The sequence below is a fragment of the Hippocampus zosterae genome, chromosome 6 (assembly GCF_025434085.1).
Source record: "Hippocampus zosterae strain Florida chromosome 6, ASM2543408v3, whole genome shotgun sequence".
NCBI classification, from domain to species: Eukaryota; Metazoa; Chordata; class Actinopteri; order Syngnathiformes; family Syngnathidae; genus Hippocampus; species Hippocampus zosterae.
The window spans coordinates 27,628,653-27,700,741 of record NC_067456.1 but is presented as its reverse complement, the minus strand read 5'-3'; the positions used below and the strand labels follow the sequence as shown (position 1 = coordinate 27,700,741).

General features: G+C 40.9%; 1 protein-coding gene across 1 annotated transcript; it reads left to right on the top strand.

Moving 5' to 3' along the window:
• The first annotated feature begins 52,208 nt into the window (after positions 1-52,208).
• Positions 52,209-57,253, top strand: LOC127601871 (mucolipin-3-like). The gene is made up of 4 exons (XM_052067528.1): positions 52,209-52,354; positions 53,188-53,394; positions 54,604-54,734; positions 56,654-57,253. The coding sequence occupies exons 2-4, from the start codon at positions 53,203-53,205 to the stop codon at positions 56,688-56,690; spliced, it is 360 nt and encodes a 119-aa protein (XP_051923488.1). The 5' UTR covers positions 52,209-52,354; positions 53,188-53,202; the 3' UTR covers positions 56,691-57,253.
• The last annotated feature ends 14,836 nt before the right edge of the window (positions 57,254-72,089 follow it).

Below are 72,089 nucleotides of genomic sequence, written 5' to 3'. Positions count from 1 at the left end.
TTTTGAGGCTTACTAGTTGACATGTAAGCCGCAAAACGCCCACTAGTTCACTAGTAAGATCATTTTGACGCTTACTAGTGAACATGTAAGGCCATAAATGTGCCCATTAGTTCACTAGTAAGATCATTTTGAGGCTTACTAGTTGACATGTAAGCCACAAAATTCCCACTAGTTCTCTAGTAAGATCATTTTGAGGCTTACTAGTGAAGATGTAAGCCACAAAACGCCCACTTGTTCACTAGTAAGATCATTTTGACGCTTACTAGTGAACATGTAAGGCCATAAATGTGCCCACTAGTACACTAGTAAGATCATTTTGACTCTTAATAGTGAACATGTAAGGCCATAAATGTGCCCACTAGTTCACTAGTAAGATAATTTTGAGGCTTACTAGGTGACATATAAGCCGCAATACGCCCCTTAGCTCACTCGTAAGATCATTTTGAGGCTTGCTAGTTGACATGTAAGCCGCTAAACGCTCACTAGTTCACTAGTAAGGTCATTTTGACGCTTACTCGTGAACTTTTAAGCCACAAATTGTCACTAGTTCACTAGTAAGGTCATTTTGACGCTTACTAGTTAACATGTAAGCCGCAAAACGCCCACTAGTTCACTAGTAAGATCATTTTGAGGCTTACTTGTTGACATGTAAGCCGCAAAACACCCACTAGTTCACTCGTAAGATCATTTTGAGGCTTACTAGTGAACATGTAAGGCCATAAATGTGCCCATTAGTTCACTAGTAAGATCATTTTGACGCCTACTAGTGAACATGTAAGCCACAAAACACTCACTAGTTCACGAGTAAGGTCATTTTGACACTTACTAGTGAACATGTAAGCCACAAAACGCTCACTAGTTCACTAGTAAGATCATTTTGAGGCTTACTAGTGAACATGTAAGGCCATAAATGTGCCCACCAGTTCACTAGTAAGGTCATTTTGATGCTTAGTAGTTGACATGTAAGCCACAAAATGCCCACTAGTTCACTAGTAAGATCATTGTGAGGCTTACTAGTTGACATGTAAACCGCAAAACGCCCACTAGTTCATTAGTAAGATCATTTTGAGGCTTACTTGTTGACATGTAAGCCGCAAAACGCCCACTAGTTCACTCGTAAGATCATTTTGAGGCTTACTAGTTGACATGCAAGCCGCAAAACGCCCACTAGTTCACTAATAAGATCATTTTGACCCTTACTCGTGAACATGTAAGCCACAAAACGCCCACTAGTTCACTAGTAAGATCATTTTGAGGCTTACTAGTGAACATTTAAGGCCATAAATGTGCCCACTAGTTCACTAGTAAGATCATTTTTAGGCTTACTAGTTGACATGTAAGCCACAAAATGCCCACTAGTTCACTAGTAAGATCATTTTGAGGCTTACTAGTTTACATGTAAGCCGCAAAACGCCCACTAGTTCACTGGTAAGATCATTTTGAGGCTTACTAGTGAACATGTAAGGCCATAAATGTGCCCACTAGTTCACTAGTAAGATCATTTTGAGGCTTGCTATTTGACATGTAAGCCACAAAACGCCCACTAGTTCACTAGTAAGATCATTGTGAGGCTTAATAGTGAACATGTAAGCCACAAAACGCTCACTAGTTCACAAGTAAGGTCATTGTGACGCTTACTAGTGAACATGTAAGCCACAAAAGAACCCACTAGTTCACTATTAAGATCATTTTGAGGCTTACTAGTTCATATGTAAGCCGCAAAATGCCCACTAGCTCACTCGTAACATCATTTTGAGGCTTACTAGTTGACATGAAAGCCGCAAAACGCCCACTAGATCACGATGAAGATCATTTTCACGCTTCCTAGTGAACATGTAAGGCCATAAACGTGCCCACTAGTTCACTGGTAAGATCATTTTGACGCTTACTAGTGAACATGTAAGGCCATAAATGTGCCCATTAGTTCACTAGTAAGATGATTTTGAGGCTTACTAGTTGACATGTAAGCCACAAAATGCCCACTAGTTCTCTAGTAAGATCATTTTGAGGCTTACTAGTGAAGATGTAAGCCACAAAACGCCCACTTGTTCACTAGTAAGATCATTTTGACGCTTACTAGTGAACATGTAAGGCCATAAATGTGCCCACTAGTTCACTAGTAAGATAATTTTGAGGCTTGCTAGTTGACATATAAGCCGCAAAACGCCCCTTATCTCACTCGTAAGATCATTTTGACGCTTACTAGTGAACATGTAAGGCCATAAATGTGCCCACTAGTTCACTAGTAAGATCATTTTGACTCTTAATAGTGAACATGTAAGGCCATAAATGTGCCCACTAGTTCACTAGTAAGATAATTTTGAGGCTTGCTAGTTGACATGTAAGCCGCAAAGCGCTCACTAGTTCACTAGTAAGGTCATTTTGACACTTACCCGTGAACATGTAAGCCACAAATTGTCACTAGTTCACTAGTAAGGTCATTTTGACGCTTACTAGTTAACATGTAAGCCACAAAACGCCCACTAGTTCACTAGTACGATCATTTTGAGGCTTACTTGTTGACATGTAAGCCGCAAAAAAACCCACTAGTTCACTCGTAAGATCATTTTGAGGCTTACTAGTTGACATGCAAGCCGCAAAACGCCCACTAGTTCACTAGTAAGATCATTTTGACGCTTACTAGTGAACATGTAAGGCCATAAATGTGCCCACTAGTTCACTAGTAAGATCATTTTGAGGCTTACTCGTTGACATGTAAGCCACAAAACGCTCACTAATTCACTAGTAAGGTCATTTTGACGGTTACTACTGAACATGTAAGCCACAAATTGTCACTAGTTCACTAGTAAGGTCATTTTGACGCTTACTAGTTAACATGTAAGCCACAAAACGCCCACTAGTTCACTAGTAAGATCATTTTGAGGCTTACTTGTTGACATGTAAGCCGCAAAACACCCACTAGTTCACTCGTAAGATCATTTTGAGGCTTACTAGTTGACATGCAAGCCGCAAAACGCCCACTAGTTCACTAGTAAGATCATTTTGACGCTTACTAGTGAACATGTAAGGCCATAAATGTGCCCACTAGTTCACTAGTAAGATCATTTTGAGGCTTACTCGTTGACATGTAAGCCACAAAACGCTCACTAATTCACTAGTAAGGTCATTTTGACGCTTACTAGTGAACATGTAAGCCACAAAACGCCCACTAGTTTATTAGTAAGATCATTTTGAGGCTTACTTGGTGACATGTAAGCCGCAAAACGGCCACCAGTTCACTAGTAAGATCATTTTGACGCTTACACGTCAACATGTAAGCCACAAAACGCCCACTAGTTCACTGGTAAGATCATTTTGAGGCTTACTGGTGAACATGTAAGGCCATAAATGTGCCCACTAGTTCACTGGTAAGATCATTTTGAGGCTTACTAGTGAACATGTAAGGCCATAAATGTGCCCACTAGTTCACTAGTAAGATCATTTTGACTCTTAGTAGTGAACATGTAAGGCCATAAATGTGCCCACTAGTTCACTAGTAAGATCATTTTGAGGCTTACTAGTTGACATATAAGCCACAAAACGCCCCTTAGCTCACTCGTAAGATCATTTTTACGCTTACTAGTGAACATGTAAGGCCATAAATGTGCCCACTAGTTCACTAGTAAGATCATTTTGACTCTTAATAGTGAACATGTAAGGCCATAAATGTGCCCACTAGTTCACTAGTAAGATCATTTTGAGGCTTACTTGTTGACATGTAAGCCGCAAAACTCCCACTAGTTCACTCGTAAGATCATTTTGAGGCTTACTAGTTGACATGCAAGCCGCAAAACGCCCACTAGTTCACTAGTAAGATCATTTTGACGCTTACTAGTGAACATGTAAGGCCATAAGTGTGCCCACTAGTTCACTAGTAAGATCATTTTGAGGCTTACTCGTTGACATGTAAGCCACAAGACGCTCACTAATTCACTAGTAAGGTCATTTTGACGCTTACTAGTGAACATGTAAGCCACAAATTGTCACTAGTTCACTAGTAAGGTCATTTTGACGCTTACTAGTTAACATGTAAGCCACAAAACGCCCACTAGTTCACTAGTAAGATCATTTTGAGGGTTACTTGTTGACATGTAAGCCGCAAAACACCCACTAGTTCACTCGTAAGATCATTTTGAGGCTTACTAGTTGACATGCAAGCCGCAAAACGCCCACTAGTTCACTAGTAAGATCATTTTGACGCTTACTAGTGAACATGTAAGGCCATAAATGTGCCCACTAGTTCACTAGTAAGATCATTTTGAGGCTTACTCGTTGACATGTAAGCCACAAAACGCTCACTAATTCACTAGTAAGGTCATTTTGACGCTTACTAGTGAACATGTAAGCCACAAAACGCCCACTAGTTTATTAGTAAGATCATTTTGAGGCTTACTTGGTGACATGTAAGCCGCAAAACGGCCACCAGTTCACTAGTAAGATCATTTTGACGCTTACTCGTCAACATGTAAGCCACAAAACGCCCACTAGTTCACTGGTAAGATCATTTTGAGGCTTACTGGTGAACATGTAAGGCCATAAATGTGCCCACTAGTTCACTGGTAAGATCATTTTGAGGCTTACTAGTTTACATGTAAGCCGCAAAACACCCACTAGTTCACTGGTAAGATCATTTTGAGGCTTACTAGTTTACATGTAAGCCGCAAAAAGCCCACTAGTTCACTGGTAAGATCATTTTGAGGCTTACTAGTGAACATGTAAGGCCATAAATGTGCCCACTAGTTCACTAGTAAGATCATTTTGAGGCTTGCTATTTGACATGTAAGCCACAAAACGCCCACTAGTTCACTAGTAAGATCATTGTGAGGCTTAATAGTGAACATGTAAGCCACAAAACGCTCACTAGTTCACAAGTAAGGTCATTGTGACGCTTACTAGTGAACATGTAAGCCACAAAAGAACCCACTAGTTCACTATTAAGATCATTTTGAGGCTTACTAGTTGACATGTAAGCCGCAAAATGCCCACTAGCTCACTCGTAACATCATTTTGAGGCTTACTAGTTGACATGAAAGCCGCAAAACGCCCACTAGTTCACGATGAAGATCATTTTCACGCTTCCTAGTGAACATGTAAGGCCATAAACGTGCCCACTAGTTCACTGGTAAGATCATTTTGACGCTTACTAGTGAACATGTAAGGCCATAAATGTGCCCACTAGTTCACTAGTAAGATCATTTTGACTCTTAATAGTGAACATGTAAGGCCATAAATGTGCCCACTAGTTCACTAGTAAGATCATTTTGAGGCTTACTAGTTGACATATAAGCCGCAAAACGCCCCTTAGCTCACTCGTAAGATCATTTTGACGCTTACTAGTGAACATGTAAGGCCATAAATGTGCCCACTAGTTCACTAGTAAGATCATTTTGACTCTTAATAGTGAACATGTAAGGCCATAAATGTGCCCACTAGTTCACTAGTAAGATCATTTTGAGGCTTGCTAGTTGACATGTAAGCCGCAAAGCGCTCACTAGTTCACTAGAAAGGTCATTTTGACGCTTACCCGTGAACATGTAAGCCACAAATTGTCACTAGTTCACTAGTAAGGTCATTTTGACGCTTACTAGTTAACATGTAAGCCACAAAACGCCCACTAGTTCACTAGTAAGATCATTTTGAGGCTTACTTGTTGACATGTAAGCCGCAAAAAAACCCACTAGTTCACTCGTAAGATCATTTTGAGGCTTACTAGTTGACATGCAAGCCGCAAAACGCCCACTAGTTCACTAGTAAGATCATTTTGACGCTTACTAGTGAACATGTAAGGCCATAAATGTGCCAACTAGTTCACTAGTAAGATCATTTTGAGGCTTACTCGTTGACATGTAAGCCACAAAACGCTCACTAATTCACTAGTAAGGTCATTTTGACGCTTACTACTGAACATGTAAGCCACAAATTGTCACTAGTTCACTAGTAAGGTCATTTTGACGCTTACTAGTTAACATGTAAGCCACAAAACGCCCACTAGTTCACTAGTAAGATCATTTTGAGGCTTACTTGTTGACATGTAAGCCGCAAAACACCCACTAGTTCACTCGTAAGATCATTTTGAGGCTTACTAGTTGACATGCAAGCCGCAAAACGCCCACGAGTTCACTAGTAAGATCATTTTGACGCTTACTAGTGAACATGTAAGGCCATAAATGTGCCCACTAGTTCACTAGTAAGATCATTTTGAGGCTTACTCGTTGACATGTAAGCCACAAAACGCTCACTAATTCACTAGTAAGGTCATTTTGACGCTTACTAGTGAACATGTAAGCCACAAAACGCCCACTAGTTTATTAGTAAGATCATTTTGAGGCTTACTTGGTGACATGTAAGCCGCAAAACGGCCACCAGTTCACTAGTAAGATCATTTTGACGCTTACACGTCAACATGTAAGCCACAAAACGCCCACTAGTTCACTGGTAAGATCATTTTGAGGCTTACTGGTGAACATGTAAGGCCATAAATGTGCCCACTAGTTCACTGGTAAGATCATTTTGAGGCTTACTAGTTGACATGTAAGCCACAAAATGCCCACTAGTTCACTAGTAAGATCATTTTGAGGCTTACTAGTTGACATGTAAGCCGCAAAACGCCCACTAGTTCACTAGTAAGATCATTTTGACGCTTACTAGTGAACATGTAAGGCCATAAATGTGCCCATTAGTTCACTAGTAAGATCATTTTGAGGCTTACTAGTTGACATGTAAGCCACAAAATTCCCACTAGTTCTCTAGTAAGATCATTTTGAGGCTTACTAGTGAAGATGTAAGCCGCAAAACGCCCACTAGTTCACTAGTAAGATCATTTTGACGCTTACTAGTGAACATGTAAGGCCATAAATGTGCCCATTAGTTCACTAGTAAGATCATTTTGAGGCTTACTAGTTGACATGTAAGCCACAAAATTCCCACTAGTTCTCTAGTAAGATCATTTTGACGCTTACTAGTGAACATGTAAGGCCATAAATGTGCCCATTAGTTCACTAGTAAGATCATTTTGAGGCTTACTAGTTGACATGTAAGCCACAAAATTCCCACTAGTTCTCTAGTAAGATCATTTTGACGCTTACTAGTGAACATGTAAGGCCATAAATGTGCCCACTAGTACACTAGTAAGATCATTTTGACTCTTAATAGTGAACATGTAAGGCCATAAATGTGCCCACTAGTTCACTAGTAAGATCATTTTGAGGCTTACTAGGTGACATATAAGCCGCAATACGCCCCTTAGCTCACTCGTAAGATCATTTTGAGGCTTGCTAGTTGACATGTAAGCCGCAAAACGCTCACTAGTTCACTAGTAAGGTCATTTTGACGCTTACTCGTGAACTTTTAAGCCACAAATTGTCACTAGTTCACTAGTAAGGTAATTTTGACGCTTACTAGTTAACATGTAAGCCGCAAAACGCCCACTAGTTCACTAGTAAGATCATTTTGAGGCTTACTTGTTGACATGTAAGCCGCAAAACACCCACTAGTTCACTCGTAAGATCATTTTGAGGCTTACTAGTTGACATGCAAGCCGCAAAACGCCCACTAGTTCACTAGTAAGATCATTTTGAGGCTTACTCGTTGACATGTAAGCCACAAAACACTCACTAATTCACTAGTAAGGTCATTTTGACCCTTACTAGTGAACATGTAAGCCACAAAACGCCCACTAGTTCATTAGTAAGATCATTTTGAGGCTTACTTGTTGACATGTAAGCCGCAAAACGGCCACTAGTTCACTAGTAAGATCATTTTGACGCTTACTCGTGAACATGTAAGCCACAAAACGCCCACTAGTACACTGGTAAGATCATTTTGAGGCTTACTAGTGAACATGTAAGGCCATAAATGTGCCCACTAGTTCACTAGTAAGATCATTTTGACGCTTACTAGTTGACATGTAAGCCACAAAATCCCCACTAGTTCACTAGTAAGATCATTTTGAGGCTTACTAGTTGAAATATAAGCCGCAAAACCCCCACTAGTTCACTGGTAAGATCATTTTGAGGCTTACTAGTGAACATGTAAGCCACAAAACGCCCACTAGTTCACTGGTAAGATCATTTTGAGGCTTACTAGTGAACATGTAAGGCCATAAATGTGCCCACTAGTTCACTAGTAAGATCATTTTGACGCTTACTAGTTGACATGTAAGCCACAAAATCCCCACTAGTTCACTAGTAAGATCATTTTGAGGCTTACTAGTTGACATATAAGCCGCAAAACCCCCACTAGTTCACTGGTAAGATCATTTTGAGGCTTACTAGTGAACATGTAAGCCACAAAACGCCCACTAGTTCACTAGTAAGATCATTTTGAGGCTAACGAGTGAAGATGTAAGCCACAAAACGCCCACTAGTTCACTAGTAAGATCATTTTGAGGCTTACTAGTGAACATGTAAGCCACAAAACGCCCACGAGTTCACTAGTAAGATCATTTTGAGGCTTACTAGTTGACATGTAAGCCACAAAACGCTCACTAATTCACTAGTAAGGTCATTTTGACGCTTACTAGTGAACATGTAAGCCACAAAACGCCCACTAGTTCACTAGTAAGATCATTTTGAGGCTTACTAGTGAACATGTAAGGCCATAAATGTGCCCACTAGTTCACTAGTAAGATCATTTTGACTCTTAATAGTGAACATGTAAGGCCATAAATGTGCCCACTAGTTCACTAGTAAGATCATTTTGAGGCTTACTAGTGAACATGTAAGCCACAAAACACCCACGAGTTCACTAGTAAGATTATTTTGAGGCTTACTAGTGAACATGTAAGCCACAAAACGCCCACTAGTTCACTGGTAAGATCATTTTGAGGCTTACTAGTGAACATGTAAGCCACAAAGCACTCACTAGTTCACCAGTAAGGTCATTTTGACGCTTACTAGTGAACATGTAAGGCCATAAATGTGCCCACTAGTTTACTAGTAAGATCATTTTGACGCTTACTAGTGAACATGTAAGGCCATAAATGTGCCCACTAGTTCACTAGTAAGATCATTTTGAGGCTTACTGGTTGACATGTAAGCCACAAAATGCCCACTAGTTCACTAGTAAGATAATTTTGAGGCTTACTAGTTGACATGTAAGCCGCAAAACGCCCACGAGTTCACTGGTAAGATCATTTTGATGCTTACTAGTGAAGATGTAAGCCACAAAACGCTCACTAGTTCACTAGTAAGGTCATTTTGACGCTTACTAGTGAACATGTAAGCCACAAAACACTCACTAGTTAACTAGTAAGGTCATTTTGAGGCTTACTAGTGAACATGTAAGGCCATAAATGTGCCCACTAGTTCACTAGTAAGATCATTTTGAGGCTTACTAGTTGACATGTAAGCCACAAAATGCCCACTAGTTCACTAGTAAGATCATTTTGACGCTTACTAGTGAACATGTAAGGCCATAAATGTGCCCACTAGTTCACTAGTAAGATCATTTTGAGGCTTACTAGTGAACTTATAAGCCACAAAACAACCACTAGTTCACTAGTAAGATCATTTTGAGGCTTACTAGTTGACATGTAAGCCACAAAACGCTCACTAATTCACTAGTAAGGTCATTTTGACGCTTACTAGTGAACATGTAAGCCACAAAACACCCACTAGTTCATTAGTAAGATCATTTTGAGGCTTACTTGTTGACATGTAAGCCGCAAAACGCCCACTAGTTCACTCGTAAGATCATTTTGAGGCTTACTAGTTGACATGTAAGCCACAAAATGCCCACTAGTTCACTAGTAAGATCATTTTGACGCTTACTAGTGAACATGTAAGGCCATAAATGTGCCCACTAGTTCACTAGTAAGATCATTTTGAGGCTTACTAGTGAACTTATAAGCCACAAAACAACCACTAGTTCACTAGTAAGATCATTTTGAGGCTTACTAGTTGACATGTAAGCCACAAAACGCTCACTAATTCACTAGTAAGGTCATTTTGACGCTTACTAGTGAACATGTAAGCCACAAAACACCCACTAGTTCATTAGTAAGATCATTTTGAGGCTTACTTGTTGACATGTAAGCCGCAAAACGCCCACTAGTTCACTCGTAAGATCATTTTGAGGCTTACTAGTTGACATGCAAGCCGCAAAACGCCCACTAGTTCACTAATAAGATCATTTTGACGCTTACTCGTGAACATGTAAGCCACAAAACGCCCACTAGTTCACTAGTAAGATCATTTTGAGGCTTACAAGTGAACATGTAAGGCCATAAATGTGCCCACTAGTTCACTAGTAAGATCATTTTGAGGCTTACGAGTTGACATGTAAGCCACAAAATGCCCACTAGTTCACTAGTAAGATCATTTTGAGGCTTACTAGTGAACATGTAAGGCCATAAATGTGCACACTAGTTCAGTAGTAAGATCATTTTGAGGCTTACTAGTGAACATGTAAGCCACAAAACGCCCACGAGTTCACTAGTAAGATCATTTTGAGGCTTACTAGTGAACATGTAAGGCCATAAATGTGCCCACTAGTTCACTAGTAAGATCATTTTGAGGCTTACTAGTTGATATGTAAGCCACAAAATGCCCACTAGTTCACTAGTAAGATCATTTTGACGCTTACTAGTGAACATGTAAGGCCATAAATGTGCCCACTAGTTTACTAGTAAGATCATTTTGACGCTTACTAGTGAACATGTAAGGCCATAAATGTGCCCACTAGTTCACTAGTAAGATAATTTTGAGGCTTACTGGTTGACATGTAAGCCACAAAACGCTCACTAATTCACTAGTAAGGTCATTTTGACGCTTACTAGTGAACATGTAAGCCGCAAAACGCCCACTAGTTCACTAGTAAGATCATTTTGACGCTTACTCATGAACATGTAAGCCACAAAACGCCCACTAGTTCACTAGTAAGATCATTTTGAGGCTTACTAGTTGACATGCAAGCCGCAAAACGCCCACTAGTTCACTAGTAAGATCATTTTGACGCTTACTCGTGAACATGTAAGTCACAAAACGCCCACTAGTTCACTAGTAAGATCATTTTGAGGCTTACTAGTGAACATGTAAGGCCATAAATGTGCCCACTAGTTCACTAGTAAGATCATTTTGAGGCTTACTAGTGAACATGTAAGCCACAAAACGCTCACTAGTTCACTAGTAATATCATTTTGACGCCTACTAGTGAACATGTAAGCCACAAAACACTCACTAGTTAACTAGTAAGGTCATTTTGACACTTACTAGTGAACATGTAAGCCACAAGACGCCCACTAGTTCACTAGTAAGATCATTTTGAGGCTTACTAGTTGACATGTAAGCCACAAAACGCCCCTTAGCTCACTCGGAAGATAATTTTGAGGCTTACTAGTGAACATGTAAGCCACAAAACGCTCACTAGTTCACTAGTAAGGTTATTTTGATACTTATTCGTGAACATGTAAGCCACAAATTGTCACTAGTTCACTAGTAAGGTCATTTTCACGCTTACTAGTGAACATGTAAGGCCATAAACTTGCCCACTAGTTTACTAGTAAGATCATTTTGACGCTTACTAGTGAACATGTAAGGCCATAAATGTGCCCACTAGTTCACTAGTAAGATCATTTTGAGGCTTACTCGTTGACATGTAAGCCGCAAAACGCCCCTTAGCTTACTCGTAAGATCATTTTGAGGCTTACAAGTGAACATGTAAGGCCATAAATGTGCCCACTAGTTCACTAGTAAGATAATTTTGAGGCTTAGTAGTTGACATGTAAGCCACAAAATGCCCACTAGTTCACTAGTAAGATCATTGTGAGGCTTAGTAGTTGACATGTAAGCCGCAAAACGCCCACTAGTTCACTAGTAAGGTCATTTTGACGCTTACTAGTGAACATGTAAGGCCATAAATGTGCCCACTAGTTTACTAGTAAGATCATTTTGACGCTTACTAGTGAACATGTAAGGCCATAAATGTGACCACTAGTTCACTAGTAAGATCATTTTGAGGCTTACTGGTTGACATGTAAGCCACAAAATGCCCACTAGTTCACTAGTAAGATCATTTTGAGGCTTACTAGTTGACATGTAAGCCGCAAAACGCCCACGAGTTCACTGGTAAGATCATTTTGATGCTTACTAGTGAACATGTACGCCACAAAACGCTCACTAGTTCACTAGTAAGGTCATTTTGACGCTTACTAGTGAACATGTAAGCCACAAAACACTCACTAGTTAACTAGTAAGGTCATTTTGACACTTACTAGTGAACATGTAAGCCACAAAACGCCCACTAGTTCACTAGTAAGATCATTTTGAGGCTTACTTGTTGACATGCAAGCCGCAAAACGCACACTAGTTCACTAGTAAGATCATTTTGACGCTTACTCGTGAACATGTAAGCCACAAAACGCCCACTAGTTCACTAGTAATCATTTTGAGGCTTACTAGTTGACATGTAAGCCACAAAACGCCCACTAGTTCACTAGTAAGATCATTTTGAGGCTTACTAGTTGACATGCAAGCCGCAAAACGCCCACTAGTTCACTAGTAAGATCATTTTGACGCTTACTCGTGAACATGTAAGTCACAAAACGCCCACTAGTTCACTAGTAAGATCATTTTGAGGCTTACTAGTTAACATATAAGGCCATAAATGTGCCCACTAGTTCACTAGTAAGATCATTTTGAGGCTTACTAGTTGACATGTAAGCCACAAAATACCCACTAGTTCACTAGTAAGATCATTTTGAGGCTTACTAGTTGACATGTAAGACGCAAAACGCCCACTAGTTCACTAGTAAGATCATTTTGAGGCTTACTAGTGAACATGTTAGGCCATAAATGTGCCCACTAGTTCACTAGTAAGATCATTTTGAGGCTTACTAGTGAACATGTAAGCCACAAAACGCCCACTAGTTCACTAGTAAGATCATTTTGAGGATTACTAGTTGACATGTAAGCCACAAAACGCCCCTTAGCTCACTCGGAAGATAATTTTGAGGCTTACTAGTGAACATGTAAGCCACAAAACGCTCACTAGTTCACTAGTAAGGTCATTTTGATACTTACTCGTGAACATGTAAGCCACAAATTGTCACTAGTTCACTAGTAAGGTCATTTTCACGCTTACTAGTGAACATGTAAGGCCATAAACTTGCCCACTAGTTTACTAGTGAGATAATTTTGACGCTTACTAGTGAACAGGTAAGCCACAAAATACCCACTAGTTCACTAGTAAGATCATTTTGAGGCTTACTAGTTGACATGTAAGACGCAAAACGCCCACTAGTTCACTGGTAAGATCATTTTGAGGCTTACTAGTGAACATGTAAGGCCATAAATGTGCCCACTAGTTCACTAGTAAGATCATTTTGAGGCTTACTATTGAACATGTAAGCCACAAAACGCTCACTAGTTCACTAGTAATATCATTTTGACGCCTACTAGTGAACATGTAAGCCACAAAACACTCACTAGTTATCTAGTAAGGTCATTTTGACACTTACTAGTGAACATGTAAGCCACAAAACGCCCACTAGTTCACTAGTAAGATAATTTTGAGGCTTACTAGTTGACATGTAAGCCACAAAACGCCCCTTAGCTCACTCGCAAGATAATTTTGAGGCTTACTAGTGAACATGTAAGCCACAAAACGCTCACTAGTTCACGAGTAAGGTAATTTTGATACTTACTCGTGAACATGTAAGCCACAAATTGTCACTAGTTCACCAGTAAGGTCATTTTCACACTTACTAGTGAACATGTAAGGCCATAAACTTGCCCACTAGTTTACTAGTAAGATCATTTTGACGCTTACTAGTGAACATGTAAGGCCATAAATGTGCCCACTAGTTCACTAGTAAGATCATTTTGAGGCTTACTCGTTGACATGTAAGCCGCAAAACGCCCCTTAGGTTACTCGTAAGATCATTTTGAGGCTTACAAGTGAACATGTAAGGCCATAAATGTGCCCACTAGTTCACTAGTAAGATCATTTTGAGGCTTAGTAGTTGACATGTAAGCCACAAAATGCCCACTAGTTCACTAGTAAGATCATTGTGAGGCTTAGTAGTTGACATGTAAGCCGCAAAACGCCCAATAGCTCACTCGTAAGATCATTTTGAGGCTTACGAGTTGACATGTAAGCCACAAAACGCCCACTAGTTCACTAGTAAGGTCATTTTGACGCTTACTAGTGAACATGTAAGGCCATAAATGTGCCCACTAGTTTACTAGTAAGATCATTTTGACGCTTACTAGTGAACATGTAAGGCCATAAATGTGACCACTAGTTCACTAGTAAGATCATTTTGAGGCTTACTAGTTGACATGTAAGCCGCAAAACGCCCACGAGTTCACTGGTAAGATCATTTTGATGCTTACTAGTGAACATGTAAGCCACAAAACACTCACTAGTTAACTAATAAGGTCATTTTGACACTTACTAGTGAACATGTAAGCCACAAAACGCCCACTAGTTCACTAGTAAGATCATTTTGAGGCTTACTTGTTGACATGCAAGCCGCAAAATGCACAAGAGTTCACTAGTAAGATCATTTTGACGCTTACTAGTGAACATGTAAGGCCATAAATGTGCCCACTAGTTCACTAGTAAGATCATTTTGAGGCTTACTAGTGAACATGTAAGCCACAAAACGCTCACTAGTTCACGAGTAAGGTCATTTTGATACTTACTCGTGAACATGTAAGCCACAAATTGTCACTAGTTCACCAGTAAGGTCATTTTCACACTTACTAGTGAACATGTAAGGCCATAAACTTGCCCACTAGTTTACTAGTAAGATCATTTTGACGCTTACTAGTGAACATGTAAGGCCATAAATGTGCCCACTAGTTCACTAGTAAGATCATTTTGAGGCTTACTCGTTGACATGTAAGCCGCAAAACGCCCCTTAGGTTACTCGTAAGATCATTTTGAGGCTTACAAGTGAACATGTAAGGCCATAAATGTGCCCACTAGTTCACTAGTAAGATCATTTTGAGGCTTAGTAGTTGACATGTAAGCCACAAAATGCCCACTAGTTCACTAGTAAGATCATTGTGAGGCTTAGTAGTTGACATGTAAGCCGCAAAACGCCCAATAGCTCACTCGTAAGATCATTTTGAGGCTTACGAGTTGACATGTAAGCCACAAAACGCCCACTAGTTCACTAGTAAGGTCATTTTGACGCTTACTAGTGAACATGTAAGGCCATAAATGTGCCCACTAGTTTACTAGTAAGATCATTTTGACGCTTACTAGTGAACATGTAAGGCCATAAATGTGACCACTAGTTCACTAGTAAGATCATTTTGAGGCTTACTAGTTGACATGTAAGCCGCAAAACGCCCACGAGTTCACTGGTAAGATCATTTTGATGCTTACTAGTGAACATGTAAGCCACAAAACACTCACTAGTTAACTAATAAGGTCATTTTGACACTTACTAGTGAACATGTAAGCCACAAAACGCCCACTAGTTCACTAGTAAGATCATTTTGAGGCTTACTTGTTGACATACAAGCCGCAAAATGCACAAGAGTTCACTAGTAAGATCATTTTGACGCTTACTAGTGAACATGTAAGGCCATAAATGTGCCCACTAGTTCACTAGTAAGATCATTTTGAGGCTTACTAGTGAACATGTAAGCCACAAAACGCCCACTAGTTCACTAGTAAGATCATTTTGAGGCTTACTAGTTGACATGTAAGCCACAAAACGCCCCTTAGCTCACTTGGAAGATCATTTTGAGGCTTACTAGTGAACATGTAAGCCACAAAACGCTCACTAGTTCACTAGTAAGGTCATTTTGACGCTTACTCGTGACCATGTAAGCCACAAATTGTCACTAGTTCACTAGTAAGGTCATTTTCACGCTTACTAGTGAACATGTAAGGCCATAAACTTGCCCACTAGTTTACTAGTAAGATCATTTTGACGCTTACTAGTGAACATGTAAGGCCATAAATGTGCCCACTAGTTCACTAGTAAGATCATTTTGAGGCTTACTCGTTGACATGTAAGCCGCAAAACGCCCCTTAGCTTACTCGTAAGATCATTTTGAGGCTTACAAGTGAACATGTAAGGCCATAAATGTGCCCACTAGTTCACTAGTAAGATCATTTTGAGGCTTAGTAGTTGACATGTCAGCCACAAAATGCCCACTAGTTCACTAGTAAGATCATTGTGAGGCTTAGTAGTTGACATGTAAGCCGCAAAACGCCCAAAAGCTCACTCGTAAGATCATTTTGAGGCTTACGAGTTGACATGTAAGCCACAAAACGCCCACTAGTTCACTAGTAAGGTCATTTTGACGCTTACTAGTGAACATGTAAGGCCATAAATGTGCCCACTAGTTTACTAGTAAGATCATTTTGACGCTTACTAGTGAACATGTAAGGCCATAAATGTGCCCACTAGTTCACTAGTAAGATCATTTTGAGGCTTACTGGTTGACATGTAAGCCACAAAATGCCCACTAGTTCACTAGTAAGATCATTTTGAGGCTTACTAGTTGACATGTAAGCCGCAAAACGCCCACGAGTTCACTGGTAAGATCATTTTGATGCTTACTAGTGAACATGTAAGCCACAAAACGCTCACTAGTTCACTAGTAAGGTCCTTTTGACGCTTACTAGTGAACATGTAAGCCACAAAACACCCACTGGTTCACTAGTAAGATCATTTTGAGGCTTACTTGTTGACATGCAAGCCGCAAAACGCCCACTAGTTCACTAGTAAGATCATTTTGACACTTACTCGTGAACATGTAAGCCACAAAACGCCCACTAGTTCACTAGTAATCATTTTGAGGCTTACTAGTTGACATGTAAGCCGCAAAACGCCCACGAGTTCACTGGTAAGATCATTTTGATGCTTACTAGTGAACATGTTATCCACAAAACGCTCACTAGTTCACTAGTAAGGTCATTTTGACGCTTACTAGTGAACATGTAAGCCACAAAACACTCACTAGTTAACTAGTAAGGTCATTTTGACACTTACTAGTGAACATGTAAGCCACAAAACGCCCACTAGTTCACTAGTAAGATCATTTTGAGGCTTACTTGTTGACATGCAAGCCGCAAAATGCACAAGAGTTCACTAGTAAGATCATTTTGACGCTTACTAGTGAACATGTAAGCCACAAAACGCTCATTAGTTAACTAGTAAGGTCATTTTGACACTTACTAGTGAACATGTACGCCACAGAACGCCCACTAGTTCACTAGTACGATCATTTTGAGGCTTACTTGTTGACATGCAAGCCGCAAAACGCCCACTAGTTCACTAGTAAGATCATTTTGACGCTTACTCATGAACATGTAAGCCACAAAACGCCCACTAGTTCACTAGTAATCATTTTGAGGCTTACTAGTTGACATGTAAGCCGCAAAACGCCCACGAGTTCACTGGTAAGATCATTTTGATGCTTACTAGTGAACATGTAAGCCACAAAACGCTCCCTAGTTCACTAGTAAGGTCATTTTGACGCTTACTAGTGAACATGTAAGCCACAAAACACTCACTAGTTAACTAATAAGGTCATTTTGACACTTACTAGTGAACATGTAAGCCACAAAACGCCCACTAGTTCACTAGTAAGATCATTTTGAGGCTTACTTGTTGACATGCAAGCCGCAAAATGCACAAGAGTTCACTAGTAAGATCATTTTGACGCTTACTAGTGAACATGTAAGGCCATAAATGTGCCCACTAGTTCACTAGTAAGATCATTTTGAGGCTTACTAGTGAACATGTAAGCCACAAAACGCCCACTAGTTCACTAGTAAGATCATTTTGAGGATTACTAGTTGACATGTAAGCCACAAAACGCCCCTTAGCTCACTCGGAAGATCATTTTGAGGCTTACTAGTGAACATGTAAGCCACAAAACGCTCACTAGTTCACTAGTAAGGTCATTTTGACGCTTACGGGTGAACATGTAAGCCACAAATTGTCACTAGTTCACTAGTAAGGTCATTTTCACGCTTACTAGTGAACATGTAAGGCCATAAACTTGCCCACTAGTTTACTAGTAAGATCATTTTGACGCTTACTAGTGAACATGTAAGGCCATAAATGTGCCCACTAGTTCACTAGTAAGATCATTTTGAGGCTTACTCGTTGACATTTAAGCCGCAAAACGCCCCTTAGCTTACTCGTAAGATCATTTTGAGGCTTACAAGTGAACATGTAAGGCCATAAATGTGCCCACTAGTTCACTAGTAAGATCATTTTGAGGCTTACTAGTTGATATGTAAGCCACAAAATGCCCACTAGTTCACTAGTAAGATCATTTTGACGCTTACTAGTGAACATGTAAGGCCATAAATGTGCCCACTAGTTTACTAGTAAGATCATTTTGACGCTTACTAGTGAACATGTAAGGCCATAAATGTGCCCACTAGTTCACTAGTAAGATCATTTTGAGGCTTACTGGTTGACATGTAAGCCACAAAACGCTCACTAATTCACTAGTAAGGTCATTTTGACGCTTACTAGTGAACATGTAAGCCGCAAAACGCCCACTAGTTCACTCGTAAGATCATTTTGAGGCTTACTAGTTGACATGCAAGCCGCAAAACGCCCACTAGTTCACTAGTAAGATCATTTTTACGCTTACTCATGAACATGTAAGCCACAAAACGCCCACTAGTTCACTAGTAAGATCATTTTGACGCTTACTAGTGAACATGTAAGGCCATAAATGTGCCCACTAGTTCACTAGTAAGATCATTTTGAGGCTTACTCGTTGACATGTAAGCCGCAAAACGCCCCTTAGGTTACTCGTAAGATCATTTTGAGGCTTACAAGTGAACATGTAAGGCCATAAATGTGCCCACTAGTTCACTAGTAAGATCATTTTGAGGCTTAGTAGTTGACATGTAAGCCACAAAATGCCCACTAGTTCACTAGTAAGATCATTGTGAGGCTTAGTAGTTGACATGTAAGCCGCAAAACGCCCAATAGCTCACTCGTAAGATCATTTTGAGGCTTACGAGTTGACATGTAAGCCACAAAACGCCCACTAGTTCACTAGTAAGGTCATTTTGACGCTTACTAGTGAACATGTAAGGCCATAAATGTGCCCACTAGTTTACTAGTAAGATCATTTTGACGCTTACTAGTGAACATGTAAGGCCATAAATGTGACCACTAGTTCACTAGTAAGATCATTTTGAGGCTTACTAGTTGACATGTAAGCCGCAAAACGCCCACGAGTTCACTGGTAAGATCATTTTGATGCTTACTAGTGAACATGTAAGCCACAAAACACTCACTAGTTAACTAATAAGGTCATTTTGACACTTACTAGTGAACATGTAAGCCACAAAACGCCCACTAGTTCACTAGTAAGATCATTTTGAGGCTTACTTGTTGACATACAAGCCGCAAAATGCACAAGAGTTCACTAGTAAGATCATTTTGACGCTTACTAGTGAACATGTAAGGCCATAAATGTGCCCACTAGTTCACTAGTAAGATCATTTTGAGGCTTACTAGTGAACATGTAAGCCACAAAACGCCCACTAGTTCACTAGTAAGATCATTTTGAGGCTTACTAGTTGACATGTAAGCCACAAAACGCCCCTTAGCTCACTTGGAAGATCATTTTGAGGCTTACTAGTGAACATGTAAGCCACAAAACGCTCACTAGTTCACTAGTAAGGTCATTTTGACGCTTACTCGTGACCATGTAAGCCACAAATTGTCACTAGTTCACTAGTAAGGTCATTTTCACGCTTACTAGTGAACATGTAAGGCCATAAACTTGCCCACTAGTTTACTAGTAAGATCATTTTGACGCTTACTAGTGAACATGTAAGGCCATAAATGTGCCCACTAGTTCACTAGTAAGATCATTTTGAGGCTTACTCGTTGACATGTAAGCCGCAAAACGCCCCTTAGCTTACTCGTAAGATCATTTTGAGGCTTACAAGTGAACATGTAAGGCCATAAATGTGCCCACTAGTTCACTAGTAAGATCATTTTGAGGCTTAGTAGTTGACATGTCAGCCACAAAATGCCCACTAGTTCACTAGTAAGATCATTGTGAGGCTTAGTAGTTGACATGTAAGCCGCAAAACGCCCAAAAGCTCACTCGTAAGATCATTTTGAGGCTTACGAGTTGACATGTAAGCCACAAAACGCCCACTAGTTCACTAGTAAGGTCATTTTGACGCTTACTAGTGAACATGTAAGGCCATAAATGTGCCCACTAGTTTACTAGTAAGATCATTTTGACGCTTACTAGTGAACATGTAAGGCCATAAATGTGCCCACTAGTTCACTAGTAAGATCATTTTGAGGCTTACTGGTTGACATGTAAGCCACAAAATGCCCACTAGTTCACTAGTAAGATCATTTTGAGGCTTACTAGTTGACATGTAAGCCGCAAAACGCCCACGAGTTCACTGGTAAGATCATTTTGATGCTTACTAGTGAACATGTAAGCCACAAAACGCTCACTAGTTCACTAGTAAGGTCCTTTTGACGCTTACTAGTGAACATGTAAGCCACAAAACACCCACTAGTTCACTAGTAAGATCATTTTGAGGCTTACTTGTTGACATGCAAGCCGCAAAACGCCCACTAGTTCACTAGTAAGATCATTTTGACACTTACTCGTGAACATGTAAGCCACAAAACGCCCACTAGTTCACTAGTAATCATTTTGAGGCTTACTAGTTGACATGTAAGCCGCAAAACGCCCACGAGTTCACTGGTAAGATCATTTTGATGCTTACTAGTGAACATGTTATCCACAAAACGCTCACTAGTTCACTAGTAAGGTCATTTTGACGCTTACTAGTGAACATGTAAGCCACAAAACACTCACTAGTTAACTAGTAAGGTCATTTTGACACTTACTAGTGAACATGTAAGCCACAAAACGCCCACTAGTTCACTAGTAAGATCATTTTGAGGCTTACTTGTTGACATGCAAGCCGCAAAATGCACAAGAGTTCACTAGTAAGATCATTTTGACGCTTACTAGTGAACATGTAAGCCACAAAACGCTCATTAGTTAACTAGTAAGGTCATTTTGACACTTACTAGTGAACATGTACGCCACAGAACGCCCACTAGTTCACTAGTACGATCATTTTGAGGCTTACTTGTTGACATGCAAGCCGCAAAACGCCCACTAGTTCACTAGTAAGATCATTTTGACGCTTACTCATGAACATGTAAGCCACAAAACGCCCACTAGTTCACTAGTAATCATTTTGAGGCTTACTAGTTGACATGTAAGCCGCAAAACGCCCACGAGTTCACTGGTAAGATCATTTTGATGCTTACTAGTGAACATGTAAGCCACAAAACGCTCCCTAGTTCACTAGTAAGGTCATTTTGACGCTTACTAGTGAACATGTAAGCCACAAAACACTCACTAGTTAACTAATAAGGTCATTTTGACACTTACTAGTGAACATGTAAGCCACAAAACGCCCACTAGTTCACTAGTAAGATCATTTTGAGGCTTACTTGTTGACATGCAAGCCGCAAAATGCACAAGAGTTCACTAGTAAGATCATTTTGACGCTTACTAGTGAACATGTAAGGCCATAAATGTGCCCACTAGTTCACTAGTAAGATCATTTTGAGGCTTACTAGTGAACATGTAAGCCACAAAACGCCCACTAGTTCACTAGTAAGATCATTTTGAGGATTACTAGTTGACATGTAAGCCACAAAACGCCCCTTAGCTCACTCGGAAGATCATTTTGAGGCTTACTAGTGAACATGTAAGCCACAAAACGCTCACTAGTTCACTAGTAAGGTCATTTTGACGCTTACGGGTGAACATGTAAGCCACAAATTGTCACTAGTTCACTAGTAAGGTCATTTTCACGCTTACTAGTGAACATGTAAGGCCATAAACTTGCCCACTAGTTTACTAGTAAGATCATTTTGACGCTTACTAGTGAACATGTAAGGCCATAAATGTGCCCACTAGTTCACTAGTAAGATCATTTTGAGGCTTACTCGTTGACATTTAAGCCGCAAAACGCCCCTTAGCTTACTCGTAAGATCATTTTGAGGCTTACAAGTGAACATGTAAGGCCATAAATGTGCCCACTAGTTCACTAGTAAGATCATTTTGAGGCTTACTAGTTGATATGTAAGCCACAAAATGCCCACTAGTTCACTAGTAAGATCATTTTGACGCTTACTAGTGAACATGTAAGGCCATAAATGTGCCCACTAGTTTACTAGTAAGATCATTTTGACGCTTACTAGTGAACATGTAAGGCCATAAATGTGCCCACTAGTTCACTAGTAAGATCATTTTGAGGCTTACTGGTTGACATGTAAGCCACAAAACGCTCACTAATTCACTAGTAAGGTCATTTTGACGCTTACTAGTGAACATGTAAGCCGCAAAACGCCCACTAGTTCACTCGTAAGATCATTTTGAGGCTTACTAGTTGACATGCAAGCCGCAAAACGCCCACTAGTTCACTAGTAAGATCATTTTTACGCTTACTCATGAACATGTAAGCCACAAAACGCCCACTAGTTCACTAGTAAGATCATTTTGAGGCTTACTAGTTAACATATAAGGCCATAAATGTGCCCACTAGTTCACTAGTAAGATCATTTTGAGGCTTACTAGTTGACATGCAAGCCGCAAAACGCCCACTAGTTCACTAGTAAGATCATTTTGACGCTTACTCGTGAACATGTAAGTCACAAAACGCCCACTAGTTCACTAGTAAGATCATTTTGAGGCTTACTAGTGAACATGTAAGGCCATAAATGTGCCCACTAGTTCACTAGTAAGATCATTTTGAGGCTTACTATTGAACATGTAAGCCACAAAACGCTCACTAGTTCACTAGTAATATCATTTTGACGCCTACTAGTGAACATGTAAGCCACAAAACACTCACTAGTTAACTAGTAAGGTCATTTTGACACTTACTAGTGAACATGTAAGCCACAAAACGCCCACTAGTTCACTAGTAAGATCATTTTGAGGCTTACTAGTTGACATGTAAGCCACAAAACGCCCCTTAGCTCACTCGGAAGATAATTTTGAGGCTTACTAGTGAACATGTAAGCCACAAAACGCTCACTAGTTCACTAGTAAGGTTATTTTGATACTTATTCGTGAACATGTAAGCCACAAATTGTCACTAGTTCACTAGTAAGGTCATTTTCACGCTTACTAGTGAACATGTAAGGCCATAAACTTGCCCACTAGTTTACTAGTAAGATCATTTTGACGCTTACTAGTGAACATGTAAGGCCATAAATGTGCCCACTAGTTCACTAGTAAGATCATTTTGAGGCTTACTCGTTGACATGTAAGCCGCAAAACGCCCCTTAGCTTACTCGTAAGATCATTTTGAGGCTTACAAGTGAACATGTAAGGCCATAAATGTGCCCACTAGTTCACTAGTAAGATCATTTTGAGGCTTAGTAGTTGACATGTAAGCCACAAAATGCCCACTAGTTCACTAGTAAGATCATTGTGAGGCTTAGTAGTTGACATGTAAGCCGCAAAACGCCCACGAGTTCACTGGTAAGATCATTTTGATGCTTACTAGTGAACATGTACGCCACAAAACGCTCACTAGTTCACTAGTAAGGTCATTTTGACGCTTACTAGTGAACATGTAAGCCACAAAACACTCACTAGTTAACTAGTAAGGTCATTTTGACACTTACTAGTGAACATGTAAGCCACAAAACGCCCACTAGTTCACTCGTAAGATCATTTTGAGGCTTACTAGTTGACATGCAAGCCGCAAAACGCCCACTAGTTCACTAGTAAGATCATTTTGAGGCTTACTAGTTGATATGTAAGCCACAAAATGCCCACTAGTTCACTAGTAAGATCATTTTGACGCTTACTAGTGAACATGTAAGGCCATAAATGTGCCCACTAGTTTACTAGTAAGATCATTTTGACGCTTACTAGTGAACATGTAAGGCCATAAATGTGCCCACTAGTTCACTAGTAAGATCATTTTGAGGCTTACTGGTTGACATGTAAGCCACAAAACGCTCACTAATTCACTAGTAAGGTCATTTTGACGCTTACTAGTGAACATGTAAGCCGCAAAACGCCCACTAGTTCACTCGTAAGATCATTTTGAGGCTTACTAGTTGACATGCAAGCCGCAAAACGCCCACTAGTTCACTAGTAAGATCATTTTGACGCTTACTCATGAACATGTAAGCCACAAAACGCCCACTAGTTCACTAGTAAGATCATTTTGAGGCTTACTAGTTAACATATAAGGCCATAAATGTGCCCACTAGTTCACTAGTAAGATCATTTTGAGGCTTACTAGTTGACATGCAAGCCGCAAAACGCCCACTAGTTCACTAGTAAGATCATTTTGACGCTTACTCGTGAACATGTAAGTCACAAAACGCCCACTAGTTCACTAGTAAGATCATTTTGAGGCTTACTAGTGAACATGTAAGGCCATAAATGTGCCCACTAGTTCACTAGTAAGATCATTTTGAGGCTTACTATTGAACATGTAAGCCACAAAACGCTCACTAGTTCACTAGTAATATCATTTTGACGCCTACTAGTGAACATGTAAGCCACAAAACACTCACTAGTTAACTAGTAAGGTCATTTTGACACTTACTAGTGAACATGTAAGCCACAAAACGCCCACTAGTTCACTAGTAAGATCATTTTGAGGCTTACTAGTTGACATGTAAGCCACAAAACGCCCCTTAGCTCACTCGGAAGATAATTTTGAGGCTTACTAGTGAACATGTAAGCCACAAAACGCTCACTAGTTCACTAGTAAGGTTATTTTGATACTTATTCGTGAACATGTAAGCCACAAATTGTCACTAGTTCACTAGTAAGGTCATTTTCACGCTTACTAGTGAACATGTAAGGCCATAAACTTGCCCACTAGTTTACTAGTAAGATCATTTTGACGCTTACTAGTGAACATGTAAGGCCATAAATGTGCCCACTAGTTCACTAGTAAGATCATTTTGAGGCTTACTCGTTGACATGTAAGCCGCAAAACGCCCCTTAGCTTACTCGTAAGATCATTTTGAGGCTTACAAGTGAACATGTAAGGCCATAAATGTGCCCACTAGTTCACTACTAAGATCATTTTGAGGCTTAGTAGTTGACATGTAAGCCACAAAATGCCCACTAGTTCACTAGTAAGATCATTGTGAGGCTTAGTAGTTGACATGTAAGCCGCAAAACGCCCACGAGTTCACTGGTAAGATCATTTTGATGCTTACTAGTGAACATGTACGCCACAAAACGCTCACTAGTTCACTAGTAAGGTCATTTTGACGCTTACTAGTGAACATGTAAGGCCATAAATGTGCCCACTAGTTTACTAGTAAGATCATTTTGACGCTTACTAGTGAACATGTAAGGCCATAAATGTGACCACTAGTTCACTAGTAAGATCATTTTGAGGCTTACTGGTTGACATGTAAGCCACAAAATGCCCACTAGTTCACTAGTAAGATCATTTTGAGGCTTACTAGTTGACATGTAAGCCGCAAAACGCCCACGAGTTCACTGGTAAGATCATTTTGATGCTTACTAGTGAACATGTACGCCACAAAACGCTCACTAGTTCACTAGTAAGGTCATTTTGACGCTTACTAGTGAACATGTAAGCCACAAAACACTCACTAGTTAACTAGTAAGGTCATTTTGACACTTACTAGTGAACATGTAAGCCACAAAACGCCCACTAGTTCACTAGTAAGATCATTTTGAGGCTTACTTGTTGACATGCAAGCCGCAAAACGCACACTAGTTCACTAGTAAGATCATTTTGACGCTTACTCGTGAACATGTAAGCCACAAAACGCCCACTAGTTCACTAGTAATCATTTTGAGGCTTACTAGTTGACATGTAAGCCACAAAACGCCCACTAGTTCACTAGTAAGATCAGTTTGAGGCTTACTAGTTGACATGCAAGCCGCAAAACGCCCACTAGTTCACTAGTAAGATCATTTTGACGCTTACTCGTGAACATGTAAGTCACAAAACGCCCACTAGTTCACTAGTAAGATCATTTTGAGGCTTACTAGTTAACATATAAGGCCATAAATGTGCCCACTAGTTCACTAGTAAGATCATTTTGAGGCTTACTAGTTGACATGTAAGCCACAAAATACCCACTAGTTCACTAGTAAGATCATTTTGAGGCTTACTAGTTGACATGTAAGACGCAAAACGCCCACTAGTTCACTGGTAAGATCATTTTGAGGCTTACTAGTGAACATGTAAGGCCATAAATGTGCCCACTAGTTCACTAGTAAGATCATTTTGAGGCTTACTATTGAACATGTAAGCCACAAAACGCTCACTAGTTCACTAGTAAGATCATTTTGACGCCTACTAGTGAACATGTAAGCCACAAAACACTCACTAGTTAACTAGTAAGGTCATTTTGACACTTACTAGTGAACATGTAAGCCACAAAACGCCCACTAGTTCACTAGTAAGATCATTTTGAGGCTTACTAGTTGACATGTAAGCCACAAAACGCCCCTTAGCTCACTCGGAAGATAATTTTGAGGCTTACTAGTGAACATGTAAGCCACAAAACGCTCACTAGTTCACTAGTAAGGTCATTTTGATACTTACTCGTGAACATGTAAGCCACAAATTGTCACTAGTTCACTAGTAAGGTCATTTTCACGCTTACTAGTGAACATGTAAGAACATAAACTTGCCCACTAGTTTACTAGTAAGATCATTTTGACGCTTACTAGTGAACATGTAAGGCCATAAATGTGCCCACTAGTTCACTAGTAAGATCATTTTGAGGCTTACTCGTTGACATGTAAGCCACAAAATGCCCACTAGTTCACTAGTAAGATCATTTTGAGGCTTACTAGTTGACATGTAAGCCGCAAAACGCCCACGAGTTCACTGGTAAGATCATTTTGATGCTTACTAGTGAACATGTAAGCCACAAAACGCTCACTAGTTCACTAGTAAGGTCCTTTTGACGCTTACTAGTGAACATGTAAGCCACAAAACACCCACTAGTTCACTAGTAAGATCATTTTGAGGCTTACTAGTTGACATGTAAGCCACAAAACGCCCCTTAGCTCACTCGGAAGATAATTTTGAGGCTTACTAGTGAACATGTAAGCCACAAAACGCTCACTAGTTCACTAGTAAGGTTATTTTGATACTTATTCGTGAACATGTAAGCCACAAATTGTCACTAGTTCACTAGTAAGGTCATTTTCACGCTTACTAGTGAACATGTAAGGCCATAAACTTGCCCACTAGTTTACTAGTAAGATCATTTTGACGCTTACTAGTGAACATGTAAGGCCATAAATGTGCCCACTAGTTCACTAGTAAGATCATTTTGAGGCTTACTCGTTGACATGTAAGCCGCAAAACGCCCCTTAGCTTACTCGTAAGATCATTTTGAGGCTTACAAGTGAACATGTAAGGCCATAAATGTGCCCACTAGTTCACTAGTAAGATCATTTTGAGGCTTAGTAGTTGACATGTAAGCCACAAAATGCCCACTAGTTCACTAGTAAGATCATTGTGAGGCTTAGTAGTTGACATGTAAGCCGCAAAACGCCCACGAGTTCACTGGTAAGATCATTTTGATGCTTACTAGTGAACATGTACGCCACAAAACGCTCACTAGTTCACTAGTAAGGTCATTTTGACGCTTACTAGTGAACATGTAAGCCACAAAACACTCACTAGTTAACTAGTAAGGTCATTTTGACACTTACTAGTGAACATGTAAGCCACAAAACGCCCACTAGTTCACTCGTAAGATCATTTTGAGGCTTACTAGTTGACATGCAAGCCGCAAAACGCCCACTAGTTCACTAGTAAGATCATTTTGAGGCTTACTAGTTGATATGTAAGCCACAAAATGCCCACTAGTTCACTAGTAAGATCATTTTGACGCTTACTAGTGAACATGTAAGGCCATAAATGTGCCCACTAGTTTACTAGTAAGATCATTTTGACGCTTACTAGTGAACATGTAAGGCCATAAATGTGCCCACTAGTTCACTAGTAAGATCATTTTGAGGCTTACTGGTTGACATGTAAGCCACAAAACGCTCACTAATTCACTAGTAAGGTCATTTTGACGCTTACTAGTGAACATGTAAGCCGCAAAACGCCCACTAGTTCACTCGTAAGATCATTTTGAGGCTTACTAGTTGACATGCAAGCCGCAAAACGCCCACTAGTTCACTAGTAAGATCATTTTGACGCTTACTCATGAACATGTAAGCCACAAAACGCCCACTAGTTCACTAGTAAGATCATTTTGAGGCTTACTAGTTAACATATAAGGCCATAAATGTGCCCACTAGTTCACTAGTAAGATCATTTTGAGGCTTACTAGTTGACATGCAAGCCGCAAAACGCCCACTAGTTCACTAGTAAGATCATTTTGACGCTTACTCGTGAACATGTAAGTCACAAAACGCCCACTAGTTCACTAGTAAGATCATTTTGAGGCTTACTAGTGAACATGTAAGGCCATAAATGTGCCCACTAGTTCACTAGTAAGATCATTTTGAGGCTTACTATTGAACATGTAAGCCACAAAACGCTCACTAGTTCACTAGTAATATCATTTTGACGCCTACTAGTGAACATGTAAGCCACAAAACACTCACTAGTTAACTAGTAAGGTCATTTTGACACTTACTAGTGAACATGTAAGCCACAAAACGCCCACTAGTTCACTAGTAAGATCATTTTGAGGCTTACTAGTGAACATGTAAGCCACAAAACACTCACTAGTTAACTAGTAAGGTCATTTTGACACTTACTAGTGAACATGTAAGCCACAAAACGCCCACTAGTTCACTAGTAAGATCATTTTGAGGCTTACTTGTTGACATGCAAGCCGCAAAACGCACACTAGTTCACTAGTAAGATCATTTTGACGCTTACTCGTGAACATGTAAGCCACAAAACGCCCACTAGTTCACTAGTAATCATTTTGAGGCTTACTAGTTGACATGTAAGCCACAAAACGCCCACTAGTTCACTAGTAAGATCATTTTGAGGCTTACTAGTTGACATGCAAGCCGCAAAACGCCCACTAGTTCACTAGTAAGATCATTTTGACGCTTACTCGTGAACATGTAAGTCACAAAACGCCCACTAGTTCACTAGTAAGATCATTTTGAGGCTTACTAGTTAACATATAAGGCCATAAATGTGCCCACTAGTTCACTAGTAAGATCATTTTGAGGCTTACTAGTTGACATGTAAGCCACAAAATACCCACTAGTTCACTAGTAAGATCATTTTGAGGCTTACTAGTTGACATGTAAGACGCAAAACGCCCACTAGTTCACTGGTAAGATCATTTTGAGGCTTACTAGTGAACATGTAAGGCCATAAATGTGCCCACTAGTTCACTAGTAAGATCATTTTGAGGCTTACTATTGAACATGTAAGCCACAAAACGCTCACTAGTTCACTAGTACGATCATTTTGAGGCTTACTTGTTGACATGCAAGCCGCAAAACGCCCACTAGTTCACTAGTAAGATCATTTTGACGCTTACTCATGAACATGTAAGCCACAAAACGCCCACTAGTTCACTAGTAATCATTTTGAGGCTTACTAGTTGACATGTAAGCCGCAAAACGCCCACGAGTTCACTGGTAAGATCATTTTGATGCTTACTAGTGAACATGTAAGCCACAAAACGCTCCCTAGTTCACTAGTATGGTCATTTTGACGCTTACTAGTGAACATGTAAGCCACAAAACACTCACTAGTTAACTAATAAGGTCATTTTGACACTTACTAGTGAACATGTAAGCCACAAAACGCCCACTAGTTCACTAGTAAGATCATTTTGAGGCTTACTTGTTGACATGCAAGCCGCAAAATGCACAAGAGTTCACTAGTAAGATCATTTTGACGCTTACTAGTGAACATGTAAGGCCATAAATGTGCCCACTAGTTCACTAGTAAGATCATTTTGAGGCTTACTAGTGAACATGTAAGCCACAAAACGCCCACTAGTTCACTAGTAAGATCATTTTGAGGATTACTAGTTGACATGTAAGCCACAAAACGCCCCTTAGCTCACTCGGAAGATCATTTTGAGGCTTACTAGTGAACATGTAAGCCACAAAACGCTCACTAGTTCACTAGTAAGATCATTTTGACGCTTACGGGTGAACATGTAAGCCACAAATTGTCACTAGTTCACTAGTAAGGTCATTTTCACGCTTACTAGTGAACATGTAAGGCCATAAACTTGCCCACTAGTTTACTAGTAAGATCATTTTGACGCTTACTAGTGAACATGTAAGGCCATAAATGTGCCCACTAGTTCACTAGTAAGATCATTTTGAGGCTTACTCGTTGACATTTAAGCCGCAAAACGCCCCTTAGCTTACTCGTAAGATCATTTTGAGGCTTACAAGTGAACATGTAAGGCCATAAATGTGCCCACTAGTTCACTAGTAAGATCATTTTGAGGCTTACTAGTTGATATGTAAGCCACAAAATGCCCACTAGTTCACTAGTAAGATCATTTTGACGCTTACTAGTGAACATGTAAGGCCATAAATGTGCCCACTAGTTTACTAGTAAGATCATTTTGACGCTTACTAGTGAACATGTAAGGCCATAAATGTGCCCACTAGTTCACTAGTAAGATCATTTTGAGGCTTACTGGTTGACATGTAAGCCACAAAACGCTCACTAATTCACTAGTAAGGTCATTTTGACGCTTACTAGTGAACATGTAAGCCGCAAAACGCCCACTAGTTCACTCGTAAGATCATTTTGAGGCTTACTAGTTGACATGCAAGCCGCAAAACGCCCACTAGTTCACTAGTAAGATCATTTTTACGCTTACTCATGAACATGTAAGCCACAAAACGCCCACTAGTTCACTAGTAAGATCATTTTGAGGCTTACTAGTTAACATATAAGGCCATAAATGTGCCCACTAGTTCACTAGTAAGATCATTTTGAGGCTTACTAGTTGACATGCAAGCCGCAAAACGCCCACTAGTTCACTAGTAAGATCATTTTGACGCTTACTCGTGAACATGTAAGTCACAAAACGCCCACTAGTTCACTAGTAAGATCATTTTGAGGCTTACTAGTGAACATGTAAGGCCATAAATGTGCCCACTAGTTCACTAGTAAGATCATTTTGAGGCTTACTATTGAACATGTAAGCCACAAAACGCTCACTAGTTCACTAGTAATATCATTTTGACGCCTACTAGTGAACATGTAAGCCACAAAACACTCACTAGTTAACTAGTAAGGTCATTTTGACACTTACTAGTGAACATGTAAGCCACAAAACGCCCACTAGTTCACTAGTAAGATCATTTTGAGGCTTACTAGTTGACATGTAAGCCACAAAACGCCCCTTAGCTCACTCGGAAGATAATTTTGAGGCTTACTAGTGAACATGTAAGCCACAAAACGCTCACTAGTTCACTAGTAAGGTTATTTTGATACTTATTCGTGAACATGTAAGCCACAAATTGTCACTAGTTCACTAGTAAGGTCATTTTCACGCTTACTAGTGAACATGTAAGGCCATAAACTTGCCCACTAGTTTACTAGTAAGATCATTTTGACGCTTACTAGTGAACATGTAAGGCCATAAATATGCCCACTAGTTCACTAGTAAGATCATTTTGAGGCTTACTCGTTGACATGTAAGCCGCAAAACGCCCCTTAGCTTACTCGTAAGATCATTTTGAGGCTTACAAGTGAACATGTAAGGCCAAAAATGTGCCCACTAGTTCACTAGTAAGATCATTTTGAGGCTTAGTAGTTGACATGTAAGCCACAAAATGCCCACTAGTTCACTAGTAAGATCATTGTGAGGCTTAGTAGTTGACATGTAAGCCGCAAAACGCCCACGAGTTCACTGGTAAGATCATTTTGATGCTTACTAGTGAACATGTACGCCACAAAACGCTCACTAGTTCACTAGTAAGGTCATTTTGACGCTTACTAGTGAACATGTAAGCCACAAAACACTCACTAGTTAACTAGTAAGGTCATTTTGACACTTACTAGTGAACATGTAAGCCACAAAACGCCCACTAGTTCACTCGTAAGATCATTTTGAGGCTTACTAGTTGACATGCAAGCCGCAAAACGCCCACTAGTTCACTAGTAAGATCATTTTGAGGCTTACTAGTTGATATGTAAGCCACAAAATGCCCACTAGTTCACTAGTAAGATCATTTTGACGCTTACTAGTGAACATGTAAGGCCATAAATGTGCCCACTAGTTTACTAGTAAGATCATTTTGACGCTTACTAGTGAACATGTAAGGCCATAAATGTGCCCACTAGTTCACTAGTAAGATCATTTTGAGGCTTACTGGTTGACATGTAAGCCACAAAACGCTCACTAATTCACTAGTAAGGTCATTTTGACGCTTACTAGTGAACATGTAAGCCGCAAAACGCCCACTAGTTCACTCGTAAGATCATTTTGAGGCTTACTAGTTGACATGCAAGCCGCAAAACGCCCACTAGTTCACTAGTAAGATCATTTTGACGCTTACTCATGAACATGTAAGCCACAAAACGCCCACTAGTTCACTAGTAAGATCATTTTGAGGCTTACTAGTTAACATATAAGGCCATAAATGTGCCCACTAGTTCACTAGTAAGATCATTTTGAGGCTTACTAGTTGACATGCAAGCCGCAAAACGCCCACTAGTTCACTAGTAAGATCATTTTGACGCTTACTCGTGAACATGTAAGTCACAAAACGCCCACTAGTTCACTAGTAAGATCATTTTGAGGCTTACTAGTGAACATGTAAGGCCATAAATGTGCCCACTAGTTCACTAGTAAGATCATTTTGAGGCTTACTATTGAACATGTAAGCCACAAAACGCTCACTAGTTCACTAGTAATATCATTTTGAGGCTTACTATTGAACATGTAAGCCACAAAACGCTCACTAGTTCACTAGTAAGATCATTTTGACGCCTACTAGTGAACATGTAAGCCACAAAACACTCACTAGTTAACTAGTAAGGTCATTTTGACACTTACTAGTGAACATGTAAGCCACAAAACGCCCACTAGTTCACTAGTAAGATCATTTTGATGCTTACTAGTTGACATGTAAGCCACAAAACGCCCCTTAGCTCACTCGGAAGATAATTTTGAGGCTTACTAGTGAACATGTAAGCCACAAAACGCTCACTAGTTCACTAGTAAGGTCATTTTGATACTTACTCGTGAACATGTAAGCCACAAATTGTCACTAGTTCACTAGTAAGGTCATTTTCACGCTTACTAGTGAACATGTAAGGCCATAAACTTGCCCACTAGTTTACTAGTGAGATCATTTTGACGCTTACTAGTGAACAGGTAAGCCACAAAATACCCACTAGTTCACTAGTAAGATCATTTTGAGGCTTACTAGTTGACATGTAAGACGCAAAACGCCCACTAGTTCACTGGTAAGATCATTTTGAGGCTTACTAGTGAACATGTAAGGCCATAAATGTGCCCACTAGTTCACTAGTAAGATCATTTTGAGGCTTACTATTGAACATGTAAGCCACAAAACGCTCACTAGTTCACTAGTAATATCATTTTGACGCCTACTAGTGAACATGTAAGCCACAAAACACTCACTAGTTAACTAGTAAGGTCATTTTGACACTTACTAGTGAACATGTAAGCCACAAAACGCCCACTAGTTCACTAGTAAGATAATTTTGAGGCTTACTAGTTGACATGTAAGCCACAAAACGCCCCTTAGCTCACTCGCAAGATAATTTTGAGGCTTACTAGTGAACATGTAAGCCACAAAACGCTCACTAGTTCACTAGTAAGGTCATTTTGATACTTACTCGTGAACATGTAAGCCACAAATTGTCACTAGTTCACCAGTAAGGTCATTTTCACGCTTACTAGTGAACATGTAAGGCCATAAACTTGCCCACTAGTTTACTAGTAAGATCATTTTGACGCTTACTAGTGAACATGTAAGGCCATAAATGTGCCCACTAGTTCACTAGTAAGATCATTTTGAGGCTTACTCGTTGACATGTAAGCCGCAAAACGCCCCTTAGGTTACTCGTAAGATCATTTTGAGGCTTACAAGTGAACATGTAAGGCCATAAATGTGCCCACTAGTTCACTAGTAAGATCATTTTGAGGCTTAGTAGTTGACATGTAAGCCGCAAAACGCCCCTTAGGTTACTCGTAAGATCATTTTGAGGCTTACAAGTGAACATGTAAGGCCATAAATGTGCCCACTAGTTTACTAGTAAGATCATTTTGACGCTTACTAGTGAACATGTAAGGCCATAAATGTGCCCACTAGTTCACTAGTAAGATCATTTTGAGGCTTACTCGTTGACATGTAAGCCGCAAAACGCCCCTTAGGTTACTCGTAAGATCATTTTGAGGCTTACAAGTGAACATGTAAGGCCATAAATGTGCCCACTAGTTCACTAGTAAGATCATTTTGAGGCTTAGTAGTTGACATGTAAGCCACAAAATGCCCACTAGTTCACTAGTAAGATCATTGTGAGGCTTAGTAGTTGACATGTAAGCCGCAAAACGCCCAATAGCTCACTCGTAAGATCATTTTGAGGCTTACGAGTTGACATGTAAGCCACAAAACGCCCACTAGTTCACTAGTAAGGTCATTTTGACGCTTACTAGTGAACATGTAAGGCCATAAATGTGCCCACTAGTTTACTAGTAAGATCATTTTGACGCTTACTAGTGAACATGTAAGGCCATAAATGTGACCACTAGTTCACTAGTAAGATCATTTTGAGGCTTACTAGTTGACATGTAAGCCGCAAAACGCCCACGAGTTCACTGGTAAGATCATTTTGATGCTTACTAGTGAACATGTAAGCCACAAAACACTCACTAGTTAACTAATAACGTCATTTTGACACTTACTAGTGAACATGTAAGCCACAAAACGCCCACTAGTTCACTAGTAAGATCATTTTGAGGCTTACTTGTTGACATGCAAGCCGCAAAATGCACAAGAGTTCACTAGTAAGATCATTTTGACGCTTACTAGTGAACATGTAAGGCCATAAATGTGCCCACTAGTTCACTAGTAAGATCATTTTGAGGCTTACTAGTGAACATGTAAGCCACAAAACGCCCACTAGTTCACTAGTAAGATCATTTTGAGGCTTACTAGTTGACATGTAAGCCACAAAACGCCCCTTAGCTCACTTGGAAGATCATTTTGAGGCTTACTAGTGAACATGTAAGCCACAAAACGCTCACTAGTTCACTAGTAAGGTCATTTTGACGCTTACTCGTGACCATGTAAGCCACAAATTTTCACTAGTTCACTAGTAAGGTCATTTTCACGCTTACTAGTGAACATGTAAGGCCATAAACTTGCCCACTAGTTTACTAGTAAGATCATTTTGACGCTTACTAGTGAACATGTACGGCCATAAATGTGCCCACTAGTTCACTAGTAAGATCATTTTGAGGCTTACTCGTTGACATGTAAGCCGCAAAACGCCTCTTAGCTTACTCGTAAGATCATTTTGAGGCTTACAAGTGAACATGTAAGGCCATAAATGTGCCCACTAGTTCACTAGTAAGATCATTTTGAGGCTTAGTAGTTGACATGTCAGCCACAAAATGCCCACTAGTTCACTAGTAAGATCATTGTGAGGCTTAGTAGTTGACATGTAAGCCGCAAAACGCCCACTAGCTCACTCGTAAGATCATTTTGAGGCTTACGAGTTGACATGTAAGCCACAAAACGCCCACTAGTTCACTAGTAAGGTCATTTTGACGCTTACTAGTGAACATGTAAGGCCATAAATGTGCCCACTAGTTTACTAGTAAGATCATTTTGACGCTTACTAGTGAACATGTAAGGCCATAAATGTGCCCACTAGTTCACTAGTAAGATCATTTTGAGGCTTACTGGTTGACATGTAAGCCACAAAATGCCCACTAGTTCACTAGTAAGATCATTTTGAGGCTTACTAGTTGACATGTAAGCCGCAAAACGCCCACGAGTTCACTGGTAAGATCATTTTGATGCTTACTAGTGAACATGTAAGCCACAAAACGCTCACTAGTTCACTAGTAAGGTCCTTTTGACGCTTACTAGTGAACATGTAAGCCACAAAACACCCACTAGTTCACTAGTAAGATCATTTTGAGGCTTACTTGTTGACATGCAAGCCGCAAAACGCCCACTAGTTCACTAGTAAGATCATTTTGACACTTACTCGTGAACATGTAAGCCACAAAACGCCCACTAGTTCACTAGTAATCATTTTGAGGCTTACTAGTTGACATGTAAGCCGCAAAACGCCCACGAGTTCACTGGTAAGATCATTTTGATGCTTACTAGTGAACATGTAAGCCACAAAACGCTCACTAGTTCACTAGTAAGGTCATTTTGACGCTTACTAGTGAACATGTAAGCCACAAAACACTCACTAGTTAACTAGTAAGGTCATTTTCACGCTTACTAGTGAACATGTAAGCCACAAAACGCTCACTAGTTCACTAGTAAGGTCATTTTGATACTTACTCGTGAACATGTAAGCCACAAATTGTCACTAGTTCACCAGTAAGGTCATTTTCACGCTTACTAGTGAACATGTAAGGCCATAAACTTGCCCACTAGTTTACTAGTAAGATCATTTTGACGCTTACTAGTGAACATGTAAGGCCATAAATGTGCCCACTAGTTCACTAGTCAGATCATTTTGAGGCTTACTCGTTGACATGTAAGCCGCAAAACGCCCCTTAGGTTACTCGTAAGATCATTTTGAGGCTTACTAGTGAACATGTAAGCCACAAAACGCTCACTAGTTCACTAGTAAGGTCATTTTGATACTTACTCGTGAACATGTAAGCCACAAATTGTCACTAGTTCACCAGTAAGGTCATTTTCACGCTTACTAGTGAACATGTAAGGCCATAAACTTGCCCACTAGTTTACTAGTAAGATCATTTTGACGCTTACTAGTGAACATGTAAGGCCATAAATGTGCCCACTAGTTCACTAGTAAGATCATTTTGAGGCTTACTCGTTGACATGTAAGCCGCAAAACGCCCATTAGGTTACTCGTAAGATCATTTTGAGGCTTACAAGTGAACATGTAAGGCCATAAATGTGCCCACTAGTTCACTAGTAAGATCATTTTGAGGCTTAGTAGTTGACATGTAAGCCACAAAATGCCCACTAGTTCACTAGTAAGATCATTGTGAGGCTTAGTAGTTGACATGTAAGCCGCAAAACGCCCAATAGCTCACTCGTAAGATCATTTTGAGGCTTACGAGTTGACATGTAAGCCACAAAACGCCCACTAGTTCACTAGTAAGGTCATTTTGACGCTTACTAGTGAACATGTAAGGCCATAAATGTGCCCACTAGTTTACTAGTAAGATCATTTTGACGCTTACTAGTGAACATGTAAGGCCATAAATGTGACCACTAGTTGACTAGTAAGATCATTTTGAGGCTTACTAGTTGACATGTAAGCCGCAAAACGCCCACGAGTTCACTGGTAAGATCATTTTGATGCTTACTAGTGAACATGTAAGCCACAAAACACTCACTAGTTAACTAATAAGGTCATTTTGACACTTACTAGTGAACATGTAAGCCACAAAACGCCCACTAGTTCACTAGTAAGATCATTTTGAGGCTTACTTGTTGACATGCAAGCCGCAAAATGCACAAGAGTTCACTAGTAAGATCATTTTGACGCTTACTAGTGAACATGTAAGGCCATAAATGTGCCCACTAGTTCACTAGTAAGATCATTTTGAGGCTTACTAGTGAACATGTAAGCCACAAAACGCCCACTAGTTCACTAGTAAGATCATTTTGAGGCTTACTAGTTGACATGTAAGCCACAAAACGCCCCTTAGCTCACTTGGAAGATCATTTTGAGGCTTACTAGTGAACATGTAAGCCACAAAACGCTCACTAGTTCACTAGTAAGGTCATTTTGACGCTTACTCGTGACCATGTAAGCCACAAATTGTCACTAGTTCACTAGTAAGGTCATTTTCACGCTTACTAGTGAACATGTAAGGCCATAAACTTGCCCACTAGTTTACTAGTAAGATCATTTTGACGCTTACTAGTGAACATGTAAGGCCATAAATGTGCCCACTAGTTCACTAGTAAGATCATTTTGAGGCTTACTCGTTGACATGTAAGCCGCAAAACGCCTCTTAGCTTACTCGTAAGATCATTTTGAGGCTTACAAGTGAACATGTAAGGCCATAAATGTGCCCACTAGTTCACTAGTAAGATCATTTTGAGGCTTAGTAGTTGACATGTCAGCCACAAAATGCCCACTAGTTCACTAGTAAGATCATTGTGAGGCTTAGTAGTTGACATGTAAGCCGCAAAACGCCCACTAGCTCACTCGTAAGATCATTTTGAGGCTTACGAGTTGACATGTAAGCCACAAAACGCCCACTAGTTCACTAGTAAGGTCATTTTGACGCTTACTAGTGAACATGTAAGGCCATAAATGTGCCCACTAGTTTACTAGTAAGATCATTTTGACGCTTACTAGTGAACATGTAAGGCCATAAATGTGCCCACTAGTTCACTAGTAAGATCATTTTGAGGCTTACTGGTTGACATGTAAGCCACAAAATGCCCACTAGTTCACTAGTAAGATCATTTTGAGGCTTACTAGTTGACATGTAAGCCGCAAAACGCCCACGAGTTCACTGGTAAGATCATTTTGATGCTTACTAGTGAACATGTAAGCCACAAAACGCTCACTAGTTCACTAGTAAGGTCCTTTTGACGCTTACTAGTGAACATGTAAGCCACAAAACACCCACTAGTTCACTAGTAAGATCATTTTGAGGCTTACTTGTTGACATGCAAGCCGCAAAACGCCCACTAGTTCACTAGTAAGATCATTTTGACACTTACTCGTGAACATGTAAGCCACAAAACGCCCACTAGTTCACTAGTAATCATTTTGAGGCTTACTAGTTGACATATAAGCCGCAAAACGCCCACGAGTTCACTGGTAAGATCATTTTGATGCTTACTAGTGAACATGTAAGCCACAAAACGCTCACTAGTTCACTAGTAAGGTCATTTTGACGCTTACTAGTGAACATGTAAGCCACAAAACACTCACTAGTTAACTAGTAAGGTCATTTTGACACTTACTAGTGAACATGTAAGCCACAAAACGCCCATTAGTTCACTAGTAAGATCATTTTGAGGCTTACTTGTTGACATGCAAGCCGCAAAATGCACAAGAGTTCACTAGTAAGATCATTTTGACGCTTACTAGTGAACATGTAAGCCACAAAACGCTCATTAGTTAACTAGTAAGGTCATTTTGACACTTACTAGTGAACATGTACGCCACAGAACGCCCACTAGTTCACTAGTACGATCATTTTGAGGCTTACTTGTTGACATGCAAGCCGCAAAACGCCCACTAGTTCACTAGTAAGATCATTTTGACGCTTACTCATGAACATGTAAGCCACAAAACGCCCACTAGTTCACTAGTAATCATTTTGAGGCTTACTAGTTGACATGTAAGCCGCAAAACGCCCACGAGTTCACTGGTAAGATCATTTTGATGCTTACTAGTGAACATGTAAGCCACAAAACGCTCACTAGTTCACTAGTAAGGTCATTTTGACGCTTACTAGTGAACATGTAAGCCACAAAACACTCACTAGTTAACTAATAAGGTCATTTTGACACTTACTAGTGAACATGTAAGCCACAAAACGCCCACTAGTTCACTAGTAAGATCATTTTGAGGCTTACTTGTTGACATGCAAGCCGCAAAATGCACAAGAGTTCACTAGTAAGATCATTTTGACGCTTACTAGTGAACATGTAAGGCCATAAATGTGCCCACTAGTTCACTAGTAAGATCATTTTGAGGCTTACTAGTGAACATGTAAGCCACAAAACGCCCATTAGTTCACTAGTAAGATCATTTTGAGGATTACTAGTTGACATGTAAGCCACAAAACGCCCCTTAGCTCACTCGGAAGATCATTTTGAGGCTTACTAGTGAACATGTAAGCCACAAAACGCTCACTAGTTCACTAGTAAGGTCATTTTGACGCTTACGGGTGAACATGTAAGCCACAAATTGTTACTAGTTCACTAGTAAGGTCATTTTCACGCTTACTAGTGAACATGTAAGGCCATAAACTTGCCCACTAGTTTACTAGTAAGATCATTTTGACGCTTACTAGTGAACATGTAAGGCCATAAATGTGCCCACTAGTTCACTAGTAAGATCATTTTGAGGCTTACTCGTTGACATTTAAGCCGCAAAACGCCCCTTAGCTTACTCGTAAGATCATTTTGAGGCTTACAAGTGAACATGTAAGGCCATAAATGTGCCCACTAGTTCACTAGTAAGATCATTTTGAGGCTTAGTAGTTGACATGTCAGCCACAAAATGCCCACTAGTTCACTAGTAAGATCATTGTGAGGCTTCGTAGTTGACATGTAAGCCGCAAAACGCCCACTAGCTCACTCGTAAGATCATTTTGAGGCTTACGAGTTGACATGTAAGCCACAAAACGCCCACTAGTTCACTAGTAAGGTCATTTTGATGCTTACTAGTGAACATGTAAGGCCATAAATGTGCCCACTAGTTTACTAGTAAGATCATTTTGACGCTTACTAGTGAACATGTAAGGCCATAAATGTGCCCACTAGTTCACTAGTAAGATCATTTTGAGGCTTACTGGTTGACATGTAAGCCACAAAATGCCCACTAGTTCACTAGTAAGATCATTTTGAGGCTTACTAGTTGACATGTAAGCCGCAAAACGCCCACGAGTTCACTGGTAAGATCATTTTGATGCTTACTAGTGAACATGTAAGCCACAAAACGCTCACTAGTTCACTAGTAAGGTCATTTTGACGCTTACTAGTGAACATGTAAGGCCATAAATGTGCCCACTAGTTCACTAGTAAGATCATTTTGAGGCTTACTGGTTGACATGTAAGCCACAAAATGCCCACTAGTTCACTAGTAAGATCATTTTGAGGCTTACTAGTTGACATGTAAGCCGCAAAACGCCCACGAGTTCACTGGTAAGATCATTTTGATGCTTACTAGTGAACATGTAAGCCACAAAACACTCACTAGTTAACTAGTAAGGTCATTTTGACACTTACTAGTGAACATGTACGCCACAAAACGCCCACTAGTTCACTAGTAAGATCATTTTGAGGCTTACTTGTTGGCATGCAAGCCGCAAAACGCCCACTAGTTCACTAGTAAGATCATTTTGACGCTTACTCGTGAACATGTAAGCCACAAAACGCCCACTAGTTCACTTGTAATCATTTTGAGGCTTACTAGTTGACATGTAAGCCGCAAAACGCCCACGAGTTCACTGGTAAGATCATTTTGATGCTTACTAGTGAACATGTAAGCCACAAAACGCTCACTAGTTCACTAGTAAGGTCATTTTGACGCTTACTAGTGAACATGTAAGCCACAAAACGCCCACTAGTTCACTAGTAAGGTCATTTTGACGCTTACGGGTGAACATGTAAGCCACAAATTGTCACTAGTTCACTAGTAAGGTCATTTTCACGCTTACTAGTGAACATGTAAGGCCATAAACTTGCCCACTAGTTTACTAGTAAGATCATTTTGACGCTTACTAGTGAACATGTAAGGCCATAAATGTGCCCACTAGTTCACTAGTAATCATTTTGAGGCTTACTTGTTGACATGCAAGCCACAAAACGCCCCTTAGCTCACTCGGAAGATCATTTTGAGGCTTACTAGTGAACATGTAAGCCACAAAACGCCCACTAGTTCACTAGTAAGATCATTTTGAGGCTTACTAGTTGACATGTAAGCCACAAAACGCTCACTAATTCACTAGTAAGGTCATTTTGACACTTACTAGTGAACATGTAAGGCCATAAATGTGCCCACTAGTTCACTAGTAAGATCATTTTGACGCTTACTAGTGAACATGTAAGGCCATAAATGTGCCCACTAGTTCACTAGTAAGATCATTTTGAGGCTTACTAGTTGAGATGTAAGCCACAAAACGCTCACTAATTCACTAGTAAGGTCATTTTGACGCTTACTATTGAACATGTAAGCCAAAAAACGCCCACTAGTTCATTAGTAAGATCATTTTGAGGCTTACTTGTTGACATGTAAGCCGCAAAACGCCCACTAGTTCACTCGTAAGATCATTTTGAGGCTTACGAGTTGACATGTAAGCCACAAAACGCTCAACAATTCAATAGTAAGGTTATTTTGACGCTTACTAGTGAACATGTAAGCCACAAAACACCCACTAGTTCATTAGTAAGATCATTTTGAGGCTTACTTGTTGACATGTAAGCCGCAAAACGCCCACTAGTTCACTCGTAAGATCATTTTGAGGCTTACTAGTTGACATGCAAGCCGCAAAACGCCCACTAGTTCACTAGTAAGATCATTTTGACGCTTACTCGTGAACATGTAAGCCACAAAACGCCCACTAGTTCACAAGTAAGATCATTTTGAGGCTTACTAGTGAACATATAAGGCCATAAATGTGCCCACTAGTTCACTAGTAAGATCATTTTGAGGTTTACTAGTTGACATGTAAGCCACAAAATCCCCACTAGTTCACTAGTAAGATCATTTTGAGGCTTACTAGTTGACATGTAAGCCGCAAAACGCCCACTAGTTCACTGGTAAGATCATTTTGAGGCTTACTAGTGAACATGTAAGGCCATAAATGTGCCCACTAGTTCACTAGTAAGATCATTTTGACGCTTACTAGTGAACATGTAAGGCCATAAATGTGCCCACTAGTTCACTAGTAAGATCATTTTGAGGCTTACTATTTGATATGTAAGCCACAAAACGCCCACTAGTTCACTAGTAAGATCATTTGAGGCTTACTAATGAACATGTAAGCCACAAAACGCCCACTAGTTCACTAGTAAGATAATTTTACGCTTACTAGTGAACATGTAAGCCACAAAACGCTCACTAGTTCACTGGTAAGGTCATTGTGATGCTTACTAGTGAACATGTAAGCCACAAAAGAACCCACTAGTTCACTAGTAAGATCATTTTGAGGCTTACTAGTGAACATGTAAGGCCATAAATGTGCCCACTAGTTTACTAGTAAGATCATTTTGACACTTACTAGTGAACATGTAAGGCCATAAATGTGCCCACTAGTTCACTAGTAAGATCATTTTGAGGCTTACTGGTTGACATGTAAGCCACAAAACGCTCACTAATTCACTAGTAAGGTCATTTTGACGCTTACTAGTGAACATGTAAGCCACAAAACGCTCACTAGTTCACTAGTAAGGTAATTTCGACGCTTACTAGTGAAAATGTAAGCCACAAAACGCCCACTAGTTCATTAGTAAGATCATTTTGAGGCTTACTTGTTGACATGCAAGCCGCAAAATGCCCACTAGTTCACTAGTAAGATCATTTTGACGCTTACTAGTGAATATGTAAGGCCATAAATGTGCCCACTAGTTCACTAGTAAGATCATTTTGAGGCTTACTAGTTGACATGTCAGCCACAAAACGCTCACTAGTTCACTAGTAAGATCATTTTGACGCCTACTAGTGAACATGTAAGCCACAAAACACACACTAGTTAACTAGGAAGGTCATTTTGACGCTTACTAGTGAACATGTAAGCCACAAAACACCCACTAGTTCATTAGTAAGATCATTTTGAGGCTTACTAGTGAACATGTAAGGCAATAAATGTGCCCACTAGTTCACTAGTAAGATCATTTTGAGGCTTACTAGTTGACATGTAAGCCACAAAATGCCCACTAGCTCACTAGTAAGATCATTTTGACGCTTATTAGTGAACATGTAAGGCCATAAATGTGCCCACTAGTTCACTAGTAAGATCATTTTGAGGCTTACTAGTGAACATGTAAGCCACAAAACGCCCACTACTTCACTAGTAAGATCATTTTGAGGCTTACTAGTTGACATGTAAGCCACAAAACGCTCACTAATTCACTATTAAGGTCATTTTGACGCTTACTAGTGAACATGTAAGCCACAAAACACCCACTAGTTCATTAGTAAGATCATTTTGAGGCTTACTTGTTGACATGTAAGCCGCAAAACGCCCACTAGTTCACTCGTAAGATCATTTTGAGGCTTACTAGTTGACATGCAAGCCGCAAAACGCCCACTAGTTCACTAGTAAGATCATTTTGACGCTTACTCGTGAACATGTAAGCCACAAAACGCCCACTAGTTCACAAGTAAGATCATTTTGAGGCTTACTAGTGAACATATAAGGCCATAAATGTGCCCACTAGTTCACTAGTAAGATCATTTTGAGGCTTACTAGTTGACATGTAAGCCACAAAATCCCCACTAGTTCACTAGTAAGATCATTTTGAGGCTTACTAGTTGACATGTAAGCCACAAAACGCCCACTAGTTCACTGGTAAGATCATTTTGAGGCTTACTAGTGAACATGTAAGGCCATAAATGTGCCCACTAGTTCACTAGTAAGATCATTTTGACGCTTACTAGTGAACATGTAAGGCCATAAATGTGCCCACTAGTTCACTAGTAAGATCATTTTGAGGCTTACTATTTGATATGTAAGCCACAAAACGCCCACTAGTTCACTAGTAAGATCATTTGAGGCTTACTAATGAACATGTAAGCCACAAAACGCCCACTAGTTCACTAGTAAGATAATTTTACGCTTACTAGTGAACATGTAAGCCACAAAACGCTCACTAGTTCACAAGTAAGGTCATTGTGATGCTTACTAGTGAACATGTAAGCCACAAAAGAACCCACTAGTTCACTAGTAAGATCATTTTGAGGCTTACTAGTGAACATGTAAGGCCATAAATGTGCCCACTAGTTTACTAGTAAGATCATTTTGACGCTTACTAGTGAACATGTAAGGCCATAAATGTGCCCACTAGTTCACTAGTAAGATCATTTTGAGGCTTACTGGTTGACATGTAAGCCACAAAATGCCCACTAGTTCATTAGTAAGATCATTTTGAGGCTTACTAGTTGACAGGTAAGCCGCAAAACGCCCACCAGTTCACTGGTAAGATCATTTTGACGCTTACTAGTGAACATGTAAGCCACAAAACGCTCACTAGTTCACTAGTAAGGTCATTTTGACGCTTACTAGTGAACATGTAAGGCACAAAACACACACTAGTTAACTAGGAAGGTCATTTTGACACTTACTAGTGAACATGTAATCCACAAAACGCCCACTAGTTCACTAGTAAGATCATTTTGAGGCTTACTAGTTGACATGTAAGCCACAAAACGCCCCTTAGCTCACTCGTAAGATCATTTTGAGGCTTACTAGTGAACATGTAAGCCACAAAACGCTCACTAGTTCACTAGTAAGGTCATTTTGACGCTTACTCGTGAACATGTAAGCCACAAATTGTCACTAGTTCACTAGTAAGGTCATTTTCACGCTTACTAGTGAACATGTAAGGCCATAAACTTGCCCACTAGTTTACTAGTAAGATCATTTTGACGCTTACTAGTGAACATGTAAGGCCATAAATGTGCCCACTAGTTCACTAGTAAGATCATTTTGAGGCTTGCTAGTTGACATGTAAGCCGCAAAACGCCCACTAGTTCACTAGTAAGTTCATTTGGAGGCATACTAGTGAAGATGTAAGCCACAAAACGCCCACTAGTTCACTAGTAAGATCATTTTGAGGCTTACTAGTTGACATGTAAGCCACAAAACGCCCCTTAGCTCACTCCTAAGATCATTTTGAGGCTTACTAGTGAACATGTAAGCCACAAAACGCTCACTAGTTCACTAGTAAGGTCAGTTTGACGCTTACTAGTTAACATGTAAGCCACAAAACGCCCACTAGTTCACGAGTAAGATCATTTTTAGGCTTATTTGTTGACATGTAAGCCGCAAAACGCCCACTAGTTAACTCGTAAGATCATTTTGAGGCTTACTAGTTGACATGCAAGCCGCAAAACGCCCACTAGTTCACTAGTAAGATCATTTTGACGCTTACTAGTGAACATGTAAGGCCATAAATGTGCCCACTAGTTCACTAGTAAGATCATTTTGAGGCTTACTAGTGAACATGTAAGCCACAAAACGCCCACTAGTTCACTAGTAAGATCATTTTGAGGCTTACTAGTTGAGATGTAAGCCACAAAACGCTCACTAATTCACTAGTAATGTCATTTTGACACTTAGTAGTGAACATGTAAGCCACAAAACCCCCACTAGTTCATTAGTAAGATCATTTTGAGACTTACTTGTTGACATGCAAGCCGCAAAACGCCCACTAGTTCACTAGTAAGATCATTTTGACGCTTACTAGTGAACATGTAAGGCCATAAATGTGCCCACTAATTCACTAGTAATGTCATTTTGACACTTAGTAGTGAACATGTAAGCCACAAAACCCCCACTAGTTCATTAGTAAGATCATTTTGAGGCTTACTTGTTGACATGTAAGCCGCAAAACGCCCACTAGTTCACTCGTAAGATCATTTTGAGGCTTACTAGTTGACATGTAAGCCACAAAACGCTCAACAATTCACTAGTAAGGTCATTTTGACGCTTACTAGTGAACATGTAAGCCACAAAACGCCCACTAGTTCATTAGTAAGATCATTTTGACACTTACTCGTGAACATGTAATCCACAAAACGCCCACTAGTTCACTAGTAAGATCATTTTGAGGCTTACTAGTTGACATGTAAGCCACAAAATCCCCACTAGTTCACTAGTAAGATCATTTTGACGCTTACTCGTGAACATGTAAGCCAAAAAACGCCCACTACTTCATTAGTAAGATCCTTTTGAGGCTTACTTGTTGACATGTAAGCCACAAAACGCCCAATAGTTCACTAGTAAGATCATTTTGACGCTTATTTATGAACATGTCAGCCACAAAACGCTCACTCGTTCACTAGTAAGATCATTTTGACGCTTACTAGTGAACATGTAAGCCACAAAACGCCCACTAGTTCACTAGTAAGGTCATTTTGACGCTTACTAGTGAACATGTAAGCCACAAAACGCCCACTAGTTCACTAGTAAGATCATTTTGACGCTTACTAGTGAACATGTAAGGCCATAAATGTGCCCACTAGTTCACTAGTAAGTTCATTTTGAGGCTTACTAGTTGACATGTAAGCCACACATCGCCTACTAGTTCACTAGTAAGATCATTTTGAGGCTTACTAGTGAACATGTAAGCCACAAAACGCCCAGAGTGGTGGTGGTTTTGTCTGCGTTGAGTGTGAGTTGGTTCTGTTTTGTCCAGTTGTATATGTCGTGGAGATATTTTTGTACTTGTTGTTGTGCCTGTTGTGGTTTGACATGTGTGGATAGAATGGTGATGTCGTCTGCATATGTAACTGTGTGTACATTTGGAGGTGGTTGTGGTAAGTCTGCCATGTATATGTTGAATAGTGTTGGTGAAAGTACTCCCCCCTGTGGTACCCCCGTTTTCGTGTTTCTGTGTTCTGATGTTTCCCCCCGGTATTGAGTGTATTGTCTGCGTCCCCTTATGTAGTTGAAGATGTATTTGATGATGATGTTCGGGGTGTTAGTGTTGTTGAGTTTGTTTGTGAGTGTGTGTAGGTTTACCGTGTCAAAGGCTTTGGACATGTCTAGGGCTATGGCAACTGTTCGTTGTGGTGGTTTTTGTTGATTGAAACCTGTGGCTATGATGTTGTGTATGTGGTGTAGTGCTGTGGTTGTGGAGTGTTGTTTTCGGATGCCGTGTTGGTGAGAGGGTAGTTGAGTGTTGTTGGTAATGAAGGGTAGTATTACCTTTTCCATTGTTTTGGCTATTGGGCTGAGTAGTGCTATTGGTCTGTAAGATGGGCCGAGTGCGTGGTTTTTGTTGGGTTTTGGTATTGGGATTATTTTTGCAGTCTTCCATATTGCGGGGATGGTGTTGGTGTTGAGTGATGTGTTGTAAGTGTGTGTGAGTAGTGTTTTGGGGCCTAGGTGTTTCAGATGTCTGATGTTTATGTTGTCTGGGCCTGTGGAGTTGTTGCTTTTGGAGCGTTGTAGTGCTTGTATGACTTGTTGTTCTGTGATGGTTATGGGCGTGGTGTTGAGTTTTCGTATTTTGCATTGTAGTTGTCTGTATGTTCTGTTGGTTTTGTGTTGTATTATGTTGGTGAATTGTTTGTTGAAAGCTCGTGCTTTCTGTTTGTTGGATATTGCCGTGTGTTGTCCGAACTGTATTGTGGTGTTTTCTGGTGCTTTTTGTTCTTTGTTAGATAGTCTTGTTACTGTGTTCCAGAAGTATGTATTGTTTGTGTCTGTGGTTCCATGCATCCGTTAAGTGTTCTTTCCATAGCTCTTGTTTGTGTTTTTGGATTTGTTTGTCTATTTCTTTGTTTAGGTCTGTGATGCGTGGGTCTTGGTGGTTTTGTTGTCTGATGTCGTTTCTTTGGCTGATGAGTGTTCTGATGTGTTGTGGTAGGAGAAGTGATTTGCTTTTTATTTTTCCGTGGGGTATGTGGTGTTTGTCTGCTGTAAGTATGAGGTTTGTGAGCATGGTGTTGGCTGTGTGGATGTTGTCAGGTATGGTTATGTTCTCCAGTGCTGATTCTATTTCAGAGGTGTATCCTTCCCAGTCTGCTTTCCTGTAATTTGTGTAAGTTTGAAGGTGTTGTTGTAGGCGGAAAGGAGCACGCGTGTTGTGTGTGATTTTGATAGGAAGGTGGTCTGAACTGAGTGCGTGTATTGTGGTCCATGTTGTTCTGTTTGTGATGCTGTTGCTGGCTGTTGTGATGTCCGGTGATGTTGGTTGTTGGTTGATGTTTGTAGGTTTTCTGGTAGGTGTGTTTGCGTTTAGAGTGATTTGTTGGGAGTTCTGTAGTATGTCTGCAATGAGGGTGCCTCTGTGGTCGTCGTAGGGAGAGTGCCATTGTGTTGAGTGAGCGTTGATGTCTGCGGTTAGAATGGTGTTGTTCAGCGAGTTTATGTATTGGAAGGTGTTGGTGATGTCTGTGTCTTCTGTGGCGTGGTCTGGTCGGGTGGTATCTCTGGGGGGTATATACATGTTGCATATGTGTAGTCTTTTGTGGTTGGTTATGTGAATCTTTACGGTTTGAATTTCTGTAGTGTTGGTGTTAATGTTGTTGGGGATGTTCATGGGAGTGAATGTGACTGATTTGTGAATGTATGTGAGCAGTCCTCCTCCTCCCTTGTGTTCTCTGTCTTTCCTAATGCTGGTGTAGTTGGTGAGACGAGGTGTGTTGTGTTGTTTTTCTAGTTTGGTTTCTTGTATGGTGATGATGTCTGCGTGCTGTTGTGAGGCGAGTTCTTCTAGTTCTGTTTTCTTGTTTTGGATGCCGTTGATGTTTATTTGTAGTATGGTCAGTGTGTGTTTGTTGTTTTTGTTGGTGGGTGTTGTTCTTTGTGGGTTGTTCGGGGGTTGTGGTGTTGGGGTGTTTGTTGTTTGCGTGTGTGTTCTGCATGTCCACGTGTTTGTGTATTGGCGGGTGGTGATGCGGGAGCAATGTCTGTGTATCCAGTGTGTGTGTGTTGAGTTGCATCTGAGTGAGGTTTGTCTGCGTGTGATGATTCTATTGCAGCTATTGCAGGTCCAGGTTTGGGGGGGTGGTCTTGTGTTTGTTGTATCTCTGTTGGAGTTGTCTGTCCGTGTTGCGTTTGAGGGTAGTGTTGGTGAGGCGAGTGTGTTGTTTTGGTCTGTTTGTGCTCTGCTGCCTGTTGGTGTCCTACGAGGTGTTGTTGTTCGTGGTGGTGTTTTGGGATGTAGTCTGCATTTCCATGTTATGTTGTATTGTCTAGTGTTTATGTTTGTGCAATGTTTGTGTACCCAGTGTGGTGTGTGGTGGTTGCATCTGAAGGATGTCTGTCTTCTTGTAATCTGTTGTGTGCAAATGTCGCATGTCCAGGTAGTTTGTTGTGTGTGTGTTTGTTGCGTGCGTGAGAGTGTCTGTGTGGGCCCCGGATTTGTCTCTATGTCCCCCGCCTGGAGCAAAAGGTCCGCCCGCCACCCTGCCAGGTTCAGGGGGCGGTTAGCCGAAAAAAAAAAAAACGGCCGTAAGGGCACCCCGTTCGGGGTGCAGGGATTGGTTCCTTGATTTGTCCCCCCGTTCGGGGGGAACCCTCCAACTGCGAGTAAGCCAAGGAGTTTGGAGGTACAGCAGGTTGACAGCAGTGTGATCGAGCAGATTAGATAGAGTAGAATTTGAATGGGGCTTCACTGATTTATTTCATACAATTCATATCTAAAACACAGTTGAAAAATATTTGATTGTTAAAATATTTAAATACAAGAACTATATCAAGAAATTAACAAAACATAGTTTTTTTAGTTAGGAGAAAAGTCTAAAAACATATCACAAATGACAAACGTTGTGCCTCTCCTCCTCCTGTTCTTCAATGAAGCTGATCACCCTCCAGCTCCCATTAGAAACATCGTGCTGCTGAAGGTGTGCCGGCAGAATGGTTGTGATACAGGAGGTGCTGTGGACTCTCCCAGAAACGAGGACCTAGTTTAGTTGTAGATCCAGTAAAACATAGTGCAAATGTGACATTATTTATAATGCACAGTTACAGTCTTGTGAATATTAAAAAATGTACTTCATGTAATGCAGGAAGCGAATATTTCAAACGAACTAAGGCAGCAAACAGTAAGAGCAAAATCGTGTTCCAAACATTAACTCTTTTTTTAAATGTCAATTAGCTTGTGAGTAATAAGACAAAATGTGACTGTCAGACAGAGAACTGTCAGAGCAAACGGCAGATTTTAGAAAGTCCTGCCGAAATAAATCTGCACCCGACTGCGACTGTCAGCGTTGAACTGCCGCCATTGCTGTCAAAGTCAGACACATCTCCAAAATTGTTGGAGCAAATTTTTAAGCAGGCTTCATCTTGATAAATTGACCACGTATTTGACATTTACACCATAACGTTACCGCCTAAAATAATCGTAAAACAAAATTTTGTGTAACAACAAGAGTAATATGTACCCCAAAAGCTTTCAAAGCGTCTGAAAGTTTTCTCCTCCGTTTTTGTTGGGGCTTGGCTCGAAATGCATCATGATTGGCCGCCCGAAGTCCACGTGTCTGTCGGACGTGCTCTCATTGGTCTACAATACCATCACGGATGAATAAATACTCAAAGGGCTTGCCAGGCAAGCCCTTTGAACCCTTTAAATACTCAATGGGCTTGCCTGGCAAGCCCTTTGAGTATTTATTCCATGTTGCCCACTAGTTCACTAGTAAGGTCATTTTGACGCTTACTAGTGAACATGTAAGGCCATAAATGTGCCCACTAGTTCACTAGTAAGATCATTTTGAGGCTTACTAGTTGACATGTAAGCCACAAAACGCCCGCTAGTTCACTAGTAAGATAATTTTGAGGCTTCTAGTGAACATGTAAGCCACAGAACGCCCACTAGTTCACTAGTAAGATCATTTTGACGCTTACTAGTGAACATGTAAGCCACAAAACGCTCACTAGTTCACTAGTAAGGTCATTTTGACGCTTACTAGTGAACATGTAAGCCACAAAACGCTCACTGGTTCACTAGTAAGGTAATTTTGACGCTTACTAGTGAACATGTAAGCCACAAAACGCCCACTAGTTCCCTAGTAAGATCATTTTGACGCTTATTTATGAACATGTCAGCCACAAAACGCTCACTCGTTCACTAGTAAGATCATTTTGACGCTAACTAGTGAACATGTAAGCCACAAAACGCCCACTAGTTCACTAGTAAGGTCATTTTGACGCTTACTAGTGAACATGTAAGCCACAAAACGCCCACTAGTTCACTAGTAAGATCATTTTGACGCTTACTAGTGAACATGTAAGGCCATAAATGTGCCCACTAGTTCACTAGTAAGTTCATTTTGAGGCTTACTAGTTGACATGTAAGCCACACATCGCCTACTAGTTCACTAGTAAGATCATTTTGAGGCTTACTAGTGAACATGTAAGCCACAAAACGCCCAATAGTTCACTAGTAAGATCATTTTGACGCTTACTAGTGAACATGTAAGCCACAAAACGCTCACTAGTTTACTAGTAAGGTCATTTTGACGCTTACTAGTTGACATGTAAGCCGATAAACGCCCACTAGTTCACTCGTAAGATCATTTTGAGGCTTACTCATTGACATGTAAGCCGCAAAACGCCCACTAGTTCACTAGTAAGGTCATTTTGAGGCACATGTTAGTAATTCAACTTTGTTGTTTGATTTGCACCGAGTTAAGAAAATGTGGTATTCCTCTCCATGATATCATCGTTTAGATCCTGATCGTAACTCTTCGAGCAGCCTTCCCCAACGTGATCCGCTTCTGCTGCTGTGTGGCCGTCATATATTTGGGCTACTGCTTCTGCGGCTGGATTGTGCTGGGACCGTACCATGTGAAGGTACCGCATCGATAAGTCAACCTTACTTTTAAGTACTGTCGAGCCTCAATTTAATGGACTACATCGAAGTGCTTTTTTTGTAGCTTTGAAACACCCAGTAGAGAACAAGCATTGTTTTGGACTTCTTTTGGAGCCTAAAAATCCCCAGTACACGACAACTTTACTTATGTAAAGTTTTTTTTTTTTTTTTTTTAAAGAAGAAAAAAAAAAGTTTGAAACTGATTTTTTAAAGTTCATTCAAACTTGCTGAGGGGGCGGATAATGCTTCCTGCGCCTTGATACGGGCAATTCCACAGCAAAAATACGTGCAATTCCACTCTTTTATGAATGCACTTCTTTTATGAATCGATGACATTGATAAGGGTTGTGAAAAAAAAAACTGAGCTGCAACAAAAATATTTTCAAAAGGACTACTAGTGCCTGATTTAAAAAGAAAAAAGCTATTAGTAGAGAGAACATGCGCCTGTTGAGCTGCATGCTTACAGCACTGCTAAGCTATTGTTTCTGCTTTGATGAGACAGTCGGCCCAGCCAACATGGCCGCCACATTGACTCGCATTTTAGCCTGCTCTAGTCTACTGTAACCCAACAACAAAATGAAGCTACGCTCTGAGTCGCCGAACGGTCTGAGTGCACCAGCGCCCGCTCGGAGTACTTGGGCCTACTACGCAACTATTTTTAATGTTGGTCATTTTGGTGCCACTTGGAGAGCTAAGTATTTTTCTTAAGTGTGGCACTTGGTGTAAAATGTTTGCCAACCTCAGGTGTGAAGAGATTTACTGTTTTCAGATCATGTTAAGAAGTGTTTTATTAGACTGTATCCTTGTGCTACAGTTCCGCTCCCTATCCATGGTGTCGGAATGCCTCTTCTCCCTCATCAATGGCGACGACATGTTCGTGACCTTCTCAGGAATGCAGGAGAGCAGCACTCTGGTGTGGCTCTTCAGCCAAGTGTACCTGTACACCTTCATCTCGCTCTTCATCTACATGGTGCTGTCGCTCTTCATCGCGCTCATCACCGGAGCCTACGAGGCCATCAAGGTAGGCCAGCAAACCCGACCTTTTTTTGTCTTAAAGCAGGTGTGCCCATTAGGTAGATCCTTATCTACCGGTAGATCTAAGACGGGTCCCAAGTAGATCCGAGGAGTGTCGAGAAGAAAAAAAACAAACAACCATTTGTTTGTCTTTGTACATGTTAGTAATATATTTTTGTGTTAATATACACTGCACACTAATCATCTTATCAGTCTCATTTTCACAAAAAAAATATATTTAAAAAATAAAATAAAGCAGGTAAATCTTAAATTCGCGCGTGTGTGTGTGCGCGCGTGCGCACGCCGGTAAGGGTAGATCCCGTGAGGTTAGTTGATCGAAAAGTAGATCTTCGATCCAAAATGTAGGTTTTCTAGCCTCTATTCCAGGGTTGTCAAACATACGGTACACGGGCCGGAACCGGCCCCCAAGGCAGTTCGATCAGGCCCGCAGGATCATTTAAAAGTGGAAAAATCCATAAAATGAATGAATATTTTTTTACAAGGTGCAATTCGTGGAGTATCCGCTGGCGGATACACTGTTTGATCAGAGTACAAGTCAACATTGTTTTGATCAGAGAAGAAGACAATAGCAGTCTCAGTCTGTCACTGAGACAGACCCAACACAGCAGACGCTATCAAGGACGTGTGAATACTTTATTCTTTACACATTTAATAGCACTCTCCTCAGTTTGTAAGGTGTAGGCAGGGATTCTATTTAGATTTTATATGCGCATGTGTAAATTGTTTAAAAACAAAAATTCTTTATGAACCCAGTTTAATCTGAAAATGCATTATGATATTTTTCAATACCAATTACGTTTTGTGCCTTTGTACAATCAGTTGGATCATATATGTGAATGATAAAAGTAAATTGCACATTTGTTTAAGGAAATCTAAGGTGCTTCATGAAATGTTTTGTAAAAGATACGTTTATTACATTTCCCTAATGTTCTTGTGCTTCTTTGACCAAAACAAAGAAAAGACATTATTTTGGTTATTTATCGCGGAGTATGGTACAATTTTATTGGTCCGGCCCAGTTGACATCTACAGAGACCGTATGTGGCCCACAATGTGAAATGAGTTTGAAACCCCTGCTCTATTCTGTTTTAACTACTTTCAGATGATTTAGGTTTGGGCATCGATCACGGAGAATTGAGTGGCATCCGGCTCTGGAAACCGAATGTAAATGTCAAACTTTTATATGTTGTCGTACAGCATCAGACCCAGGAGCCCATTCACATCACAGACCTGCATGCTTTCATAGCTGAGTGCACCGATGCGCCAAACTCCGGCAAGTTCAGGGGCCTGGAGACATCGCCGTGCTCCTTTTTCTGCTGCTGTGACAGGTAATGCAATACTTTTTCTGTTTGTTTGGGGGTGGGGGGGTTGTAGTGAGTCCTATAAAATCAGAAATGCAACTGTGATATAAATAAGTAGTAGTGGCTTCGCTGTTGTGGTTGCTCAGTACACAATGGCTAAAGTGACAATTGAAATGAATAACAAAATAGAACATGAAGTAACTTCCTGCATGAGGTTGCGGGCAAGCCCTGCCGCAAATTGCGAATATTTGCAAATTACTGTCACACTCTCCTTACAAAAGGGTGTGTAACCGTTTATATTGTAAATGCCACAAAATGGCGGCATCTTAAGTACTCTGAATGTGAATCTCAAAATAGACACACTGATTACATAAAGCAGGGGTCCCCAAACTTTTTCCTGTGAGGGCCACATAACTTTTCCCTTCTCTGATGGGGGGCCGGTGCCAGTTTATAAAAAAGTGTGACGATCGTAGGGGAGCTAAAAATTTTTTTATTGTTTTCCAGAAAAGCCACACATAACCAAATAACCCTTTCCAGGTTCTTTACAGAAAAAAGTCAGGAAACAAATAATAACACTAACACAAAAACAGGAAATAAATAATAACTAAATAACTCTCTCTGGGTTCTTCATAGAAAAAAAGCCATGGAACATTGTCACGTTGTACCTGAAGAGACAGAGTAATCGCTTCGTGTATAACCAAATAACTGAAAGTCGATCCCCGAAATAGCAGACACAGAAAGAGGTTTGTCAGAGAACAAAAGGAGTCTTTAATACAAACACAAAATTACCCGACCGGGAGAATAACAAAAAGTGCTGGTCAAAATAAGGACCAGGGATAAAATAAAGAGAACAACCGAAAACGCTTGCGGAAAAAATAGCAAGGAGGGTCTGATTAGACAATACTATAAATTTCACTCGAAAGAGGAATAACGACGCGCAATAATAGCCACAAGGCTAAGAGGCAATGAATAATACGAATAGGAATTGGGCGAGAGAATTTTGGCACGGCGTGGAATACTCCGGCAGTGAGTCAACTGCCAGAGCGCCCAAATAAAGCCCGTGTAATCAATCACAAATCGGTGGCAGGTGTGCAGAAAGCAAGCAAGAAGCCTGCCCCCTGCTGGCAAACACGGGACTTGACAAACATTAACTTTCTTAACCGATAAAAGTTCAGCTCAGTTGTCAGAGCAGAATCTCTCTGACACATGAGCAGTCTCTTAAAGTTCTTGTGTTCCTTCCTTATAATCCTTTTGTAGGTTCCAGTAGGCTTGTAGACACCGCTGTTTGCAGTTTTTTGGGGGCGTTTTTAACAGAGTGACGGGTCATTTTGACCCGAGGACAACAGGAGGGTTAGAGGGCCGGGCCAAATGTACGGGGCCGTAGTTTGGGGACCCCTGACATAAAGCATCAAGCCCACGCATCTAGCATGTAAACAATCGTGAAACCCATGTTCCATAAACAACTGAACTCAGTGGGTGAGTGTAATCAACACAGCCAAAATGCCTTCACATGAGGCTCATCGATACTATTAGCTAGCCTAATGGCCTATTTAACATTTTAACCACAAAGTGATGTGACATCACACACGAACAAACAGAATGATAACATTTTAGGTCATTCAGGAAAATTCTAACTGGCAAATAGAGCGCAAGAGCTGTGAGCAGTTGCATCAGTGAAGAAGCAAAACACTGATCTGCTGTGTTTCCCGTTGACCAGTCCTCAGGGTGCATTCAAATTCCACCAACAAAACAAGATATCTCAAACATCGATGTAAAAACACCACGAATGAACTAAATCAAACAACTACAGTAAGATTCCACCAGGTGGTACCAAAGTATGACTGGTGATACAAAAAGGGGACTTTGGGCTTTCCCCCCTGTCAGAGTCACATCAAACAGCTCTGGATACAATCTGAATACAAACCACCGTCTTGTATTTCCGTCAGGATGACAACATATGAGGACGTCCTGCTGGTGAACTGAGGAAGAATTCGGTTCAACTTACAAGAAGTCCCCTCTGGAACAAGCCTTTTTTTTCCTGGCACTTGACTGAAGGAGGAGGCGTCAATCAGTTGGACCAGGATTTTCCAATGAGGAATGCACGTCATGGATTCATCAGGAACAAGGTGCCTTGTGGGAAGGTGAAAGCACACATATTTATTTAATGGGCCTTGTGTCAGGCCAGCTCAGTGTTTTTTAGATTTTTCATCTTTTTAAAATTTACATTCACAAGAAAATATGTTTCAACCTGCTAGTTTATTAGCAGATTTCAAGCCGATCACTACGCACGAAACTTTGAGGCTGATCCAGTTTGACTGCGGCCTCGGAGGAAATGGCCTCTACACGGTATGCCTGTTAAGTGTTCTCACGTTTGAACCAGAACCATCACTTGAGACTTTTTTTTCCCTACTTTTTGGATTTCAAATTTATACTAAGGAAGAAGGATTACCTCGCTGGACCATAACTCGCTATTTGAAACATTTAATCATCGAAATACTTAAGATAGAGGCATAAACAAGAGAGCAATGGAGAGTATAGCTTATGAAGGGTGCATCCAAATATATAAGGATGTTATGGAAAATGTCATTTATTTCAATGGTTCACTTCAAACCTAATATGCGGTGGATTCACTACAGATAAAGTAGAATTTACTATGATTTTTTTTTTCTCTGACTTTGATGGTTACAGTTTAGAACAAACACACTCGGAAGACATTTTATTTTTGATGTAAAATGGATTCGTTTCATCACTCTGTATCATTTGAGTTTTTAACTTTTTAAATTAAACTCCTGAAATAAATTTGAGATGCACCCGCATTATAAAAAATTTAAAGCCCCAAATTGGGTGTCATTTTTTTTTTATCTATTTTTTTACTTTCTTGTTGAGAATCTCAGGTTGCACTTAGAATAGGCTGCAATAGCATCATATTTTCATTATGGTTGCTCTCATAGATTTTGCATGATGTACTCACAAATTCATAAAGCACTTGCTGTTCGATCATTCTTACTCAACAAAGAAACTGCTCTTTATTTTGACATGAGATTTCTACAGGAAACAATTTGGCACATTTTGGAAGGCAAACTTGAAGCAACCAACAGATTAACTAATGTATAGCAATTCGCTGTACACTATGTGGTCCTCCTGCACCCCCCTCCCCCACCCCCAGCTCCCACCCCTAAGTATGCTCTTGTCCACATTATGGCTGTTTTTCTATTACGTTTTGTATTTCATGAAACGCACAATCGTCAAAAGATTACTTTCGTTCGGATGACCTTCATTCATTTGTATTCAACAATCACTTCAGTGAAATGTTGAGAAACGTGTGAAATTTAGCCCTAAAGGATATATTATACATACCTGTATGTCTATAATATATCATACTGTAGAAGATATTAGGCACGTGCCTTTACACTGTCATGTTTTTTTTTTAAATACGGTACCCATATTCTACACTTGATCACTACTTGGCAAAATGTAAACGAGTAGAAACATGATATCTTGTACACATGTTGCTGATTAAAGTGTCCTGGATCACCTTTGACGTTCATCATGTTTAGTCCTGGATCACCTTTGACATTGTACCATCATGCTTCAAACTTGTTCAAAAGAGGGTGTCAGTGAGTTATCTTTCGAAGGCTGCTTATGAGAAATTTGGACCATTCAAATGGTGACTTACGTTCCAAATGACGTGGTGTAAATCAAAGCGCTGTGTTGCAGTGTTCGAGCGTGTGTTGGATTCAGGTAGCTGTTCGGTGGAGTGACATTATATACTTTATTATTATAATTTTATGAATTTTTTTTAATTTAATTTTCTAACTTTATTTATAGTGAAGAGTTAAAAAGGAACGAGCCACGCTTTACTCCAACTAAGGAGGAACATTTAATTCTGTCATCAAACGCGATGACGTCATCCCCGCCTATTGATCATGAGGCGGATGTTTGCCTTCCCACCACTCAAAATCGTCATGCATTATGGAAAGCTCTGAAGATGCCTTCCCGCTACCTGCTTGGCCAGCAAGGTCATATGTGCTTTATCGAAGGAATGGGTCATAGCTTTCATTGTCTGTGATGCACAATGGAAGGTCTATGGATGTTTGTTGATGGTGCTTTGAACTCAGCATGGCTCACTCCGTGTGCTCTGTGATTTGGGTGGGACATTCTAAATTTTTAATTATGTCATTACTTTATTTTTTTAATAAACTATATTATAGACTATTGTCCTTACATGTTTTTAGGCATGGACGGCTGAAACAGATTGATGGCATGTCCATTCATTTCAATTCTGTTTTGAGTTTGAGCATGGTCACAGAACAAATTCAACATGTATCTCAAAGCACCATTTTAGCGATTAATGTGCGCGGATCCTTGCAGACATGTTTTTGCTCATCAACATTTTGAACCTCACTAGTCACCTAGTAAGGTTTAGAAGATCCAAGTAGTGTAACTAGTGGACATAATATGCCTTACTAGTGAGCTAGTGATCAATTTTTAAACTGACAAGTTCACTGCTAAGGCCAGAACACCTTAACTAGTGTACCCAGTGGACATTTGGCCCTTACAAGTGAGCATGTCAACTGTAACATGCGATCATTCATGTCTCAGTTGCGACTCGAACACCGACATGTTCACAAGTGGGCTGCATGCAAATGAAGCAGGCGGGACAAGAATTTTGATTGGTCAATATTCAGAGAATGAATATTCAGTCTTAAAGCTTTAACCCTTACGCATCCGGCTCATAATAACTGAAGAAGAATGTACAGAAGTGATTTTATAAAAACAATTCATACTTTTGATTAATCTTTCTCTCTCTCTCTCTCTCTCTCTCTCTCTCTCTCTCTCTCTCTCTCTCTCTTTCTCTCTCTCTCTCTCTCTCTCTCTCTCTCTCTCTCTCTCTCTCACTCTATATATATATATATATATATATATATATATATATATATATAATACATGTATGTATATATACTGTATATATACAGGTATATATACTGTATATATAATGTTACAATAGAACAAATCTGAATGAAATATCTAATCAATTGCATTTTTAATACATTTTTGAAATGGTAAAGAGACTTTATGGACACCCTATATATATATATATAAAAAAAAATCCTCATCTCACCCCTCGGGTGGTGTCCGTCCCTCATTCAGCTCGGGTCCTCTACCAGAGGCCAGGAAGCTTGAGGGTTCTGCGCAGTATCCTTGCTGTTCCCAGCACTGCACATTTCTGGACTGAGATGTCCGATGTTGTTCCAGGGATCTGTTGCAACCACTCATCTAGTTTGGGGGTTACTGCCCCGAGTGCTCCGACCACCACAGGCACGACTGTCACCTTTACCTTCCAGGCTCTCTCCAGCTCCTCTCTGAGCCCTTGGTATTTCTCGAGTTTCTCATGTTCCTTCTTCCTGATGTTTCCATCACTTGGGACCGCTACATCCACTATAACGGCTTTCCTCTGCCCTTTATCTATGATCACGATATCTGGTTGGTTCGCCATTACCATCTTGTCAGTCTGGATCTGGAAGTCCCATATATATATATATATATATATATATATATATATATATATATATATATATATATATATATATATATATATATATATATATATATAGGGTGTATATATATATATATATATATATATATATACACACACACACACAGTGGAGGGCAAAAGTAAAATAGAAAACACACACAATACTAATTGCGTATTAATTATCCATCCATCCATTTTGTGATCCGCTTTAACCTCACAAGGGTCGCCGGTTAGGGGGTGCTGGAGTCTATCCCAGCAGTCTTCGGGCAGTTGGCGGGGGACACCCTGAACTGGTTGCAAGCCAATTTCAAGGCACAGAGGGACGAACAACCATCCGCACTCACACCCAGGGACAATTTAGAGTGTTTAATCAATCTGCCATTCATGTTTTTGGAATGTGGGAGGAAACCGGAGTACTTGGAGATTTTGCACTTGTAAAATTGGATTGATTAACACTGTATGGATACTATACAGCATAGGTGTCAAAGTTAAGGGCCCAGATCTGACCTGCCACATTATTTTATGTGGCCCATGAAAGCAAATCAAACATGGCAACATCCATGACGATTGCTAAAATATAGACCAACATTTAAAATTCTCATATGTAATAAATAAAAGAGACACTGAAAGCATTTTGTTGTGATTTTTCATTTGCAATTTCCCTTGCTGTTTGCAAGAACTTTTTGTTACCCTCATTCTTATCCTGGTAATTTTGTTACCAGCGTTTTATGTTGTACTTTATTGGCCGTGTGACCTTATTTTGTAACTAAAGCATTTTTATAATACAATTTCTTTTGGTATACGTATGAAGGATCCGCTCCTATTCCGGATTAGTCAGGCACCCAAATTGGCTGAAAGTAGACGTCTCATACGCAGCGAAGTTGAATTCCCATCAATGCCAGCATGTGTCACAAACCCCCACCTGTGAAACAAAGTCGTCAGTAAAACCCGTGTGTAGTTCGAATAAAAATACATACAAAAAAGCAACGACAAAAAATGGTAGTATCAGCGCTAAACTGGTCACTAACTCTTCTTAAATTAGCAATTGAAATGTTTATCGCGCGTGCTTCACTTTCACCGGCAGACCCTTGACGACAGGCACTCTCTATTGCCCTGCACCTTCGCCGAATACGTCTCAGGACGCTGTCCGCCATTGTTGTTCTAAAAAACTAAGTGGGCACAGAATTTCCAAAATCATTAGCCCTGACTGGTGGGATGATACTATTTTGAAACGTACAGCCAATAGGATACCGTTACATGTTTTCGTAATCATCCTTATTTGCATGTAATGCAAGTACAATGTAATGTCACTAGCACTACAAGTGGGCACATTTTTGGCCTTACATGTTCACTAGTAAGCGTCAAAATGATCTTACCAGTGAACTAGTGGGCACATTTATGGCCTTACATGTTCACTAGTAAGCGTCAAAATAATCTTATTAGTGAACTAGTGGGCTTTTTGCGGCTTACATGTCAACTAGTAAGCCTCAAAATGATCTTACTAGTGAACTAGTGGGCACATTTATGGCCTTACATGTTCACTAGTAAGCGTCAAAATGATCTTACTAGTGAACTAGTATTTATTTTTATTTTTTTTTAGCATTACTACTATGCATACAGTGCATCATCCTATGTATGTTTGCACAAATGCCTGCTCTAATTCCTGATAGCCAAGCAGAGCTGCTCCTGTTCCCATTATGTGTGCTTAATATTTTGTAATGCATATTCTACTTGGCAGTATTTTTCTTTATTTTCAAGTTCAACATTAGATGTTTTATTTTTACATCACATGTTAAACTTACCCCGAGCATTGTAAAAAGTGGTTTCATTTAATTTAGTTAATTACCGTACGTTTTTCAGTCTAAAATTCAATTGAAAATGTTTCGATATAATAATATCCTCATCAAACACAACAGTCTTTTTTGTCTCTTATCTGCGACAAGCATTCACATACACTCATCCTGGGATTTGCTCTTTCTTATTAAATCTTGTTAATTACTTTGCACTTTGTGAATGTTTTGAAGATTACATTTTTTTCCAAAAATTGTCTCACAAATGTATTCAACCTCTTTCACAACTCTGACTTTTACCAGATAACCAGCACAAACTAAAACCAACCAGCAAACATACATGCTCACCTTGGTGAGTTTTACCAGGTCACCATACTAGTACATACTGCCACTAAATGGATAGCGGAAAACAAAAAAAAGGTTCATTTATCACTACACTATAAATGAGCTATAGTGTTGACGGTGAGTCTTTGTAAATGGTTGTCTGTCTCTGAGTCCTAAAACAGTGTATGCTTTATGAAATAAATATATTTTTTCCCAATTGCAAAGCAGAGACAATCTTTTTTTTTTTTTACAACTGAGACTGTTACGGCTTTGTAATACACATTTTCCTTTGTCTACGGGGAGTCACTAGTTTTCATGTCATCAAAAGGATTAAGGCCTACTCCAATAATTTATAGTCATTCAAAATTGCATCATAAACTGAACTTTCTTGCTGTGGAAAAAAAATACCACAAACCACAGGTAGCATTGTGACTTTCCTAATTTTCTTTTCATAAAACGACAACTAGTCAAACTAAAACAATGCCCTAAGTAATTGGAATGCCATTGTCATTAAACCAAAAGATAAAAAATTGAACCCACATTCTGAATGAATTAAACACCATTGTGAATGAAATCACTGTCGAGGATTTTAATTTTGGGCGGCCCTATGATTGACTGGTTAGCGCATGGCATCACAGTGGAGAGGTGCAGAGTTCGATTCTGGCATGATTGATTTATTGGAAAGGCCCATCACAGTCATTCTCATGCTTCTATGTAGAATTATCAACAGGCCAGTGTTTCTCTCTGTTGTCACGGTAAAAATAGTAATGTATTAAAAAGTTAAAAAGATAATACTCGGCCACAAAAAGGAAAAAAATATATTATCTGCCGTCATCAGCGGATCAGTCTTGCTCATCCATCTTAACTGCTTTTATAGGTTATTTGGTCATATGCAGTCAGTGCAGTCTAAGCATTCTTGTAGAGCTAGCTTTGCTTCATCTGTCCATTTTTTCACAGTTTTAACAACCGGTTTAACACATTTGAGTTTCTGTCTGTATGTAGGTATTAAGTGGATTAAATTGTGGTCAGAAAGACCCAATGCTGCACGGGCGACTGATCGGTATGCATTTTTGATTGTTGAATAGCTGTGGTCTAGAATGTTGCCTTCTCTGGTGAAACAGTCGATGTGCTGCTTATATCTGGGAATTTCACGGTTAAGGTGTGCTCTATTAAAATCGCCCAAAATGATCAGGGGTGACTCTGGGTATTTTAGTTCGAGTTTGTTTACTTGTTCGGCTAGCGTTTTGTATCGCCGTGTTAGCGTTAGCTTGTGGCGCAATGTAAACACTGACTAGTAAAAAGGAGGTGAACTCACGTGGCGAGTAGAATGGCTTGCAGTTTAAAGACAGCGACTCCAGGTCCGGGCTGCAGTGTGCGTCGAGCTTCGTGACATCAGTGCACCATTCTTCGTTGATATAGAAGCAAATCCCACCACCTTTCGATTTCCCTGATAGCTCCGTGTCGCGGTCGGCTCGGAGAAGGCGGAAGCCGGTAGATGTAGCGCGGAATCCGGGTGGCGGTCACTGAGCCAGGTTTCAGTGAAGCAGAGCGCAGCAGAACGTGCAAAGGTTTTGTTGGTCTTTGTGAGAAGAAGTTCATCCATCTTAGTTGGCAGAGATCGTAGATTAGCAAGATGGATCGATGGGATGGTGAAAAAAGGCCGAGCGTAGCCTCCCCAATGCGCAGCAACTTTTCCCTCGTGTAAGTAAGCCGCTCAGGGTCGGCAAAAATAAACGAAAATGACAAAAACAGGGATAATACTAGGGAGCGTGTGACTGAGGCTGCCATACCTGTCGGCGCCTGATGGCGTTTATTATCCGTTGTATTCTTTGCGTTCACTAACAGATGTAATGCAGAGGACCGCAGCAGCGCGACTTTGTGTGTATAAACACGGACACCCTGATTAGGAAAGGACAGTTTCCTACTCAGGAAACTGAGGTCTTTTGGGGTTCAGGGGTCACTCCTTAAGATGTTCTATCCACTCGGTGGTGGCCTCGGCCATCCATTATGGCATTGTCTGCTGGTCAGGCAGCATCTCAGCCCGGGACAGAAAGAGACTGGAGCGACTGGTCAGGAAGGCCAGTTCTGTCCTGGGTTGCTCCCTTGACACTCTGGAGGAGGTGGGCAACAGAAGGATGCTAACTAAGCTAAAAGCTATGATGGCCAGTCCCTCCCACCCCCTCCAGCCCGCCCTGACAGCACTTGGTAGCTCCATCAGCCAGAGACTGTTACACCCGCGCTGCAAGAAGGAGAGATACCGACGCTGGTTCCTACCGACTGCTGTCAGGCTGATGAATAAAAAATAACAATCATAATAATAATTAAATGATGTGAAGGAAAATTGTAAATAGTACTGCGATTTATCCATTTTGTGTTCATATTGCATTTAATTGAAAGATGTTTGTTGTTTTTTTTCTCTTTCTTCTTTCTACATACATTCTTGCTGCTGGAGGCTGTAAATTTCCGTAGTGTGGGACGAAAAAAGGATATCTTATCTTATCTTAATGTTTGACTAACCGGAGACCCTGTCTGAGGAGGGCATGTGGCGATAACGATGCGCTGATTGGCTCATTTGAATTTAAGGTGTGCCATACCTTAGCGTCAGCATATACGATGCGCTGATTGGCCCATTTGAATTTAAGGTGTGCCCATACCTAAGCGTCAGCATATACGATACGCTGATTGGCTCATTTGAATTTAGGGTGTGCCCATACTTAACCGTCAGCACGCGTCTCTCCCAATACACACGCATTCAAAATGCCTCGGACGGCGGTCGGAACCGGTCAGCGGCGAACGGCGCGCATCGGACGATACCCGCCGTCGAACCCGAGCGTCGCGGGGGGCAAAAACGAGACGGCCGAACACCCGCATAGTGCGCAGGATTTTACAGCAGGTAACATAACGCGACGCTCGGGTTCGACGGCGGGTATCGTCCGAGGCGCGCCCTTCGGGTCGCCGCGCGCGGCGGGTCGACGGCCGCGCCATCTTGCAACACACTGTCAGACGAGGGCTCGGAACGCCCCAGTGCGCATGCAAATTAGCCATGTGCGCGAAAGCCGCGCGCGGATTTCGAAATGTACCACCTTGTCTTGTCGTCCGAAATGAAAAATAAAATAATTTGCCCGCCCGCCGCCCCCTCTCTCTTAAAACTACTCGTCCGAGGCATTTTGAATGCGTGTGCATTGGGATAGACGCGTGCTGACAGCTGACGGTTATGTATGGGAACACCTTAAATTCAAATGAGCCAATCAGCGTATCGTATATGCTGACGCTGTGTGCAGTTCTGGCGTCGCGCATGCGACAGTTTATTTTCCCAATAAACTGCACGCCATTCTACTCGCCACGTGAGTTCACCTCCTTTTTACTAGTCGGTGTTTACATTGCGCCACAAGCTAACGCTAACACGGCGATTCAAAATGGAGGATTGTGTCAGGAAACAGACGCATGCGCAACGCCACAGTGTGCTCACAGCTTCAGCCCAGGAGAGCCGCTCACAGACAATTGGACAAAACGAATCGCGAGAGGTTTCGATTGTGTGCAGTTCTGCTCCCGTCTACCCGGGGTTCTTTGCAGCTGTTTAACAGCATAACACCGCAAGCTAAATGAACGTCACAATGGCGTCCTCAAATAATATTTGCATGCCTCAGACATTGCATTCACTTTCCACTAAAATCCTCGTGGCGGCCCGAAGGGTGCGCCTCGGACGATACCCGCCGTCGAACCCGAGAGTCGCTGGGGGCAAAAACGAGACGGCCGAACACCCGCATAGTGCGCAGGATTTTTCCACTGTCTTCCCGGGGTCCTTTGCAGCTATTTAACAGCAGGACACCGCAAGGTAAATGAGCGTCACAATGGCGTCCTCAAATAATATTTGCATGCCTCAGACATTGCATTCACTTATAGTGGAAGAACAGCACTGCACAGTCCTGTGCTCCTTGTGTCAGTATTTAAAATGGTTCTTAACTCCTCTTCTGATATATTTTTACGTGATTTCAGAGGGGATTTGAAAAGGGGAATTGTACACATGAAAAGGATATTTTTGTTTTCATGTTTAGTATTATTTTGGTAAAATTAGTGCTTTGTTTTTTGTTAAAGTAAGGGAAAAAAGACAACTACTGTTTAACAAAGTTAAAGTAAAAATGTCTTATTTCCCTAAAAGGGCTATTTGTATTATTAAGCAGGCACAACTTAACAAAATAAGAGTTCCTGTGCCTCAACACAATACCTCTCATTATTTGCTGTGTACTGGCAAAGTGAATAATTGTTATTTTCATGCACCCCATTATTGATTGGTTGTGAGGAGTGTTGATTTGTATAAGCTTGGCTTTACCATACTAAATGGGCATATAGCCCTGCTACCCATGATTCCCGAGCATGGAATTGGACCTTGGTCTTATTAAAAAAAACAAAAGTGGACCTACAGCATTTCTAGTTGAGGACCACTGGCCTAAAGTAACCATTACATCTTGCTGCAACAGCGGATAGAGGTAACCTTAAAAATAAAAAAAATAAAAAACGTGAGTAACTTTTTAATGCCTTTGAAAATTATACATTTTTTAAAAAGTATTTACAGTATGTGAACTGAATAAAAAAGTTACTCATTAAGGTGAAAGTAAAATTATATATAATATGTTGTGGTCACTTAACAGTCCTGAGGCCGGTTGTTAGAATCCGAGCTTGGGCCTCCAGAAGTTTGCATGCACTCTCCATGTTTGTTGGGATTTTATGCCTGTACTCTGGCTTCCTCCTGCATTCCAAAACCACACTTTTTGGGTTAATTGAAAACTAAGAACAAATCCTTAGGTGTGAATTGATGTTTGTCGATAAGTGCCCTGCAATAGAGAGGTGACCAGTCCAGGGTTTATCATGCCTATCATCGGGATTGAGCTGGGATAGGATCCGGGTCACCTGTGACTCTCATGAGCAATATAGAAAATAGATGAACGAATGTTACAGTTGTTTCCTTCAATTTACACACCTTAGGCAAGTTATAAAATCATTTCCAGAACGTTTAAAAAAAAAAGTTTTTACGGTGTTTTAACACATTTTTTAAATGATCAAACACGGTTAAAATGTATCATACAGTATATTAAGATAGAAATATCAACAAATAAAAATATTTGTACTCATAACGACTCGCGACGGCGATGATGAAGCAGCCATAACACAGTACAGTCCTGTTACAAGCCTGAAATAAAGGTGTTTTCTTGGTAAAAAAAAGTATGACCAACCTGGTGTTGAAATTGACCATTGAAAATGTCATGTATACATGAGCATATAGTACGTCTGCATATAAACATAGTCTCCGTGCTTTTGCATCAGTGACTTTTTTGTTGTTTGTATTTCTCACAAACATCTTTTTGGGCAGGTGTTGGCTGCTTGTGTTTTTTTTTTCTGTTGCAAACCCGGGTGGCTCCGCCATTGTTGTTTTGGAACTGCAGTGTGGAGGTGACTGATCGAGCGTGTGAGTGTGGTTGCTTTGTATGTGGTGAGTATAGTTTCTTTGGATTTTCCCCAGTGAGTGGTTGTTAAGGCTTTAAGTATTTTGTTTGATTGCTTGGCGCGGGTTAGAGTGTGTTGTGTGTGTTTTGAGAAGGTGAGTTTGGGGTCCCATGTTAATCCCAGTATTTTGGGTTCGCGGACTGTGGGTAGGGTGGTGTTATCTATTTGTAAAGTGAGCCTGTTGCTGTATTCTGCCGGATCCGGTGTGAACAGAGTGGTGGTGGTTTTGTCTGCGTTGAGTGTGAGTTGGTTCTGTTTTGTCCAGTTGTATATGTCGTGGAGATATTTTTGTACTTGTTGTTGTGCCTGTTGTGGTTTGACATGTGTGGATAGAATGGTGATGTCGTCTGCATATGTAACTGTGTGTACATTTGGAGGTGGTTGTGGTAAGTCTGCCATGTATATGTTGAATAGTGTTGGTGAAAGTACTCCCCCCTGTGGTACCCCCGTTTTCGTGTTTCTATGTTCTGATGTTTCCCCCCGGTATTGAGTGTATTGTCTGCGTCCCCTTATGTAGTTGAAGATGTATTTGATGATGATGTTTGGGGTGTTAGTGTTGTTGAGTTTGTTTGTGAGTGTGTGTAGGTTTACCGTGTCAAAGGCTTTGGACATGTCTAGGGCTATGGCAACTGTTCGTTGTGGTGGTTTTTGTTGATTGAAACCTGTGGCTATGATGTTGTGTATGTGGTGTAGTGCTGTGGTTGTGGAGTGTTGTTTTCGGAAGCCGTGTTGGTGAGAGGGTAGTTGAGTGTTGTTGGTAATGAAGGGTAGTATTACCTTTTCCATTGTTTTGGCTATTGGGCTGTGTAGTGCTATTGGTCTGTAAGATGGGCCGAGTGCGTGGTTTTTGTTGGGTTTTGGTATTGGGATTATTTTTGCAGTCTTCCATATTGCGGGGATGGTGTTGGTGTTGAGTGATGTGTTGTAAGTGTGTGTGAGTAGTGTTATTGCTTTGGGGCCTAGGTGTTTCAGATGTCTGATGTTTATGTTGTCTGGGCCTGTGGAGTTGTTGCTTTTGGAGCGTTGTAGTGCTTGTTTGACTTGTTGTTCTGTGATGGTTATGGGCGTGGTGTTGAGTTTTCGTATTTTGCGTTGTAGTTGTCTGTATGTTCTGTTGGTTTTGTGTTGTATTATGTTGGTGAATTGTTTGTTGAATGCTCGTGCTTTCTGTTTGTTGGATATTGCCGTGTGTTGTCCGAACTGTATTGTGGTGTTTTCTGGTGCTTTTTGTTCTTTGTTTGATAGTCTTGTTACTGTGTTCCAGAGTATGTGTTGTTTGTGTCTGTGGTTCCATGCATCCGTTAAGTGTTCTTTCCATAGCTCTTGTTTGTGTTTTTGGATTTGTGTGTCTATTTCTTTGTTTAGGTCTGTGATGCGTGGGTCTTGGTGGTTTTGTTGTCTGATGTCGTTTCTTTGGCTGATGAGTGTTCTGATGTGTTGTGGTAGGAGAAGTGATTTGCTTTTTATTTTTCCGTGGGGTATGTGGTGTTTGTCTGCTGTAAGTATGAGGTTTGTGAGCATGGTGTTGGCTGTGTGGATGTTGTCAGGTATGGTTATGTTCTCCAGTGCTGATTCTATTTCAGAGGTGTATCCTTCCCAGTCTGCTTTCCTGTAATTTGTGTAAGTTTGAAGGTGTTGTTGTAGGCGGAAAGGAGCACGCGTGTTGTGTGTGATTTTGATAGGAAGGTGGTCTGAACTGAGTGCGTGTATTGTGGTCCATGTTGTTCTGTTTGTGATGCTGTTGCTGGCTGTTGTGATGTCCGGTGATGTTGGTTGTTGGTTGATGTTTGTAGGTTTTCTGGTGGGTGTGTTTGCGTTTAGAGTGATTTGTTGGGAGTTTTGTAGTATGTCTGCAATGTGGGTGCCTCTGTGGTCGTCGTAGGGAGAGTGCCATTGTGTTGAGTGAGCGTTGATGTCTGCGGTTAGAATGGTGTTGTTCAGCGAGTTTATGTATTGGAAGGTGTTGGTGATGTCTGTGTCTTCTGTGGCGTGGTCTGGTCGGGTGGTATCTCTGGGGGGTATATACATGTTGCATATGTGTAGTCTTTTGTGGTTGGTTATGTGAATCTTTACGGTTTGAATTTCTGTAGTGTTGGTGTTAATGTTGTTGGGGATGTTCATGGGAGTGAATGTGTATCTACTGTATATCTATAAAAAAAATCCTCGTCTCACCCCTCAGGTGGTGTCCATCCCTCATTCAGCTGGGGTCCTCTACCAGAGGCCAGGAAGCTTGAGGGTTCTGCGCAGTATCCTTGCCGTTCCCAGCACTGCACATTTCTGGACTGAGATGTCCGATGTTGTTCCCGGGATCTGTTGCAACCACTCATCATCTAGTTTGGGGGTCACTGCCCCGAGTGCTCCGACCACCACAGGCACGACTGTCCACTTTACCTTCCAGGCTCTCTCCAGCTCCTCTCTGAGCCCTTGGGATTTCTCGAGTTTCTCGTGTTCCTTCTTTCTGATGTTTCCAGCACTTGGGACCGCTACATCCACTACAACGGCTTTCCTCTGCCCTTTATCTATCATCAGGATATCTGGTTGGTTCGCCATTACCATCTTGTCAGTCTGGATCTGGAAGTCCCATAGGATCTTCGCTCTGTCATTCTCCACCACCTTCGGAGGTGTTTCCCATTTTGACCTTGGGGTTTCCAGTCCGTACTCCGCACAGATGTTTCGGTAGACTATGCCAGCCACCTGGTTATGGCGTTCCATATAGGCTTTCCCTGCCAGCACCTTACACCCTGCAGTTATGTGTTAGATCGTCTCAGGTGCCTCTTTGCACAACCTACACCTTGGGTCTTGTCTGGTGTGGTATATCTGGGCCTCAATGGCTCTAGTGCTCAGGGCCTGCTCCTGAGCAGCCAGGATGAGTGCCTCTGTACTGTCCTTCAGGCCAGCCCTCTCTAGCCACTGATGGGAATTCTTGAGATCGGCCACTTCAGTTATGGTCCGGTGGTACATCCCGTGTAGGGGCTTGTCCTCCGATGATGGTCCCTCTTCCAGCGCCTCATCCTCTGTTGCCCATTGTCTGAGACATTCTCTGAGTACGTCATCCGTTGGAGCCTTCTCCTTGATGTATTCATGGAGCTTGGATGTTTCATCCTGGACAGTGACTCTCACACTCACTAGTCCCCAGCCGCTTTCCTTGTTGCCAGTTCAAGGTTGCCATTGGCTTGTGGTACACCGAGGTACTTGTAGCTGTCCTCAATGTCTGCTATTGTTCCTTCGGGGAGTGAGACCCCTTCAGTCCGGACTACCGTTCCTCTCTTGGTCACCATCCGACTATCACATCCCGATGTCGCTGCTGTAGATCCTGGTTGTGTGGATCAGGGAGTCTATGTCCCTTTCACTCTTAGCATACAGCTTTATGTCATCCATGTAGAAGAGGTGACTGATCGTAGCTTCATTTCTGAGGCTGTATCCATAGCCTGTCTTGGTGATTACTTGGCTTAGGGAGTTCAGTCCTATGCAGAACAGCAATGGGGAGAGTGCATCACCTTGGTATATGCCACATTTGATGGACACTTGGGTAAGTGGCTTGCCATTGGCTTCAAGTGTGGTTTTCCACATCCTCATCAAGTTCGCAACGAAGGCTCTTAGGGTCCTGTTCACCTTATACACATCCAAGCATTCAGTGATCCATGTATGTGGCATCGAGTCATAGGCTTTCTTTTAATCAATCCAGGCTGTGCACAGGTTGGTACATCGGGACCTGCAGTCTTGTGCGACTGTTCTGTCAACCAGGAGCTGATGTTTGGCTCCCCTGGTATCTCTACCAATGCCCTTCCGTGCTTCGCTCATGTATTGATCCATGTGTGCACTTATCTTAGCCGCAACATGAGCTTCCAAAATTGTGGAGGGACAGGTTATTGGCCGATAGTTGGATGCGACTGCACCCTTTGAGGGATCTTTCATGATAAGGATCGTTCGCCCTTCGGTTAGCCATCCTGGGTGAGTCCCATCCCTAGGCAGCTGGTTCATTTGTGCTGCTGGGCGCTCATGGAGTGCTGTGAGTCTCTTTAGCCAGTAAGTGTGGACCATGTCCGGGCCTGGTGCTGTCCAGTTCTTCATATTTGAGACTATTTCCTTTATGTCTGCCACTGTTATGGTAATTGGGTTCTGTTCAGGGAGGTGTCTGTGCTCCTCTCTTTGGGTGACCAGCCATTGTGCACTGCTGTTATGTGCAACCTCCTTCTCCCATCTGCCTCTCCAGTACCTTTCAGTTTCCAG

Excerpts from the sequence above, each read along its gene's own strand:
- LOC127601871 (XM_052067528.1), top strand. The coding sequence starts at position 53,203 with ATGGTGTCGGAATGCCTCTTCTCCCTCATCAATGGCGACGACATGTTC. Across the intron at positions 53,395-54,603 it reads GAGCCTACGAGGCCATCAAG|CATCAGACCCAGGAGCCCAT; the intron begins GTAGGCCAGCAA and ends GTTGTCGTACAG. Across the intron at positions 54,735-56,653 it reads TTTTTCTGCTGCTGTGACAG|GATGACAACATATGAGGACG; the intron begins GTAATGCAATAC and ends TATTTCCGTCAG.